Source organism: Canis lupus, chromosome 7 (assembly GCF_011100685.1).
Source record: "Canis lupus familiaris isolate Mischka breed German Shepherd chromosome 7, alternate assembly UU_Cfam_GSD_1.0, whole genome shotgun sequence".
Classification (NCBI taxonomy): Eukaryota; Metazoa; Chordata; class Mammalia; order Carnivora; family Canidae; genus Canis; species Canis lupus.
In genome coordinates, this window is record NC_049228.1 from 1,751,038 (window position 1) to 1,820,584 (window position 69,547).

General features: G+C 56.1%; 1 protein-coding gene across 1 annotated transcript; it reads right to left on the reverse strand.

Annotated features, from left to right (window-relative positions):
- Positions 1-14,529: 14,529 nt before the first annotated feature.
- On the reverse strand, positions 14,530-48,960 carry IGFN1 (immunoglobulin like and fibronectin type III domain containing 1). Its single transcript, XM_038541735.1, has 27 exons — positions 48,843-48,960; positions 46,806-46,888; positions 43,757-43,865; positions 42,513-42,652; positions 41,478-41,577; positions 40,150-40,194; positions 39,856-39,901; positions 39,141-39,312; positions 38,165-38,278; positions 36,819-36,987; positions 35,354-35,626; positions 31,831-34,602; positions 31,107-31,454; positions 30,704-30,806; positions 28,365-30,169; positions 26,541-28,310; positions 26,088-26,212; positions 25,336-25,477; positions 24,232-24,531; positions 23,492-23,791; positions 22,852-23,025; positions 21,773-21,901; positions 19,548-19,850; positions 18,515-18,603; positions 17,536-17,731; positions 16,811-17,110; positions 14,530-16,133 (listed from the first exon to the last, which is right to left on the reverse strand). The coding sequence occupies exons 1-27, from the start codon at positions 48,958-48,960 to the stop codon at positions 15,757-15,759; spliced, it is 10,602 nt and encodes a 3,533-aa protein (XP_038397663.1). The 3' UTR covers positions 14,530-15,756.
- Between the last annotated feature and the right edge of the window lie 20,587 nt (positions 48,961-69,547).

Sequence of the window (69,547 nt, forward strand, 5' to 3'; positions counted from 1 at the left end):
TCGCCGGCGCCCAGCAGTCGGGGACTGAGGAGTGTGTCGTGTGTCGGAGGTGGGCCTCGCCAGGTGGAGCGACCCCGTCTGCCAGGTCCCGTGCTGCCCCCTCCGGGAAGCCCTCTGCCTCCCACACACCAAGGCCTCCGTGGGCTCCTTTCCTGGGGCCTGGAAGGTGTGCTCGGGCTCCCCTCCCTGCAGAGTGCTCCCGCCCAGAACATTCTGCTCTCCAGCCCCCACGCAGCCCTGCAAGGCTGCAGGGCAGCCTGTGGGACCCAGAGCCTGACCTATTCCCAGGCCCGGCAGACTTAGAAGCCCTGCGAACACCCGAGCACAGCATCAGGCCCCACACGACGCTTGCCACTGACCCGCACGGCCCCTGGCCCTTGGCCTCCTGTGTGTCTGCTCATCTCGTCCTGTCCCCAGACCCTCCCGTCCGTGTAGGGGCAGCAGCAGGGCCTCCCCTCTTCACACAGGGCTTGAGGAGATGCTGCCCTGGGGTCTCCTCAAACCCCAACTCCAGCCTGACCTCTGGCGCCCAGGAGTGCATGTCACGGGGATCCCCGGGAAAGTGCTGGACCCCTCGTCCTGTTGTCGCCTAAGGCCAGTTCCCCTCCCCTGGGCAGGGAGATGCACCCAGAACCCGGGCTGGGGGGGGTGGGGGAGTGGGGAGGGGAGTTGGGGGGTGAGCATGGGGGAGGGAGACACAGCCCCCATCGGGCTGAGACCATCAGAAACACAGAGCTGGAAGGCACTTTGGGGGCACGGACAGGGGAGAGGCTCCCCGAGGTCCCCCGGGGCTCCTCCACTGCCGGTGGTCTGGGAGCCTGAGAGGGTCTCGGGGCAATGAGGGGTCCCCGCTTCCCAGTGTTGGGTGGGGGTGGAAGGGGCAATCAGAGGGCTCCTGGAGGAGGAGGCAGGAGCAGAGCTCCCTCCCCAGCATCCCACTGTCCCCGCTGCCCCTGCTCCCTGGGCCTCTTCAGTCCCAGCGACCTAGCAACGACCTAGCAACGAGGCCTGGGGCTGTTGCAGCCCCCCCCGCCCCCCCCCCACGCAAGTCTAAGGGCCTAAGTGCAGGCCTTCTGAGGCTCCCATGGCAGCCCGGAAAGCGGGAAAGCGAGGCTTGGAGAGGGACGGCAGGCGCTGGCTGGGCAGCTTCTCTGCAGCCTCTCAGGACGGCTCCCGCCTGGCTCCCCGGGCCCTCCAGGGCCTGCCTCCACGTCCAGGCGGCCCTGCCTCCGGGGGGCAGGCACAGGGGGCACAGGGAGCACAGAGGTGGGGGGCTCTGCCTCGGGGGGGAAGCCACAGAGGGCGGGGGGGGCAGCCCTGCCGCCCAGGTGTCCAGTGTGCGCCCGAGGCTCTGAAGGCCTCGCTGCAGCCGCTGTGCCCCAGGTCGCTGGCGTCTAGCCTGCACCTGCCACGGGGGAGCAGGACTCTCTGCTCAGGGCTGGATGTCAGTCTGGAAAGTGGGACCCCACGGGGGCACGGGGCTCCCCTGAGCCTGCTCGGGAGAGGCCGCGTCTCCCCCCGTCCGCCTGGGGTTGCCAGACTGTCCCGCAGAAGACCCCACCCCCCTTCCCACTGGGTCAGGACGGAGCGGGTGGTGCACCTGCTGCGACCTCCGAGCATCTCCTGTAAGAGGCGGCCGTTCACCCTCAGGGTGGGGCTCGAGGAGAAGGGGGGGGACTGTCGTCCTGGCAGCACCCACCCCCTGGGGCCTGCGGCCTGCCTGCAGCTTCTGTGTCTAGGATCTCCTCCAGTCCTCGAGGGGTGCAGCAGGAGGGCGCAGCCCGAGCTTGCGTTACTGCTTCGCACAAGGAGCAAGTGGCCAAGCTGGAACGGGAACCGGGTCCCTTCCTGGGGAAACCATTCAGCAGGCGACCCACAAATTGACCAAAGGATGAGAGCCCGGCCCCTTAGGGTGCATTCAAGCCTCTCCTGCTGCCGCCACTCCAGATTCACCCCCAGGGCCCCCCAAGGATGCCGCGTCATCCCCTTCTGGGCCTTGGTCCGTGTTTTTCCTCTGCCGACCCCTCACCCATTGAAGGCCGGCCGAAATGTCACCTCCTCCAGGAAGCGCCCCCAGCACAAGGTGCTCTCCTGGTCACGCCCCTACTAGGGAGGCCCGTTCCCACCGACATCCTCAGCTCTGTGACCTCCACCTCGGGGTCCACCCTGACGCCGTACCCTGGAGCGACCGCATCCCCGCCCGCCTTTCCCTGACCTAAGGGACAGACAGGTCTCGAGGGCCCACCTCCAGCCCCATCCCGTCCCCGAGCCCCTGGGCGAGCCGGGCACTCAGCGTGCTGCCTCCCCTCTCAGGACGCAGCACTGCCGCCCCCCTCGGCTGACAGCCAGCACCCAAGCCTCAAGATTCGACTTCACTTCTGTTCTCTCTCCCACGCGCGCCGCTGTTCACCGGCACCTCCCTCTGGCAGCTCCTCCTCCGACTCTCGTTGCTATTTGTCCTGGGCATGCTGTTCAGGTGCCGCTCCCTCCAGGAAGCCCGTCTCGGCGGCCCGGGCTGGGCCCCTGGGTGCTCCCACGGCACCTGTGCTTACCTGCACGCTCCCACTGAGTCAGCGGCGTGCACCTGCCTGGTCACCGGCCAGCGCGCTCCTAGGCCAGGGGCAACCACGGGGAACAGGCCGTGTTTTGTTCTGCTGGTACCGCGGGGGCCTGGCACGTAATAAGTGCTTGGGAACCACGGGATGAAGGGATGGAGAGATTAATGAGGATCATGCTTGGGAAACCCGGAGGCTCTGGGGCTAGGGAAAGATCCACAGGCGGAGGCGAGGCGGCCCACGAGGTCCCCTGGGCCCCAGCCGCTCCGCCCCCGGGGGCCTGCTGCCGTCACCAGGCCGTGAGGCTGCCCGCGGCCGCGGTGCCACCACCACCGGGTACGAGCGAGGGGGCGCCCTTCCTCAGGGCCGGGCCAAGCAGCAGGACGGCGGCGTCAGCCCCTGGGGGCAAGGCCAAGACGCGGGGAGGTTAGGTGCGGTGCGCTCCGCCCGGTGGTGGCAGCCTTCTGACAGTAGCTTGTCCCCCCCCAGCTGTGCTCCAGCTGCTGCGCCCTGGGGCCCCGTTGGCTGTCTCGCCCTCCCTCGCCTGCCTCCCCCAGGCCCCGCCGCCTCCTGCCCGCTGCAGTCGCAGAGCCACGACGGCCCCGCCTGCCTCTGGGGGTCCCTGCGTTACACCCCAGCCTCCGCTCCGGCTCCCAGGGGGTCCCATACTTCCTTCCCCCAGAGCCGGGGCACCCACGGTGGGTCTTCCGGAGGCTGGTGGCCAGGGAAGGGACGAGACCCCGCAGGCCGGAGCCTGGGGCCTGGACGCAGTGGAGCCCAGGGCCGAGCCGCCTCAGTTGGGGGGGTCCCCGCTCCACGTGGGCCCTGCACCCCGACCTGCTGCTCCTCCCCAGCCCCGAGCCCCTGCGCCAGTCTCTCCACTCGGCCCCCCGCGGCTTCTGGGAACTTGGGCGGCAGCCTGCCCTGTGCACCGAAGCCCCGTAAGCCCGCTCCAGAAGCCTCGGGCTCCGGCTCCAGAACCAACGTAGCACTCAGTCACCCCTCTCCTAAGCTTTATTGCATTTCATTTTCTTCTCCCGTCTGTCCTGCTGTTGGTGGGTATCGGGCTGTGTCCAGTCTGTGGTGACGGTTCGAGCCGCGGGGCTGCCTCCAGCGCTCCTCCAGGCCATGCAGACGCCAGTTCTGCCCTAGGGGTCCCACGCCTGGCCGTGCGGGGCTGCGTCAAGACATCCTCTCCGTGTGGCCAGGTGTCCCCGCCGAGCCGGGGGATGCCCGGAGAGCTAGTAGAACCCGGCGTCCGGGTGCGCGGCGGCGGGTGCCGGTGGTTCCAGAAGAGACGAGCACCTGCCTCTGTAGCCTGAGTAAAGAAGATGGTCCTCCCCGCGCGTGGGCACCACTGAATCCGCCGAGGGCCTGGAAGACAGAGGCGGGCGCAGGGCTAATTTGCTCGCTGCTTGAAACTTGACAAGCGGCTTCCACTCGTGGCGGCTGATGCCCCCGAGGCGCAGACCAGGGCGCACAGCGCTGACCCCCCCTCGATCCTGGGGCCACCGTGCTGGCTTTCCCCGGCTTGCACCGCCGCACGGCGGGCCGGACCTCTGAGTATCCTCTTGGCGCTGTTTCTCCAGGGACCGTCGCCGACACAACTGCCATGGTCAACCCCACGCGGTCACGGCGCCGCCTCCAGCTACACCCCGACCAGCAGTGGGGGACGGTTCCCGGGCGTCAGGTCTTACCCGTGCCTGAGCAGAGGCCTGATTTTCGCCAGTCCCACCGCGGTGAAGTGTCGCACAATCGTGGGTTTGACATTAATCGTGTGTTTAAGTGTCGCAGGTTAGGCCTTAGGCTTTAGGGTGACAGAGGAAGTCGAACATTTTCCCAGATATTTATGAACCGATACTCACACTACCTCCTTCCTGAAGGGGTCTGGTTGTGCCTTTTGCTCGTTCTTCTCTTGAAATGTTTATCTTTTTCTCATTGATTTCAAGGGGCTTTATGGACACTAATAATGAACAATAAGTCTTTGACGGATGTATGTGCAACAAATCTTTCTCCCACTTTGCGGCTTATTCTTTCATACACTTTGTTGTCTTTGGATGAAAACACAGGCCTTACTTTTAATATAGTCAAATCAATACTCTATTCCTTTATGGCTTTGTGTTTGGCATTTTGTGTAAGGAATCCTTCCCTACCTCAAAATGGTATAGACATTTGCCTACAGTATCTTCTAAGATTTATAGTTTCACCACCGACATATACATTTTTAATAAACCTGGAACTCATTTTCATATGTAGTAGAAGGTAGCAATTTGACTTCACTTGGGTAACCGATTGCCCTAGAACAACATATTAAAGAGTTGAGTCTTTCTTATTGATTTATAATGCCCACTGCGTCATAAATCGAGTTTCCAAATAGACATGTGTCTACTTGTTCTGCTATTTCTATATGTCTATTGATACACCTAAACCACACTGTTTTAATGTCTCTGGAGATAATAAATCTTGATACCAATAAGGCAAATTTCCTCCTTTCTTCTTTGTTATTCTTCTTCAGGAAGAATGGGGTGTTTTTGAGCTCTGTTCATCCACATAAATTTCAGAATCGCTTTATTAATTTGTATGAAAAACCCTGTGGGGATTTTTTTTTTAATTGAAAATGCATTGAATTAGAGGTGGCTTTGGGGAGAGCTGACATCTTGGTAAAATTATCTTCCTATCCAGGAACACAGTATGTCCACCTACCTATGCCTTTCAAAATTTTTCAATAAAATCTTATAATTTCTCCATCTATGTTTTGCATATCAGTTAGGTCTATTCCTAGGTATTTCATAAAAGTTTTTATGAAATTTTAAAATGGTCTATTGCTATTCTAAATGATCTCTTTTCATTTATTTTTTAAAAAATATTTTATTTATTTATTCATGAGAGACAGAGAGAGAGAGAGAGGTAGAGACACAGGCAGAGGGAGAAGCAAGCTCCATGCAGGGAGCCGGATGTGGGACTCGATCCCAGGACACTGGGGTCATGCCCTGAGCCAAAGGCAGATGCCCAACCGCTGAACCACTCAGGGGCCCCTAAATGATCGATTTTTAAAGTTACATTTTCTAATGTAACTGTAGCTGTTTCTTAAAATGCAAATTATTTTTGTATATTATTTATTTTACCCAGAACTTTCGTTAAATTCCCTTCTTGTTGTGTATTAACTCGTAGATTATTTTGCATTTTGTATGCGGGCAATCCTGCTGTCTGTAAGTAATGCTAGCTTTGTTTCTTTCTTCGCAATTATGATTTATTTGTTTTTCTTGCACTGGCTAGGAGCCCCAGTACAATGTTAACTATAAATGATGACAGCAGGCATTTTGTCTTTCTTCAGATTTTAAAGAGAATAATTTCAACAATAATTATGATACTTGCTGCAGGTTATTGTCGGTGCCCTTTATGCATTATGGATGTTTACTTCTTTTCCTAGTTTGCTAAGCATTTTTTTAAATCACTAATATAATAAGAGTGAACATGTATTACCACATGCAAGGACTTTTCTAGATGCTTTACATATATAAAATTATTTTAATCCTCACAACAAATGTATGAAGAAAGTACGATTATTATCTTCATCTTACAGATGAAGTTTGGAGAGATAAAATTACTTGCTGAAGGTTCCAAAGCTCCTAATGGTACAGTCAGCGTTCAAAACCAGGAAGCCCGGCTCAGAGTCCATGTTTTCTCTCCTACCGATCAGAGATGTTGAGTTATCAAACCCTTCTTGCACATCTGCTGAAATGATTTATGGCTTCTCTTTTATTTTATCAATGTGCTGAATTACCTGAATCATTTTTCTCAGAGGAATCCAATGTTGCAAGTCTGATATAAACCTATCTTGGTCATGACGTATAAACGTTTTTCCTCCTTGCTGGATTCAGTTTGCTAATATTTGTGAAGGATTTAGCATCTATGCTAATGAGTTAGACCGGCCTACAGTTTTCCTCCTTTGTGCTGTCCTTTTGGTTCTGGCATCAGGTGTAGGCTAATCTCTCACCAAGTTGGAGAGAACTCCTTTTTCTAATATCTGGAGAAGTTTTAAAAATTGTAAATGTTCCTCAAATACTTGGAAGAACTTTTCACCTATCAGACTGCTGGACCATGTTTTCTCTGTGGGAAAAATGCTTAGCCACCGAAGGAATTCTTTTCAGTGATATAGGACTATTCAGGTTTTCTATCTCTTCTTGAGTCTGTTTTGGTAAACGATCTTTTTTCTATGAATTCACACATTCCATCAAAATTTTCAGATGTATTAACATATAGTTTTAAATAGTATCCTTTGTTTCTGCTCAGCCTGTAATGCATCCTTTTTCATTCTTAGTGTTTATTTTTGCCATTTCTTTTTCCCCATGATTAATCATGACAAGGGTCGGTCCATATTATTAACCATTGCAAAAAGATAATCTTTGAATTTCATTATCCTCTCTATATTTTACTTCATTAATTCTTGCCCTTCATTGTTTTCTTCTAACTTTTTAAACATTATTCTACTTTTTTCTTTCATTCTTGAAAAGTTATTTGGCGTTATTAGTCAGGTTGGGCTAACCGCCATAACAACCTCCAAACCTCGGTAGCCTAATGTGGTACAGTTCAGTGGACCGGCATGCATGACTTGGCGCTACTTAAAGTCATTGAGGAGCTTGAGTCCCTTTCATCGGTTGGCTCCACCGCGCTCTAGAGCCAGGGGGGTTCTACAAAGGATCCTTTGCATCTAGAAAGTAGATTCTCGCAAAGGAAGTTTTAAGGGTTAGATCTAGAAGCTGGTTACATTTCATCTGCCCATACACTATAGCCCATAACTCAGCCTCATGATCATATCAACTGCAGGAGGCTGGGTAATCTCTGACATGAATCCTCCTCTTGTTGATTTTGAGCCTTTTTTTTTTCTTTTTCAGAGTAAGCATAAGGCTGATAATTTCCTTCTACATTTGATCTGAAGTGTACAAGTTTTTATATACAGTTTTATTATTAATTCTAACTATTTTTCTCTTTTCCATTATGCTTTTTGTGGTTGTTGTTTAATCATTAATTGTCTAAGAGAGTATTTTAAAATTTCCAAGTGTAATATATATATATATATATATATATATATATATATATATATGTATGTATCTTATTATTGAGTTCCAACTTAACTGCATTGTGGTCAGTGTGGTCAACATGATGCCATTCGTTTAAAGTCTGTTCAGGCTAGCTTCATGGCCTAGTATGTAGCAATTTTCATAAATGTTTCATGTGTACCTTAAAACAATGCTATTGTCCATCTGTTGGGCACAATGGTCTATGTGTATCCATTATACCAAGCTCATGAATAGTGCTATTCATAGCTTCTATATCCTTGTTACTTCTTTGCCTGCTTGATATATTAACTGCTGAAAGAAGAATGGTACACTATCACAATGATTTTTTTTTTAAATAATTCTATCAATTCCTGCTTTAGATGTTTTGCAGCTATGTTTAAAATATATTTGGGGGCTCTGTGTTTAGGTACGTACCGGCTCAGAATGGTTATATTTTCCTAGTGAAGTAAACATTCTAACCTTTTGTAATTATTCTATTTATAATTAATAATGGTGTTCTTAAAGATTTTATACGTTACCAATACAGTTATATTAAGGGTTATTTTTTATTTGTTTATTTTAGTTTTAGTTTTTTTTTTTTTTTTTTTTTTTTGGTTTTGACTAGTATTTACTCAGAATATCTTTACTCTGTTCTTCAACTTTCTACCTTTTGGGGTCCTGTATTTAAGTGTGTCTTTACTAAAGAAGACATAGCTGGTTTTTTAAAAATCTAGTCTGATGATTTTGTCTTTTAACTGGAGCACTTGAGTTAAATTACTTGTGATTATTGATAATTTCTACTTATTCATACTTGTCCCAGTATTTCTGTTTCTCCTCTGCCTTCCTCCACCTCTCCCCACCTTTTCTCACTCTTCTTCTTCCTTTCCTCCTCCTCCCCTGGTACTTACCCTCTTTTGGATTGATTGAAGTTATTTTTCTCTTTCTGTATTTTGTTTGAAAGTTATATATCTTTAAAAAAAAAAAGAAAGAAAGTTATATATTCTGAGTGTATTATTTTAGGCCTTACTCTAGTTATTCCCTGTATGAACACTTAAAGTTTAAAGATAATAAATATCTTTCTATATTTTATCTCTGATCACTCCTTTCCCAAATTACATCTAGTTTTTTCCCAGGATTGTAGTCTTTTATTAAATATTATCATGCTTATTATTACTTGCAGCCAGTGGTTTTTACCTACCCAAATATTTAAAAATATCTTTACAGGGCAGCCCCGTGGCTCAGCGGTTTAGCGCCGCTGTCAGCCCAGGGCCCGATCCTGGAGACCTGGGATCAAGTCCCACATCGGGCTCCCTGCATAGAGCCTGCTTCTTCCTCTGCCTGTGTCTCCACCTCTCTCTCTCTCTCTGTATCTCTCATGAATAAATATATAAAATCTTTAAAAAAATAAAAAATAAAAATATCTTTACTGATCATTCTTTCATGCATCTCAGAACCTATTTATAGTATCATTTTTCTTCTATCTGAAGTATAGGATGGAAATTATTCACTTTGTTCATAGTAAATTCTCTGTTTTTCTGAAGAAGTCTCTTTTGACCTCATAGTAATAAATGCAGAAAAGTAAAATTACTGTATCACTGAGAGGTTTATGCATGTTAAGGCTTTTGATACATGTTAATTCATTTTTCTGCAGAGATATTAATTCAACTTATAGACCAACAGTGTATGCGTGTGAGAGAGAGGGTGCATGTGAGCAGGAGAAGGGGCAGGAGAGGGAGAATGAGAATCTCAAGTAGACTCCCCACTGAGTGCGAGACCCAGTGGGGGATTTGATCTCAGGACTCTAAGATCATGACCTGAGCTGAAACCAAGAGTTGAAAGCTCAACTGACTGAGTCACCCAGGAGCCCCTAAATAAATTCTTTAAAATTATTTATTTATTTATTTATTTGAGAGAAAGAGTAAGAGAGAGAAAGAGAGGGAGAGAGTACACACAAGCCAAGGAAGAGTAGAGAAGCAGATTCCCCACCTAGCGGAGAGCCTGACTCAGAACTCAATCCCAGGACTCTAGGATCATGCCCTGAGCCGAAAGCAGGTGATTAACTGGCTGAGCCACACAGGTGCTCTAGATAATTCTTTTTAATGCTTGCTAAATTGAGAGGTAGTAATTGTCATGTAATTGTAAAGTCTGCTTCATATTTTTAAAATAAACTACCTGTTCCCTTTTTGTGCAATTGCCTATTACAGTGTATTTTTCTTATTGACTTATAAGAACTCTATTGTTAAATTTTTAACTGTCATATATGCTGTAAATTTTTTAAAGATTTATTTCTTTATTTATTTGAGAGTGAGAGAGCACATACCAGTGGGTGGGGCAGAGGGAGAGGGAGAAAGAATCTCAAGGGGACTCCATGCTGAGCACAGAGCCGAAAGTGGGGCTCGATCTCACGACTTTATCTGAAACCAAGTGTCAGACTCCTAACCGACCAAGCCATCCCAGGGCCCCTGTGCTGTAAAATTTTAAAACTAATTTGCCATTTGCCTTTTAACTTTGTGTATGGTCTTTGGAAAACTCAAAATTGTTTTGTTGTATAATCAACTCTATACAAAGTTTTCATCTTTGATGAAGGCTTAGCAAGTAATTTTTTCCAGCACCGAGATGAAATGGATAACAACTCATTATTTTTCCTACTGTTTTTACATGCGTGCTCTATTACTGTCTCTTTAGTTCATTGAAAATGTATTTTGGTGTATGAGGTAAGCCTTGACTTACCTTTTCCTGAATAGTTTATTAGTTATCCAAGCACCATTTCCCTACTTATTGAAAAAGTCATTATTTGTTGTAAGTAACACTATGTCTTTCATTTTTAATTCGTTCAGATAAAGTCTTTCTCCCCATCCCCATAGAATTAGGTCAATGGCCTCAGTTCGGTACGGCTGGAGGTCACATTTAAATCAAGCATTTACTTCCAATTCTGTACGATTGCCTCCTAGTCCCCCCTTCTTTGATTTTTATTAATTGAGTCGAGAGAAGAAAAGATATGTGTGTGGGTGAGTCTCTGTGTGTGGGCCTTTTGAGAAATTGGAAGAGACATTAACATCTCGAGGAATAATCAATACATATTTGAGCTCTCTACAAGCCAGGGACTGAATGAGGAGAAGAGGATCCAGGAATGGATAAGGGCCAGTCCCTGCTTCCATGGAATCGATATTCCAGTTGGAGAGGAAACAGATGCACACGTACAGGGACACAGATAAAAATGATAGCTGACTTCTCAACAAAGCTGTAAGTCAAAAAATAACAGTGACATCTCTGGAACATTGGAATGGAAACAGAGAACTGCCACCCTAGGATTCTAGATGACCCCCAATTTTTTTTTTTTCAAAAATTAACGATTGGGATAATGCAGTGTTGGCTTAAGCTGAATCTCCTGGGGCACATGTGGAAACAGTTTTCCAGGGGAAACAGTTTTCCAGGGGAAATCTATGTTTTTATTTTTTTTAAGTCTTATTTTTGTAACACACAACAACTCCCTCTCCCCCCTCGCCCTCAGAAAACTTAGTGGACTGCTCAGGATTTCTGAAGGGGAAGTTACATTTTAGAACTTTTTCCGTTTTATAATGTAACAGTAGCTATTACATTACATAACTATTTTGAATCCTATTACATTTAAAAGTAGACTTGTTTTAATTTTTATCGGTAATAACATTCAACGTATAGTTATTGTATTTGGAATTAAGTACTTGAATTCACTCATTATCTCAGTAAATATTTAGTGAGCACTAGTACGTGCCTGAGTTCTATCTAGGTGCTGGGGATAAGAGATAAATTACATCTCTGCCCTCAGGGAGAGTAATAATCAGTAAATCAAATTAAATTAACATTTAATTCATTTTATCAGCTCATTTCCCTAAATATAACACCCTGACTTCATCAAGTTTTCTGAGATTCTGATCCAAAGAACTGCTATCTTTAATAGCACAAATCACCTAAAAGAAAGTGGTCAATGATGTATTTTCTCTTTTTACAGTTAAAATAACTGTAAAAAGAGGAGGGGGGTTCTGAGGGTAGAGATAAAAGGTGTTCCAGTCTTCTTGCTCATTGCAGATGGAGTCTCTCCCTCTAAACGATGCCATTTACACTTTGTAGAACCTCTTCCTTCGACCTTCCCCAGAACAGGACACTTTCAGGAGTGTGGACTCTTAGACCTTCTACAGCTTTTGATGGCACTTGGCAGCCCCCTCGTGGCCAAATCCTGCATCTGACAAAAGTCTTCCATCTGGCGGAGGCGGTCAGGTGTGAAGTGTACTCCCTGTTTGTAACCTACTTTGAAATGTATTTTTAAAAAGCCAATAGGATGGATTTATGGGTGAATAGAGAGATGTGTCGGTGGTTAGATACGTGACAAAGCAGACACAGCTATGCTAATTGCTGAATCCAGGCGATGGGCATACAGGTCACCGTATAAATATTTCAGCTTTTCTGTGAACATTTATAAAACATTGAATAAAAATCTCTCTGGTAGGCTCTGACAAAAATGGAGGAGAAGTAACAACTTCTTCCCCCATGAATAGTAGCTGAGAAAATGCACTGTCAAGAGACCTGCAGTACAAGAAATGTTCAAAGAAGTTCTTTAGGCAGAAGCAAGATGATGCCAAATGAAAACCTGGATCTACACGAAAGAATAGAGAGCATGGCAAATGGTAAATGTAAACTTTTTTTTCCTTATTAAAAATATCTTTAAGGGCACGTGGGTGGCTCAGTAGTTGAGCATCTGCCTCTGGCTCAGGTCGTGACCCCGGGGTCCCGGGATCAAGTCCCACATCAGGATCCCCACAGGGAACCTGCAGCTCCTTCTGCCTGTGTCTCTGCCTCTCTCTGTGTGTCTCTCATAAATAAATAAATAAAATATTTAAATAAATAAATAAATAAATAAATATCTTTAAAAGATAATTGAGTTTTTAAAGCAGAAATAATCATGTATTTGGGGTTTATAACTTATGTAGAGGGGAAAGGCATGGCAGCCCAGATGAGAGGAGAAAATGCAAGGTGGGGTTCTTGTTCTGGATGGGAAGAGGCATGTTATTTGAATTGTAACTGTGACAAATTAAAGATATATAGTATACACCCTGGACAAATCCACAATTTTGTTGGCCATGTCAACACTCCATTTTCAGTAATTGAAAGACCAAATGGAAAGAAAATCAGTAAGGATGTAGAAGGTTCGAGCACCATCAACCAACTCCACGTAATCGACATTTATGTAACACTCCCCGCAGCGACAGCAGAGTGCACATCCTTTCCAGTGCACAGGGAATATTTTACACAATAGGCCATATTTGGGGCCATGAAACATCTTTCATTAGATTTTAAAAAGATAAAATCATAATAGTGTGTTACCTAACTGCAGTAGAATTAAGCAGAAGTCAAGAAAATCTCACCTCTTTCACAATCACACAGCACATTTCTAAATAATCCACGGGGCAATGAAGAAATCATAATGTAACTTAGAAGATAACTTGAACTGAATGCAAATGAAGATGTGTATCAAAGCTTGTGGATATAGTTAAAACAGTGTTTAAAGGGAAATTGACAGTATTAAATACTGATGGGTTATAAGTGAACACAGTTTGAAAATCTGTGATCTCGAGAAGCCATCAGGAGTTAGGGTCTTTTGTCCTTGTACCTTCTTGGAAGGTCAGGCCCGCACTCGGCCCTTAGAAATGCAGAAAGGGCTCTTGGCCCATCTCTGTTTGGGGTGGTGGGCCTCTGCGGTCTGGGCTGAAGCCCTGCCCTCCCCGCCGACTGCAGGACCCTACAGCAGAAAAAGTCCTCAGGAGAACAGTTGCTACAGGCCGAGGTGTCCAGCCACTGCCTCACAGTTTCTAAGAACTTCTTTCTTTGCTCATGGCTCCGGTTTGGCCTGCTGCCGCAGCAAGGCAAAGACAGCAAAGGAGAAAACCCAAGGGAAACAGCTCTCGGTAGGTTCTCCTGGTGGGGGCAGGAGAGGACCGTGGCCTGTACAAAGTCATCTAGTCCATGCCCCTGCCTCTGGAGGTCCTCCGTCTATTTTGGGTGGACAGTTCTCTCTCGAATCCGGAAAGCTTTCCCTGGCTTACGTATTCCCAAGCCTCAGGAAGGTGTCTTGGGCATCTCCCCTCTCATCCCTCCCCCTGCATCTGATCCGCAGTTGGGCATGAGAGGAGATGGGGAAGCACAGGCTGGAGCCCAGCACTGGGAATGCAAAGCAGAGCTGTCGGGCCACCTGCTGGGCCTTGGGGCCGACCCACCTGCCCCCCCGGGACAGGATGGGGCTCAGCCTCCCTGGGGCTCCCTCCTTCCTTCTCACCCCCGGGAACTCTGGAGTGTTTCCTGGGAGCCTGGGAGGTTCAGGACCCGTGTCTGGAGAATGAGGGAGGGTGAGAGTTTCTGCAGGAGGCCACGTCGAGGCCCTTCTGTGCAAAGGGAGGCAACCCATCATGTGTGTGACACAGGGCAGCGGGGACTGTGGAGAAGGTGAGGAGGGACCCACAGAGCCCTGAACGAGACACAAATCCCCATGCACCTGGGGGTTCCTCTCAGCACCTTCCGACAGGGGCCCCAGGTCACATCCTGGAGTAGGATTTCCCCAGCGCAGACTCTTCCCGGCCCCAGGAAGGACAGGCAAAGGGCGGCTCTGTGCAGCCCTGGCTCCGTGTTCCCCACACGATGACACCAGGAAAGCCTCTTGCTCTGTTGCTCACAGGATTTTGGCCGGAGGAGCGTGGGGCACGTGGGTGAGGAGTGAGGGGAGGTCTCTCCATCACACAGACCCTCTAACCCCATTCTGATTCTCTGCCCTGGGAAGCTGAGGCGCAGAATCCACCCATCCTCCCAGCCGGGGCCTGGAACGAAGGCTCTGCCTCCAACACACCAACTCCACAGTCGTTGCAAATGACAGGCTCACGTTAGCCTAATGTTTTAATGGCGAAAAGCACAGAAAGCAGCCCCCCTGCACCCCCCGATGTCCTGGCCCTCACGCAGATGACCTCCTCGTTCCTCCCTCCTCTATTCACGGCAGGCCCAGCTCTTTCTGCTCTCCCTCCAGGAACCTGCGTCCAGAAAACGAGGACTTGGCCTTCCTCTTGCAGACAGGTTGTCTCTGGGTGTCCCGAAGTGGAGAAGAAAGGCGCCACGTGGTGAGAGTGGAGGAGGTTCACCGTCATCTGTCCAGGGACCTGGCTTGGGGTGGAGAGGCTGAATGGCCCCCATCTTCCCCAGGTGTCCCCCATCTGTTAGGACTAGCTCTCTGGGCCAGTGCAGGTGTCAGGAGGGAGGTTTTGGGGATCTGTCCTCGTGCCACGGCTGTGGAGCCAGGTGGGGCTATCCCTGGGGGAGGTGACACTGGGAGCTGGATCATGCGACACACAGAGCCCCAGGCTATCCGGCCGGTCCTGGGGGAGCCGCTGCCCTCCCACCCCCAGCCCGTGGTGAAGCTCACACAGCAACAAGGTCGGCCCAGGGGCTCCGCCAGCAGGCACCGTGGCTTCAAATGCAGAGACCCCGCTTGCTCGCCGAGCTCGGACAAGTTCCTTCCCTGACGACCACCCCCAAACACAGGACTAGGTGTGTGCACACACGGGGGGCACTTATGGAGTGGCTCCCGGGGCCCCTGGCATAGGTGCCGCAGACAGAAAAGGGGCTCCGGTTGGTGAACCCGGTTTTTCCACAAAGGTTAACTCTGAATAATTTAAAATGTTTGCTTTGTTCTCTATTCAAAACACAAGGTGTTTAATTACTATCAAGGAAAAACATCCTCTTACTGACAAGTGTTACTGCTTTACTGACGAGGGCACTAGCGGTAGGGAAGCCAGCGAGGCCTCCTGAGCACTCCGGTCCGGGTCTGCGTGTTCCCGAAGGTGTAACACAGGCCCTTGGTCTCCCATCGTGAGAGGTGCCGCGGGCCGCCCGGGGGCCTGGGGGGCGGGGGGGCGCATACACGGTCCCGCCGGCCGAGAGCTGGTGCTCCGCGGTCTAGGGCGACGTTGCACCTTGCAGGTGGGCAAATCACGGGCCCAGGAGGGCGAGCGCCGTCCAGCTTAAGTCACAGAGTTGCTGTAGCGCCTCGGCGGCTAGAGGACCTCAGTATCCCGACCTCCAGGCCGACCACCCTGAGGGGACCGGGAGGGCTCCCAGGCGGGGGGCTACTCCTCCGACCCTCCTTCCTCCTCCTCCTCCTCCTCTTCCTCACGACCCACGACGATGAGGGTGGCGGTGCTGACGGCCTGGCCCAGCGCGTTCTCGGCCACGGCCTTGTACTGGCCGCCGTCCCTGAGGGAGACGCTGGGGATGACGAGGGAGCACACGCCCAGCACGTCGGTGCTGTACGCTGTGGGGTGGCCCGCCAGGCTCTGGTCGTCCTTGAACCAGGTGACGTGGGGCCGGGGCCAGCCCTGCACGGCGCAGCTCATGCAGCACTCGCAGCCCTGCGGCAGCAGGTGAGTCCGCAGGCCCACCAGGAAGCGGGGCTTCTGGCTCAGGTCGGGCTCCCGGTGGCCTGGAGCCTTCACCGTGAACTTGTCTGTGGCGGAGAGCAGGTGAGAGAGAGAGAGGGTGAGCGGGCGACAAGGGCCGGCCGGGGCGGGCGGCGGGCAGCAAGCTCCTCGTCCCAAAGTTCCAAAGCACTTTCTGGGACTTTCTGCCACAATCTTACCTGTAAATTTAGCTCCCGTGGTTCAACTAACTTTTTTATCCTTTTCTTATAATACATTTTGGATTTTTTTTTTTTACACTACAAGCTAACACCCATTTCACTGTGGCCAGACCGTGTAAGAAAGTCCAAAGGGGAAGGAATAAAAACCAAGCCTAACTTCCCTGCCTGTCAATGACCAGAGCTAACCTTTAGGGGTGGAGCCTTCCAGACATCTTTGTGTTTTAGAAATATGGAATCATACATTCCGTTTTATAATCCGCCTTTTCCAGTGACTGTTTTGAAGGCCCACATCTATTTGACTGTAAAATATGCTTGGTTTTCAGAGAAACATCAACCTCATTGCCATACGGCCTGCCGCTCATCTGAGACCCCACCCAAAGGCAGGCGCCCTGGACAGGCGGACCCCACAGCCCTCTGCTGTCTCCCGACGCCCCCCCCAACCCGGGTCAGGGCCGCCCTGCAGGGTGGGCAGGGCCACAGGTCCCGGCCGCTGGCTGGTCAAGGGGCCAGCGACACGCGGGCCACCCCTCAGCCCCCAAGCTCACCCCGATGGCGGGGGATGCGCCAGGGCTCGCTGGTGTCCGAGGGCAGGCTGGCCCCCAGCTCGTTCTTGGCCACCACCCGGAAGTGGTACTCGTGGCCGGGGAGCACGCCCAGGAAGGTGTAGTGGTTGGTGTGCACGCGGTCGGCTGCCTGCTGCCAGCGCCCGCGCGCCGACGAGCGCATCAGGACCTCGTAGTACAGGGGGTCCTCCCCGGCCTCATCTGGGGAGGCCTCCCACTCGGCCGTCACCGTCCCAGGCACGTTCTCCTGCAGGCGGATGGGTCCAGGCGCCCTCGGGCACGCTGCACGGGAAAGCAACGGGGGCTAAGTTTGGGGGGGACCCCGCAGGGCCCTCCCCCAGGTCCTCAAGTGCAGGCAGCGGGAGCCAGACTGTCCGCCGGGGCTCGACAGTTGCCTCTAGAGCAGGGGGAACCTCGCCCTGGCTCGTGTCTGTACCCTAGAATCTCCTCCGGGGAGAGGCCGTGGCGTAACCATCCCTAAGGTCCTGGGGCAGAGCGATGGACCCCTCACCCCGCCCAGACCCCCAGTCTCTGCCTGTCCTGTCTCTCCTCTAGCGCTTCGGAAGGGCTGGTGGCAGCGTCACCGTGTATTCCCAGGCAGCAGAGGGTAGCTGAGGCCTGTGACCAGGCCGGAGGGGGAGCCCTGCGCCTCGGTGAAGGGGTGAGGGGCAGGCGGGCACCGGGAGCCCCGCCCAGGCCGGCCTCACCTGCCACCCTGAGGGAGAAGCGGTAGGTAGCCTCCTCGCCCTGCAGGCTCCTCAGCACCACGGTGTAGAGGCCGCTGTCGGAGAGGCTGGCCGCAGGAATCAGCAGCTGGGTGAGGCCCTCCTTGGTGGAGGTCACATTTCTTTTAGGCAAGGGCAGGCCATCCTTCAGCCAGGTGACCTCAGGTATGGGTGCGGCCTGGGACACGAGAGCAAACGGGGGTCAGGAGGGGAAGCTCTGGGAGCGATGCACGTGAGCTGGGCCTAGGGTGTAAGTGGGGGGAAGGGAACTCCCAGGGGAGAGGCCGCTTGAGAGCGGCTGGTGCAGGAGGCGGGGTGGAGCAAGCAGGAAAGGGAGTCAGCAGCCCCCACTCCCCGCGAGACTCCCGGGGCCTGGGCGCACTGGCGTCAAGCGGACGCCGCGGTCACTCCGCCCACAGGATTGTTCTGAGGACGGAAGAATCTAAGGACACATGGGAGGCACAGGGCACGGGGTCGGGGAGCTCTCAGGGTGTGTTAGATTCTCGTCCCCATCACTGCCCTTAGTGTGGTCTCGTGGTCAAGAACAGGTCATTTAGAGTAACTTCTGAGTGAGTCAAGCTCCGCCGCCTAGGAGTTCCCACTCAGATGATGATGATGATTTTAATAATAATAATAATAATTAATAGATGACACAAACGGGGTGTCTGCCGTATGCCAGGCACTACTTACGTGCCCTCCATGTATTAAGTCCCTGAATCCTCAGAAAAATCCTTGGAGATATGTTACTATTATCCCCATTTGATGGATGAGGAAGTTGGAGCCCGGAGAGGGTAAGGTATTTGTCCCTCGAGCGAGGGAATGATGCTGCTAGGTCCCACCCCGGGCCGCCGGCTGGAGACCCAAAGGACAGGCGGCGAGCGGTGAGCGAGCGAGAGCCACAGGGCCGAGTCCGGCTCCCTGGGCCCCTGCGGGCCCCCTCCCTCCTCCCCATCAGAAATACCTCAAAGGAGATAGGCACACGAACAGTGTCCCCAGCTCTGACCATCCGCGAGTCCTTTGTGCCGGAGTCCATGAGGAACTTGGGACGGACTGGAACACAGAAGACGGGGTGTCACCTCCCGCCACGCTTGGGCCCCAGCCCCGGGGCTCCCACAAGGCCAAGCTGGAGGGGCGTGTCTGGGCCAGACTGGCTGATGTAGAGATCCACGGAGGGTGGGGGTGGGCCCTCCGGAGGATTTGCAGAGGGGAGCTGGGAGGAGAATCCTGGGGCACAGCGGGGGAGCTGCAGGAGCTGGGGGGCGTGCTAGCTGGGAAGGAAGGGGAGCTGAGAAGGGAAGCCCTCAAGGGGCCGGTGAGGGTTGGGCCAGAACAGAGGACAGTGCAAAAGTCGTCGGACTCTGGTTTTGCAGGTGAGAAAACACTGATCTGAGGCAGGAAGTGACAGGCTGGAGACCACATCAGGTCGGGGGCAGAGCCAGGACGAGGTTCCAGGATTGCTTGCCTCTCTTATTGTTACTATGGCAACTAGGGCCTGTTGGGATGACGGCCCAGGCCACCCTGGGTCGAAGGTTTGCTGCTTCCAAGCAATTAAATCCAAGGGAAAAGACGATCCATCTTTGGATAACAGGGAGCTGGGTGTCCTCTACTCTGAACATGAACCGTGGGTGCGGAGCAGCACTTACACCTTCTTAGGTCACGCTTCGGAAGCAGCAAAGAATCCTGCGGGGAGTCACCTCTTTAAATCCTGGCTCTGCCACATACCAGTGGTGTGACCCAGAGCAGAGCACCTTTGACCTCAGCTTCCCTATCTGGAAACTGGGGGTGCAAACATCAACCTCGTAGGATTTTCACGAGTCGTAAGGAGATAACGTTTCTGAATGGGCCTGCCTGGTCCAGCGCCTGGCTCCTAACGGCTGCTTGGGAAACAGCACGTCATTACACCCGGGAAGGGGATCCTGACTCAGCAGGTGCATAGCTGTGGCTCAGAGGTCCCTCTCAGGAAGGGCCTGCAGCAAGGAGGAGATGGCACTCACCGGTCACCGGCATGGCTTGCACTACTGTGTCCAGGGCCGTGGGCTGGCCGCGGCCCCCGTCGTTAACTGCTGTCACCCTTACGAAGTAGCCCTCTTGGGGCCGAAGCCCTTTGACTGTGAAGGTGGTGGCTGGCACGGTGCCCGGGTGGCACGGGCTCCACTGCAGACCATCTGAGCCTCGCAGCTCCACCACGTACCCCTGGGCTGCATCCCCATCCTGAGCATCCGGCGGGGCCCAGCTCAAGGTGATGCTGGTGTGCGACGTGTCTGTGACTTGCAGCTCCCTCACGGGCCCAGGGACTCCTGACCAGGCACCATGGGGATGTTAGGGATGGCATCGCCCTCTCTCGAGGGAGGCCACTCAGTGTGGCTGTTCATTAGCTTTCCTGTGGGAGGCTGGGAATTTCTTTCGCTTACGGCTTCTGCCTCTAGACTTCCCGAAAGCACCTACCTGGAACCAGATCCTACTCTAGCCTCTACTCTGCCTCCTCTGGGTACCACAGATCCCAGCCCACCTGCTCCAGAAGGTTTCCCCGCACTCAGTCCCCTCCTCCACCCACCTGTCAACCCACTACCCCGAACGACCCTTCTGTAATTCCTGAAATCTGGCACCTTAGTTGATGACTGCCTGGGCTCCAAAATCCCTGAAGACTAGAATTCTGGATCTTTTGATTCTAAGCTCTAAGTTAGTCAAGACTGCCCTTTGGACACTCGTCCGTACTTAGTCTTCACCTGTTAAGTGGGAGAGATGGTAACACCCAAGGGGGGCTGGGAACAAAGCTGTGAGGTGTGTAGACGGCTCTGTCAAGTGCAGACGAGTCTCCTCAGGCTGCTTGCACCCCGGAATCATGTGGGGAGCTTTAAAAACACCAGTGCCTAGGTCTCATCCCCGGAGACGTGGGGGGCAGCCCAGGCAGCAGGATTTGTAAGCACTGCCTGGGTGTTTCTAAATTTAGGCAAGGGCAGTGTCTTCCCAAACTTTAATTTGCTCATGAATCAGCCCGGGGATTGGGTTAAGACTACGGGTCCTAATTCAGAAGGCCTGGGGGAGGCCTGAGATTCAGCATTCCTGAGAAGCCCCCAGTAAGGCTGCCGGTCCTGGGGTCATGCTCAGCAGCAAAGGTCTAGGAAATGTCACGACCGGGGTGGCTACTGTGGGACGCTGCTGCTGCTGCTGCTCCCTCCGTTCCCCATCAAGGGCAAGAGCAAGGGAGGGAGAGGTGGATAAACTAGGACGGGGCTGGTCCGCTTGCAAGGAATAAAATGCATGTGTCCGCTTTCCCCTCTCCATCCCACACGCTGGCCCTTCTAGGACTGAAACTTAGATGCCAGTCTATCCACTCAACTTGTACAACGTTCTACGTTTGCCAGATCCATTCCAGCGGCCCGGACACCCGCAGTGCGCCAGGCCCTGGAGGAAGACAACGGTGCTCCCAGGGGCTGACCCCGTGGCCCATCCAGCGTGCTGCCCCCGGGATGGCTCCTTGTTAGCGGGCTTAAAAGGGCTCATGAGATAAGAGGCTCTTGACAGGCATACAGAGCAGCGTTTCCTAAGGTGTATGCCTCGGAATGAGGCTTTTTTTTTTTTATATAGGTATTTTGTAGAAACGTTATTCTCTACTCAAATTCGGGAAGTTTGGCTCAAAGGAGGACAGGCCCCTTTCCCGTAGGCCCTGCCAACGTCATGAGCTGGGTGCTGTAAGCATCTTGCGGCACAGGTCGCTGTTTGTGCTGTTCCCAACACGGCTTAGACAGCCGCCCGTGCCTGGATGTGTGAAACCGCAGGGAGGGAAGCAGAGACCGGGATTTATTCACTTACTTCCGGGCACGATGTTAGCCATCGTGATGGTCATGAGCAAACATCTGGTGTAGAGTCAATGGTGAGGTTCCAGCGCCCCCACAGTCATGACAAGTCCCCCCTTGGGCGGATGGGTGGTTATACAATAGGAACAGGTGGGCCAGCTCCAGGACTGAGGGGCCCAGGGGCCCAACAGTGAGTAACCTTGGGAAGGGCTGCTTCTAATCCCCACCGCTTGGCCTCTGGGCCTATTGATCTCGAGCCCCCCTGGGCCCCTAAAATAGGTCTCAGCCCAGAAGCCTTCCAGCCTTCCTGACCTTTTCCTTCAGGGCTGGCCCTGACCTACCTCCAGCCCCCGTCCTGTCCCACGGGCTCCAGAGCTCTCCCCAGCTCCCCCCACCCCCACCTGGGGTGGTGCTCTACTTACTCATGGGGTCCCGAGCGAAGACGGCATCCGACGGGGGCCCAGGCTCTCCGGGGCCGGCGGGCGACACAGCCGTGACCCGGAACTCGTACTGACAGCCCTGCCGCACGTCCGTCACCGTCCACCTCCTCTCTGCGGGAAGCCCACCCGCATTAGTCCCACCCTGAAGCACCAGGCGACGGGCAGGCAGGTGGCTCGTGCCTCCAAGCTCTGGAGAAGACCAAGCTCAGGGCTAACACATCCTCTCTACAGCCCGGCCGGTGGGTCGGGGTGACTCGGTTGTCTCCGGGGTAAAAAGATCACCGCTCAGGGCATCAGAGGCCCCAGCCCCGGTCCGGCTGTGCCGCTACCTTGCTGGGCAGGCTGACAGGTGCCTTAACCTCTGCGGCTCTCTCTGCCTTGCAGGCTTATCCCTGTTGCTATAAATCTGTGTAGATCAATAAAGGAGACAGGATGACCGGGACGCTGGGAGAATGCCCTTAGGTAACTGCCGTCTTGCCAGAGACGCAGGTCCTGAGGTCCTGAGGGGCACGGCCCTGGCTCGAAACCCGGCCTCCTGACAAGCTGCTCAGGGCTTCGAACCTGTTCTCTCTCCTGCAAACATAGGCTTGGACTTTTCTGAGTCCTTGCTCATCCCGGAAAGAACTTGGAAACTGTAGGGAAGTTGGTACCACGGGGACGCGCCTCCTCATGTCATGGATGAGAAAGGGAAGATGTGGCTTCCATCCCAACCCCTCGGTTAGACTGGGGTTTCCTAACCTTGGCGCTGTTAGCATTTGTGGCCAGATAACTCTTGGTTTGGAGCCACGGGGATGCGGACAGCAGCGTGGCCCGTGACTCGCAGGATGTTTAGCAGCATCTCTGGCCTCTTCACACTGCCCCCCATCTCGCCGGCCGCAGTTATGACAGCCAGACACTGCCAGGCGATTGCCAAATGTCCCCAGGGTTGAAGCCCCCCAAGCGAGACCCCGTGTACTAAAGGCATCAGGGATGGAGATGCCACAGGACCCTGGAGCCAGGAGGTCATCTAGGGAAGCCCTGGAGCCGGGGACAACGTGGAGCACCGGTTCAGGCCCACTCACCAGGCACGGGCTGGGCATTCACCGCCGTCCAGGTGTTGCTTCCCTTCTTGCGCTTCTCGATGAGGTAGCCCAGGATGTGGGCGCTGCCAGGGCCCCGAGGTGCCGTCCATGTCAGCGTGATGCCCTGGCTGGAGGCTGCCTGGATGGCCGGGGCCGAGGGCGGCCTCGGGAGAGCTGGCGGGCAGAGAAGGCGCAGGTCAGCCAGCGGCTGGGGAAAAGTGCCAGCTCACGGCGAGGTCCCCGGGGACAGGGAGTGGGGCATCTGGGAGCAGCCACACTGTCGGGGAGGCTCAGGGGGCACCAGGGGGCTGAGCCTGCCTGCCCTAGGACGCGTTCTGCTGGTGGCCCAGGAGCCTAGAGGCAGCCCTGAGGCCCCTTGGGCTCGAGTCCCCTGATAGGTGCTCCAGATGGAGAGCACCTGATGGAGGACGGTGCTGCCCCCCCCCAGGTTCCGACATGCCGCCCCTGCTCCCACAGAGCCACAGCTGGGAGAAGAGCCCATAAACCTTGCTTCCTGATCACCCGCCAACCCCCAAAGGAAGCTGACGTAAGGAGTGTCCGCAGTGACCCCCAGCGTCTGGGGCAGGCCTGCCCGCCCTCTGCGCAGTGGAGAGCCCGGGGCCAGGGCCCGTCCTCTTACCCTCAGGGGCCACCAGCACCTCCGCGGACTCCAGGGCCTCCCCAGCCCCCTCAGAGGTCACAGCCCGCACTCGGAAGGTGTACTTCTTGCCCTGCTCCACGTGGGTATCGGTGAAGGTGGTGCTGTCTGCGGGGGGCTCGCCCACCTTCAGCCAGGTGCTCCTGCCAGCTTGCCGCCTCTCCACCACGTAGCGCTCCAGGGCCTGGCCCCCGTCGTCCCGCGGGGGCCTCCAGTGGAGGCAGACACCAGCCCCGTGGCGATCCTGTACCTCGAGGGGACCTTGTGGGGGCTGGGGCTTGTCTGGGGGCCCACCGAGAGGAGCACAAGAGAACGGGGGTCAAGGGAGCTGGAGGGCCGTGATGCTGGACGTCCCCCCTCATCAGCGGGTAAGCCTGCCTTGGGGTAGGATGCCCGGGAGCCTCGGGGTTACCTGCGGAATGCCCCGGTCTCCGCCCCCAACTGCACACAGGTGCCCGCAGAGGCGACACGGGACGCACCCCTGTGCTGTCCAGGGACCCGCTCAGCCCTCTGGCCACGAGCCGTCCTACGCTGCTGGCGCCCCTCAAGGCTGGGGACCCCATCCCACCCCCACCACTCCCGCGGGCCCGCTGTGTTAGCTCCTCTCCTGAGGGGGGGACAAGGTGCGGGAGGCTGGGACCGTCAGCAGCATGCGTGTGCGGGGTGGAGCAGGGGGGCACCCTCTGCGGGGAGAAGGCTGGGGAGAAGGCTGGGGCTGGCACCTATAACCTGTAGGGTGACCTCCGCCCGCGCGGAGCCTCCCTCGCTGCTCAGTGTCACGCTGTACCGGCCGCCGTCCTTCCTGCCGGCGCTGGGGAGGCACAGCCGGGTGAAGCCGTCCCCCAAGGCCACCTGGGGCCCCCTGCCGCTGCCGCCCGCCACCTCCACTCCGTCCTTTTTCCAGGCAGCCTGGACTGGGAGGTGGCTCTGGAAGGGGATCTTCACCGTCACCGGCTTCCCGGCCTTGACCACCAGTGGCTCTCTCAGGCTCTCTGTCACGTCAGGAGCAATGACAGGGCGATCTAGAGACACAGCAGGCAGGGGAGTCAAAGGCAGCTGGGGCTCTGTGCCGGGGGGGGGGGGGGGGGGGGGGGGGTGGGCAAGCGGACCCAGAGAAGGAAGCACAGGCTGAGAGCAAAGACGCCCCCCGCCAGAAGCACCGACCAGGGCCTGAGTGGGCTTCACCTGCAGCAGGAGGGACCAGGGCTGGACCCCTGCCGCCCCACCCAGGACTTCCTGACAGGGACTAGGGAGGAGACGGTTGGCTTTCTCAAATCACCTTCGGGGACTGAGGATAAGATTAGGCACCCAGAGCCGGTGAGCCCACAGCCGGTGGGGGGGGGGGGGGGGGGTTGGGGGGGCGGGGCACCTGGGGCAGGGCACCTGGGGCAGAGGCCTGGGGTTGGGGGACCTGGGGCGGGGCACCTGGGGCAGAGGCCTGGGGTTGGGGGACCTGGGGTGGGAGGCCTGGGGTTGGGGGACCTGGGGTGGGGCACCTGGGGCAGAGGCCTGGGGTTGGGGGACCTGGGGTGGGAGGCCTGGGGTTGGGGGACCTGGGGCGGGGCACCTGGGGCAGAGGCCTGGGGTTGGGGGACCTGGGGTGGGAGGCCTGGGGTTGGGGGACCTGGGGTGGGGCACCTGGGGCAGAGGCCTGGGGTTGGGGGACCTGGGGTGGGAGGCCTGGGGTTGGGGGACCTGGGGCGGGGCACCTGGGGCAGAGGCCTGGGGTTATGGCGCCTGGGGTGGGAGGCCTGGGGTTGGGGCGCTTGGAGCAGGAGGCCTGGGGCGGGGGCACCCGGGGCAGGGTCCCGGGCAGGAGGCCTCACCGTGGACACGCAGGGTGGCCTCGCTCCGCTGGCTGCCGGCCACGAAGGCGTACTTCCCCGCCTGAGTCCCCTGCGCGCGGGGAATGCGGAGCCTGCGCGTGAGACCTTCTTCCTCAAAGGTGACTCCGTCCTGGGAGCCGAGCTGCCAACCAAGGGCACGGAGGAGCCCGTCACCCGGCCCTGCCCAGGCCCTAACCGGTGGGCCAGGAACAGCCAGGGCCACGGCAGGTGGGGGACGTGGCCCAGCCTGGGACGGTGCCGCTCTGCGCCCACCCGCAAGCCGCACAGCTGGGGAGCCCGTCCCGCGGGGCGCCAGGGCCCGTGCTCCGACCCCCGTGACGCCCACCCTCCTGGGAGGATGTGCGGGGAAGAGCGCGGAGGTGGCGGCCGTATGACACCTCGAAGGACAGTAGATTCCAACGGGTGTTGGGATGGGACATGCATTTTTGATGGGGGGCACAGGAGGGGGCTGGGGGGCGAGTGGGGGCACACCCGCTAAACACCTACCCCGGCTACTTAGGCTTCTCCCGCGGTCAGGGCTTCAGTAAAATGAAGAACGAGAACTTTCTCACAAAGTCCCGACCCCCTAACTCTTCGCTGCTTTAGGGCCCGACCCCGACCCCCTCCCCCACCCCTGACCCCCTTCTCCCCACCCAGCCCCCCACCCAGTGCCCCCCTACCCCGCCAGCACCCTCTTCCCCCCAGCACCCCCCTCCCCATGCACCCCGGTGAGCAGGGCAGGGGGGCAGTACCTTGACTCCATCTTTAAACCAGGCCCCGGGGCCCAGGTCGCGGGTGAGGGTGCAGGAGAGCACAGCAGGCGCCCCGTGCTGCACTTCCGTGTCAGTCAGGCCCCGAGAGAAGTGGCCCAGGGGGCCTGGAGAGACACAGAGGGAGTGTGGGGTCCGGGGACCTCCCCAAGGCCCCCCGCCCAGACCGTGGCCTGCACTGTGCCCGGGGAAGCGCCCACGTCCTGCCCGCAGAACCAGCCCCTCCATTTGCTCAGCAGGGTTTCAGCTGGTGTAGAGGACCCCGGGGTGCAAAGCGGATGAAGGCCCCCTCCCCCCGCCCTCTGAGAGACCCAGAGACCTCTGAGCCTCGCGGCCTGGAGCCCACCTGTACAAGGAGGACGAGGCTGCTCGACCCAGTCATCCCAGTCCCCCCAGACTCCCCCGACTGGAGCCTCTCCCCTGGGAGATACCCACCTCGGGCCTCCGTGGAGAAACCGCCAGTGCCAGGCTTGGATCTGGATCTGGGACTCTGGGTGGCATCCCTCCCCTGGCCAGAGATGTCTGACCTGCCCTCCAGGCCACCTCTCCTGCTGCCAAGATGAGTCGGGGGCTCCCAGCTGCGGTCTCCGGGCAGAGTCACTCCTCGGCTCTCTCTGTCCTCTCCCCACAGCGGCTGCCCCGGGCCTCTGGCCTCCTCTGCTCCCCTTCTCTTGGCTGTTCCAGCCTCCACCTCTGTCTCTCTTTGAGACCAGCTGCTGAGCTGGCCAGGCCTCCTGTCGGACCCGCCTGACTCTCCTGCTCCCCATCCCTCATGTCCCTCCAGAGCCCCAGGACCCTGGGCCTTGTCATTCTCAGCCCCAAGGGATCTGTGATGCCCCAGGGATCCCTGATGCCCCAGGGACCCTCTATCTCCTCTTTGTCCTTTGTCTAGCTGGAAGTCCAGGCTCTGGACGCCCCCTGACCTGTCCATAGAGTCCTTTCTGCCAAAAGTACCATCGAGGCCATTCCAGGCTCCCTGAGGTCCTAGATCCCCAGGTTTTCGGGGGAGGCCATTCTCCCTGTCACTAGAATCCCTCTTATCCAGGACGCCTGAGTCCCCTGGGCCAGTAGACCTGCCCCTTCCAGGACCTGAACCTTTGCTATCCAGGAACCGTGGGCCTTGACACCCGGCAGCCCCTTCTTGGCCCAGAGCACCTTTCCTGCCCCTGGAGCCCTCCAGCCCTTCATGGATCCCGCTGAAAGTGGCATCTTTCTCTTGCAGAGATCTGGAAGCTCTAGAGCCTGGGGCCTGACTCCCAGCACCTGTGCTGCCTGGGCCCAACCCCTGGTCTTCCCCGCCTGGGACCCCAGTGTGGCTTGCCCCTCGCCCACCAGCAGAACCTTCCCCAGGCATCCAGCTGCTGTCCAGAACCTGGCCTGTACCCACTGAGTCCCCCCGTGTCGCTCCCATCCCTCTGCCTCCCACCTCCCCCTGAGGTGCCAGTCCCCCCGGGCCAGCTGCTCTACCCCTGTCTGCTGTCCCTGGGCCTCCTTTCCCGAAGTCCTGCTCATGTCCAGATTCCAGAGCAGCTGCCCCTGCCCAGGTCTCGCCCTCTACTCCCCCCTGACCATCGAGAAACCCAGGAGCCCTCGAACCACCTGCCTTGTCTGCAGACCTGCCCTCCCTGCTGGGAGCCTCTCTGTCCCCACGAGATCCTGGGGTCCCAGCAGCACCTTGCCACTCTCTGACTCCTGATTTTCCCACAGAGCCAACAGCCCCCACTGCCTCAGGAACCCCTGAGGTTCCGGAGCCCCCGAGACCCTTCTTGGAGTCCTGCCCATCTGAAAGAATCTGTGGCCCTCCTTGAACTCCCAGCACGTCTGGGCCCCTTGGGCTGTCCCTACATGTTGTGCCATCTGCAGTGCCCAGCGTTCCAGCCATCCTAGAGCCCATTCCGGGTGCTGCCCCTTTCACGGGTCCCATTCCTCTGGCTTTCTCTGAACCATCCTTGGAGCTTGTGCCACCACCAGACCCCTCTGACGCTGTCCAGTACTTTGACCCGTGCCCTGTGGCTTCCTGGCTTCTGGGTCCACCCTCATATCCCAGTCCAGCCTGTGTGCCTGTTACTCCAAACTTCCCTGACCCATCTCTGTAACCCACCTCACCTTCTGACCCTATTTCTTCAGGTCCTCCTGAGCCTCCCCTATAATCTGCCTCACTTCCTGACCCCAGTCCCCTAGCAGGCCCCAAACCATCCCTATAGCCTGCTTCACTCCCTGACCCAATTACCTGAGAATCCCCCAAGCCATCACCATAACCTGCCTCACCCCCGGACCCGATTCTCCCAGGACCCGTCAAACCACCCTTATAACCTGCTTCACTCCCTATCCCCATTCTCCCAGGACCCCCTAAACCATCCCCATAGCCAGCTTCAGTCCCTGACCCCATTCTCCCAGGACCGCCCAAACCATCCTTATAACCTGCCTCACTGCCCATCCCCATTCTCCCAGGACCCCCCATACCATCCCCATAGCCGGCTTCAGCCCCTGGCCCCATTCTCCCAGGACCCCCCAAACCATCCTTAGAACCTGCCGCTCCCTCTGACCCAATTCTCCCAGGACCCCCTAAACCATCCCCATAGCCGGCTTCAGCCCCTGACCCCATTCTACCAGGACCCCCCAAACCATCCTTAGAACCTGCCACTCCCCCTGACCCCATTCTCCCAGGACCGCCCAAACCATCCTTATAACCTGCCTCACTGCCCATCCCCATTCTCCCAGGACCCCCCATACCATCCCCATAGCCGGCTTCAGCCCCTGGCCCCATTCTCCCAGGACCCTCCAAACCATCCTTAGAACCTGCCTTACCCCCTACTCCCATTCTCCCAGGACCCCCCAAACCATCTCCATAGCCTACCTCAGCCCCTGATCCCATGCTCTCAGGACCCCCAAAACCATCCTTATAACCTGCCTCACCCCCTGACCCCATTTTCCCAGGACCCCCCAAACCATCCTTATAACCTGTCTCACCCCCTGACCCCATTCTCCCAGGACCCCCCAAACCATCCTTATAACCTGCCTTACCCCCTACTCCCATTCTCCCAGGACCCCCCAAACCATCTCCATAGCCTACCTCAGCCCCTGACCCCATGCTCCCAGGACCCCCCAAACCATCCTCATAACCTGACTCACCCCCCATCCCCATTCTCCCAGGACCCCCCAAACCATCCTTAGAACCTGCCTTACCCCCTACTCCCATTCTCCCAGGACCCCCCAAACCATCTCCGCAACCTGCCTCACCCCCCATCCCCATTCTCCCAGGACCCCCCAAACCATCCTTATAACCTGTCTCACCCCCTGAGCCCATTCCCCCAGGACCCTCCAAATCATCCTTAGAACCTGCCTTACCCCCTACTCCCATTCTCCCAGGACCCCCCAAACCATCTCCGTAACCTGCCTCACCCCCCATCCCCATTCTCCCAGGACCCCCAAAACCATCCTTATAACCTGCCTCACCCCCCATCCCCATTCTCCCAGGACCCCCCAAACCATCCTTATAACCTGTCTCACCCCCTGAGCCCATTCTCCCAGGACCCTCCAAACCATCCTTAGAACCTGCCTTACCCCCTACTCCCATTCTCCCAGGACCCCCCAAACCATCTCCATAGCCTACCTCAGCCCCTGACCCCATGCTCCCAGGACCCCCCAAACCATCCTTATAACCTGACTCACCCCCCATCCCCATTCTCCCAGGACCCCCCAAACCATCCTTATAACCTGCCTCACCCCCTGACCCCATTCTCCCAGGACCCCCTAAACCATCCTTATAACCTGCCTCACTGCCCATCCCCATTCTCCCAGGACCCCCCATACCATCTCCATAGCCGGCTTCAGTCCCCGACCCCATTCTCCCAGGACCCCCTAAACCATCTTTATAACCTGCCTCACCCCCCATCCCCATTCTCCCAGGACCCCCCAAACCATCCTTATAAACTGCTTCACCCCCTGACCCCATTCTCCCAGGACCCCCCAAACCATGTTTATAACCTGCTTCACCCGCCATCCCCTCTCTCCCAGGACCCCCGAAACCATCCCCATAACCTGCTTCACCCCCCATCCCCATTCTCCCAGGACCCCCGAAACCATCCTTATACCCTGCTTCACCTCCCATCTCCATTCTCCCAGGACCCCCCAAACCATCCCCATAACTTGCCTCTCCCCCCATCCCCATTCTCCCAGGACCCCCCAAACCATCCTTATAACCTGTCTCACCCCCCATCCCCATTCTCCCAGGACCCTCCAAACCATCCTTATACCCTGCTTCACCTCCCATCTCCATTCTCCCAGGACCCCCCAAACCATCCCCATAACCTGCCTCTCCCCCCATCCCCATTCTCCCAGGACCCCCCAAACCATCCTTATAACCTGCCTCACCCCCCATCCCCATTCTCCCAGGACCCTCCAAACCATCCTTATACCCTGCTTCACCTCCCATCTCCATTCTCCCAGGACCCCCCAAACCATCCCCATAACCTGCCTCTCCCCCCATCCCCATTCTCCCAGGACCCCCCAAACCATCCTTATAACCTGCCTCACCCCCCATCCCCATTCTCCCAGGACCCCCCAAACCATCCTTATAACCTGCCTCACCCCCTGACCCCATTCTCCCAGGACCCCCTAAACCATCCCCATAACCTGCCTCATCCCCTGATCCAGTTCTTCCAGGACCCACCAAACCATCCTTATAACCTGCCTCACCCCCTGACCCCATTCTCCCAGGACCCCCGAAACCATCCCCATAACCTGCTTCACCCCCCATCCCCATTCTCCCAGGACCCCCAAAACCATCCTTATAACCTGCCTCACCCCCTGACTCCATTCTCCCAGGACCCCGTAAACCATCCTTATAACCTGCCTCACCCCCCATCCCCATTCTCCCAGGACCCCCAAAACCATCCCCATAACCTGCTTCACCCCCCATCCCCCTTCTCCCAGGACCCCCCAAACCATCCCCATAACCTGCCTCACCCCCCTTCCCCATTCTCCCAGGACCCCCCAAACCATCCCCATAACCTGCCTCACTGCCCATCCCCATTCTCCCAAGACCCCCCAAGCCATCCTTATAACCTGCCTCACCTCCTATTCCCATTCTCCCAGGACCCCCTAAACCATCCCCATAACCTGCCTCGCCCCCCATCCTCATTCTCCCCGGGCCCCCCAAACCATCCCCATAACCTGCCTCGCCCCCCATCCCCATTCTCCCTGGACCCCCCAAACCATCCTTATAACCTGCCTCACCTTCTATTCCCATTCTCCCAGGACCCCCTAAACCATCCCCATAACCTGCCTTGCCCCCCATCCCCATTCTCCCAGGACCCCCCAAACCATCCTTATAACCTGCCTCACCTTCTATTCCCATTCTCCCAGGCCCCCCCAAACCATCCCCATAACCTGCCTCGCCCCCCATCCCCATTCTCCCAGGACCCCCCAAACCATCCTTATAACCTGCCTCACTTTCTATTCCCATTCTCCCAGGACCCCCCAAACCATCCCCATAACCTGCCTTGCCCCCCATCCCCATTCTCCCAGGACCCCCCAAACCATCCTTATAACCTGCCTCACCTTCTATTCCCATTCTCCCAGGACCCCCCCAAACCATCCCCATAACCTGCCTTGCTCCCCATCCCCATTCTCCCAGGACCCCCAAAACCATCCCCATAACCTGCCTCACTGCCCATCCCCATTCTCCCAAGACCCCTCAAGCCATCCTTATCACCTATCTCACCCCCTGGCCCAGTTCTCCCAGGACCCCCCAAACCATCCCTGTGACCTGCTTCCCCCCCTGAGCCCATTCTCTCTGGAGCTCCCCAAGCCTTCCTATGGTCTACCTCGTCTACTGATCCCATTCCCCCAGAACCCCCAATACCAGTCTTATAACCTACCTCGGCGCCTGAACCCCTTCCCCCATGGTCTCCTGAGCTGTCTCTAAAGCCTGCCTCCCCCCCTGGCCCCAGCCCCCCAGACCCAAGCCCTTTTGACCCTCCTCTATAAGCTGTTCCGCTTCCAACTTGCTGAGGCCCTTGAATTCCTGGCCCACCGTAGCCTAGGGTGTCAGCAGACCCATAAGGCCCCTGGCTCCCAGAACCGTCCCCAGCATGAGGAGCGAGTGCCCTGGGGAACCTGGTACCATCCCAATGACCGGCTCCAGTGGCAGAGGCCCTAGTGCCAAGGTCCTTGCTCCCAACCCCATCATTCCCGTCGCCTCCGGCCTTCAGGTACCTCGGATCCGTGGCTCCTGCTTCACCAGAGCCATGCTCGTGGCCTCCTTTTCCAGAGGCCCCTGAGGGTCTGAAGTCCCCATAGTCTCCAGGCTGACTCCCGGGCCTTATTCTTCCAGAGACCCCCGATTCTGCCTCCGCGTGTCCCTCCCCAAGAGCCTCCGTTGTTGCAGAGACCCCATAGCCACCTCCATCCGCAGACCCTGCTGCGCCGGGACTCCCTAGGCCACCCCTGGAATGAAGCCTTCCCCGGGGGCCGCCCTCCCCCGGGCCTCTGGAGGCAGCCTCGGCCTCCGCGGGCATCCCGGAGTCACCCGCGGGCCCTCTGTCAGGGCCACCTGAGCCACTCTGGAGACGAGCAAACCTCCCCGACCCTCTTACTGCAGGCCCATCACTGTCTTTCTTTCCAGACCACGTTCCGCCAGGCACCCCCGAGCCATGCCTGTAACCACCCCCTTCCTCAGACTCTGTTCCCCCAGGTGCCCCAGAGGCAACCCCACGACCCGTGCCATCGGCAGATCCCATTTCCCCCGACACGGCCGAGGCACCGCCGTAGCCAGCGCGGTTTTCAGGGCCTGTTCGCCCAGCATACCCGAAGCCGTCGCCAAACCTCGATTCCATCCCTCCTGGGCCCCCTAAGCCGTCCTTGTCATAGCCTGTCTCACCTCTTTTCCCTCTGGGCATCCCTGATCCGTTCCCGAAATCTGGCCCAGAGCCCATTGCTCCTGGACCTCTCAGTCCGGGGTCTCCTAGGGCCTCCCCAGCCCCCAGAGCCCCCAGGCTTGGAGACCCAACTGGCCTGTGGCCTCTGCTATCCACCCCCTGACCAGACCCCATCAGTCCAGCCTCCTGGGCACCACCTGCCCCACCTTGCCCTTCTCCAGACCCCAACATGCCAGGCCGGTGGGGGGCCCCGCTTTTGCTGAGGCTGGCCCCTGTGTCATCCCAAGGACCTGTGCTCTCAGACTCCATTCTTCCAGCACCCGCTGCTCCCCGCTGACCTGCTGGCCAGCCTTGGGAATACTGGAAGCTTCCAGAGCCACCCCCTGCCTCACCCCAGCCCCCCGCTGTCTCCTGGCCTTCCCTTCCCCCGAGCCCCTGTAGGCCCTTTTCCCAGCCCCCGGGGCCTCCTGGGCCTACAGGGCTGCTCTGGTAGCCGTCCCTCCCGCCCGCTGACCTCCCTGGGCCTTGATCGGCTGCCTGTAGCCACTCCTCAGCTTTGGCCTCAGGCCCCCCTTGTCCCAGGAAGAACTTTCCGCTACCAGGCTTTGAGGGCTCCTGGGAGTTCTTTCCTACAGATCTCTGCCCTCGAGATTCCTCAGGCTCCCACAAGCCCCCTGCTTCCCCATCATCAGCACCTCTGCCTGCCCGAGGGCCCCAGGACGCAGGGCCTAGGCCTATCTTGGAGCTAGAAGCTCTCTCTCCGGGATACGCCCGGGCCCCAGGACCACCTGGCCCACTGCTGTCCCCAGCTCCCGCCGGGCCGGTCCCACTGCCCCACACTGTCCTTGTGGCTCCTTTCTGTCTTTCCCTGCTCGGGTCCCCCCCTCCCTCCACCCCACCCAGGCTCCCTGCCGGCAAAATCTCCATCACTTCCTCTTCTGACCAAGAGCCCCCAGGACCAGACTGGGATCCCCTCGGGGCTGTCTCTCCTCTCCCAGGTCCCAAAGGAGCACTGCAGAGTCGGTCCTGGCCATGCCTGTGCAGGGGACTCCCATGGTCCTCTCTGGACTCCATTCCTTCCCGGCTGCTCTGCAGTCCTCCCACCTGAGGGTGCCTGGACTCGGCCTCCCAGCCTCCTGCCAGCCTCCCGCATCTGTCCCCATCACTGTCTCTGCTGAGATCTTGCTGTTGACCTTCCACGAGGCCCCACCCTGATTCCACGCCCTCTCCCTGTAGATAGGGGCTCCCGGGAAGGCTTCGGCCCCAGCCTCCCTCTGCGTGGAGCTGATTTTCCCCAGAGGGAGTGGCCATGCCTCTGTCTGCTTCCAGAAAGCCCTTTCTGGCCTGCCCAGGGTCCCAGGCTGAGCCATCTGTCCCATCACTCCCTATCAGGGAGTAGCCATGTCCACCGAGGCCACCTGTCTCAGGGCCAGCTGTGAGTGGCAGCCCAGAAGCAGGTCCAGCCCCATTGAGGTAGCCCTCCAGGGGGCCCTGCTCTCTGAGTTCCCCACCCTCGCCACTGAAGCTTCTGGAATCTCCTGCTTCTGAGGCCCGGGCCCTTCGTGCTTGCAGCTGATGGTCAGCCCTTGTGGGCAGAAGGCTTTTATCCTTTCCAGCTTTGGTGAGAGGTCAATGCCCCCATAGAGAGACAAAAGAAAAGACCCGTTAAATCAGGCCAAGGCACCTGTCTGACCCCAACTGCTTTGCATGACCCTTAGTTTCCCCAGTAGAGCAAAGCTGACCATCTCAGAAGGAAGCCAGGGCGTGCCAGCCCATTGATAGATGAATCCTATCAGCACCTCCCCCAGCCCTGTACCCACAACCACCCTGCCCCACTATGTGGCTCATAAGTACTTTTGGAGAAAAATACATAACCTAAAACTCACGAGGTTATCAAACCGCCATGACCAGTTACATGATTTTTAAAAGGTCTGTGTGCCCCACCGTCTGCCTTACAAATGCCCACTTTATAGGTGCCTGGGATGACCTTGAGCCCAAATCCCTAGGGGGGGTTGAGGGAGCTCTTTGGCCTGACCCAGGGACTTCTCGTCCTACTGAACCTGGGCCAAGCCCTGGCCAGGACCCTCAGGCCCTTGGATCTGCGCCCACAGAGGAATCGCGGAAGCCCAGCGGAGCACACGTCCCAGAGGAGGACTGGGCTGGCTGGGCAGGGCCAGCATCGCAGTGGGGCAGGGACAGGTCTCAGGAGCCTTTCTCATTCTCAGAGGGAAGAATCATCTCAAGCGAATGACTGGCCCAAGAAGCCCCTGGCCCTGGCCTCTTTCGTGTCCCCCCCACCCCCCGCCCCGGCCCTGAGTCTTGCCTTGGTACGGACAGGGAAAGACAGAGGGATGAACCACTCACCACCTCCAACCACCAGCCAGGCGCTAGAGCCGTGGAACCCAGTGCTCAGCGAGTAGGGGCCCATGTCTGAGACACGGACTCCCTTTACCACCAGCCGGTGGGTCAGCTCGTCGGGGGACACAGACACTTCGTATCTGTCGCTGGGCTGGAGCGGCCGGTGCCGGAAGCTCCAGGCGGCGTGGGGGCAGGGGCTGGAGAGAGTGCACTCGAAGACCGCATCACCCTGCTCTTCACAGTGGGCCTCGGCCAGCGGGACCACCACTCTGGAGGGGATGGCTGTCGGGGAAGCGGGAACGGGGGCGTCAGCTTGGCAGCCTGGCACGGCGTGAGCTGACACAGCGGAGCGGGGAGCTCAGAGGCCCAGGTCCTGACCGGCTCAGCCACAAACGTCCTGTGCCACCTTGGGCAGGTCACCTCCCCGCCAGGTGACACTTCCCAGCATAAAGCGGGAGGTGATCGTGAGGTTATGAGCAGTGAGCCTGTCCTTGGCTCTGGAAGTCTGTAATCCTAAACCCAGAGATGATGTCTGGGGGGACGAGATGGGGACGTGAAGGAAACCAACAAGCTGATGGCTGCGGCGCCGCGCACGTTCTCTCCTCGGTCCTCTGACCACCGCCAACACAGGTAATGCTCTTCCCTTCCCCAAGTAAGGAAACCCGGCCTGCCCCGACCAAGAGGCAGCTCGGTCAGGGCCCCCTCCCGGGATGGCTGACTCCAAAGCCCCTGTCCCTCTCCCCTCGACCCATGTCGAGCCATGCCTGTAACCACCCCCTTCCTCAGACTCTGTTCCCCCAGGTGCCCCAGAGGCAACCCCACGACCCGTGCCATCGGCAGATTTCTCAGCCTCTCAAAGCCCCGTCCGGGCGGGCGTTCCAGGCCTGGAGATCTCATGCCCTCCTTCTTCCCCAACCTTGATTTAGAGCCATGTTCTTTACATCCCAACTGCTCAAAGCTTGCTTCCCCGGCCTGTCCTCCCAGGAGGGCTCTGGAGCGGGCAAGTGCTCTGGGGGTGGGGTTAACACTCACGCAATGGGACAGAGAGAGAGGAGGCCGGGACCCAGGTGGGGAGGGTGCATGGGAGGCAGGGAGGGAAGGCTGCCATAGCACCTGGGTGGAGCTTCTTGCTGGGGAGTGTGGGAGTGGGAGGTGAGAGTCTGCATCTGAAAGGACCCAATGTGGACATGATTGGTGGCTCCGAAGGGCCATGGCTGGGACATTGTACGCCTGGGGCTGGAACTGGGGCAGCCCAGCTCAGCACCAAGAGAGCACCGACCTCGGACCAAGACTTTGGGAAAGCAGAGATCATTTCACTGTAAGCACCCGGCTGTGCATTCCTCTCCCTTACAGTCTTGGGGAGGGGGGTTGCAAAGCACATTTAGCTCCACCCCGCCATGGCACCGACATGGGCCCCACTCCTAACGGATCTCCACTCTAACTTCTCCTGTGGGCGGGGGGGGGGGGCACCCACCGCTAGCATCCAGTTCGGTGGAGAAGATTTGCACATCCTCCACCTTGACCTGGTAAATGCCAGCATCCTCGAGGTGCAGGTCCCGGATCTGGAATTGGTAGCGCTTCCCCAGCCGCCGCAGGGAGTGCTTGGTCTGGTTGTCAAAGCCGTAGGGGACCATCTCACCATCCTGAGACCGATAAAGGAAGACGGGGGTTCAGAGCTGCAGTGGGTCCCCGGCACCTCCTGCCCCAACCCCACTCGGGCAGGTTTCTCCCACGGACCCAGGCACCAGACAACATATTGCTGGAACCCCACAGGGGCTGGGGAGGGGGTCGGGGGCTGGGGCAGAGAGCAGGGCTCAGAGGCCTTGAGAGCACGGAGTGTGCGTGAAGGCATCCGTGCCCTGGGAGTGTCCCTGGCTCTTACATGGAGTAAATCATCTGCAGGTGTCACACAAGAGACACCTGAGAGGGAGACCTCAGCTCAAACGGAATAGAGCAACCACCCAAGCAGCCCCGGGGGTTCCCAGGGCACAGGGAGGCAACACCAAGGGTCCCCATTCAATGTGCTGGTCGCCAGCACATTCATTGTCGGAGGGAACAGGAGATTTGTGCCCTATCACGTGTCTTCGGGCCTCTAGGAGACCCGGTAATCCACGCCCACGCCACGTCAGCTAGAGCCCAGCCCGGATAGATTTGCCACTTGCCAGAGATGAGCAATAACCCTCGGTTGCCTACTGTGGGCCGGGCACTGCTTTAGGTACTTGGGGACATCAGGGACTAAAACAAAGATTCCTACCACCCCCCTCCCCAGGGAGCTAAAATTCTACAAGGGACACAGACAAATGACAAATATCACAAGCAGATAAAATAACGTAGATTAGAAAGGAATAGAATTAGGGAGGGAAGGAAAGAGAGAGGAGGATACAGACTCAGGAACACAGGATGGGGCTTGGGGGACTGGCAGTGTCACCACGGGGTGGTCAGGGAATTAGCCGTGTGGGCATTGGGGAAGATCAGGCCAGGCAGCAGGACCAGCTAGAGCAAAGAAACGGATGCTGGGCTGGGTGGGGGGGGGGGGGGATGCACTTTCTCCCGCCCCCCCACCCCCCACCCCCTGCCTGGCTAGAGAACCTGGTTGCTCCATGAGAGGTGAGAGGACTCTGTGAAATGTCTACACCAAGTTGGACCTCACTCCATCCAGGAACTCCAGGGGACACAGGACTCACCATCGGTGTATTTGAGTTGCTCCCAGAGGGGAATCCACGGGACCCACAGCTCCCCCCCCAACCCTGGGACCTGCAGCATCCCTGCAGCGTCACTGCACCCCGATCCCTCCCTCCTCAATGACTCCTCCTGCCTCACCTTACACAGGTAAATGTTGCTCCCGGAATACTTGAGATCCAGCTCCAGATCAAATGTTGCAACGCCCTCCTTGCTGACCCTGATGTGTCTCAGGTTGGAGACGGCATTAACGTACTAGGGAAGACAACCCCACCGGGGAGCTCTTTGAGCTCTCTCTTCGGGGCACTCCAAACCCTCAGAGCCCAGGTCCCCAGGTCCCACTCAAGCATGCATTTGCCCATTATACAGGTGGGAAGAAATTTTCCAAGATGAGACATCAGGTCAGGAAGTCAAGTGGGAAAGAGCCCCAGGTGTCCGGGTTCTCTGACAACATGGCAGGGCCTTTCTGTTCATACGCTGTTCCAGCCAACAAAAATTAGTTGAGCCCCTAAAGTGTGCAAAGCCCTATGTTAAGGCAGTGAGAAAGCTCGGAGGACAGAAAACTGAGTCCCGGGACGTTGGATGAGCCACCTTCAAGGTGATAAAATACTATTTTCAAGATGATGAACACTCATTGTTTTGCATCTCCAGAAGACAAATTAGACTAATTAGACAAATTAGACTAGTTAGGTTAGACCCGGGAAGGAACTTCCTATACGGTTTATAGGACACTGGGATAAGTGGGCAACTGTGAGATCCCCTCCACTGGAAGCCTTTAGAAATAATACAGGTATCCAAGGCCTGGGGATGATGACAGCTGACGGGAAGCCCTTGCCAGGTGACAGGCGCGAAGCTAAGCGCTTCAAGTACATTCTCTCATTCATCGTCTCCTAAGAGGCAGGTACAACGATAACACCCATTTTACAGACAAGGAGACCAAGATGGGGAGGCCGTAACTTCCCCAATGCCCCAGGGGTTAGTAAGTATCTGAGCCAGATTTCAAAGCCAAAACGTTGACTGGAGGGCCTGGGTCCTCGGCCACACACAGCACGGGAGCTGGACGAGGGCAGGCCCCGAGCTAGGCCGCGCTCCAGGGCTGCGGCCCGGGCCAGGGTACCTTTGCCACCTTGTCCTCGTGCTCCTTGCGCATCTCCTGCAGCTTGCGCAGCATGCCCCGGTAGTCCACGATGCCGTACTTCAGGCAGATCCGCTCGTAGTCCTTGCGGTCGGCCGTCATCAGAAGCTGCCACACCTGCTGCAGGTCCACCTTCTTCTTGGGAGGCGGGGCCCTGGGGAGTAGGGTGGGCAGGTCAGAGGCCAGGGGAGCCCCAGGGGCTGGTCCCTTGGGCCCGGCACCCCCCCGCCAAAGAGGCTGTGGGGAGCTTCTGCACTAGAAGAAAGGGACGGGGGTGCTGGGCTCTGGGACTGACCACTGTTGGGACACGATGGACCTAGAGATGGGCAGGGGTCGCCTTCACCCCACAGTGCAAACTTCCAGAGGAAAAACTCTGCTCCTAATACCTTGTATTGTGGATTTTTGAGAAGGATGGTGTGCAGATTATTCTGTTAGTTTAACACTGTAAAAAAAATCATCGTCCAGGTGGAGCACCCCATTTTACATATGAGTAAATTTCCACCCAGAGAGGAGAGATGATTAATTCAAGGACATAGAGCTTAAAGGCAACAGAACCACCAGGTCAGCTCTCTTCCTTCCTCCCCTTGGCTACCTGCAGTCTAGCTTCCTAGCCGTTGGACAGGAGAGCTGAGCCCCGCTGGTTTATGGATGTAGCTGGGGACCCTTCAGCCCTACTCCTGGACAGGCCCAGACCCACCTCCTCTTCAGGAGACTTCGGCAGTCCAACAGCTCCTTCTTGAAGTCTAGAAAAAGAGCAGGAATGAGGCCCCAAGCCCAGGGTGGGATTCCAGCGGGCTAATGCAGGGCTTTTCTGCAGCAGTGGGGGTGGGGTGGGCAATTGTAGGCGCTGTGGACCATGGCTGACAACCAAGCTGTGGACTGGTGATGATCCATAAGGTGCTGGTAGGGGCTTGGTCAAGTAGGGAGCCCCAGGCGAGGAGTAGCCCATTCCCCAAAGCCCAAGAAGATGTCTGGCAACCCTTCCACCTACCCTCCTGGGTTTCCTTGTGCCTCTTCCGACTCTTCCGAAAGCCAACTGGACCATCAGGAGGAGGAGGGAATTCATGTGGACAGATAGGGAGAGAAGTGAGACACACTGATGGCCTTCCTGAGAACCAGCTGAGTGCCAGGGCCCGGTCCGCCCGACTGTCCACAAGGGCAAGAGCTCAGCAAGAGCGATGAGCAGGGCGGAGGGTCTGTGCATCACAGGCTTCGATACCCAGAGCCCTAGCATGACCAAGGTGGAGCTGACCTGGTTATCATTGCACGCGGAGGGGGCCCGCTGACAGGTCTGCAGGGCAGGGGGTAGCAGAATGAGCGCTGTGACCGTAGCTGGCTGGTACTTGCCTTCCCAGCTTCCCTTGCCACCAGGAGTGGCTGTGTGACATGGTCTGGCCAGTGAGATGTAAGCGCAAGTCTCCAAGGAGTTTCTGGGAAAGCTTTTGCTTTCTTGGTAAAAGGTCCAGATGTACCTGGGGCCACCTATTTCCCCTTCTCCCCCCCCCCCCCTTGCAGGTGGATTCAGTTTGGATCTGCAACAGCCATCTTATGACCGTGAGGCTACGAGCCAACGTCTTCAGGTGGCAGCGCGGTGGGACAGGAAGAGCCTGGCTGTCCCGTGACAGCCCTGAGCTGCAGCTTGAGCCTTGGACTCCAACATAGGACTCTTATCATGTGACATAACCAAGTGTCTTTATTTCCTGGGCTATTCGTAGTAGGGTTTTCTGTTACTCGTGGGCAAAAGCATAACCAATTGAAGGACTAGATTTGCTTTTCTCAAGAGACGTGTACCTTCCTGTTATCGTATGTCAACAATTAATTTAAAATCTGGAAACACGGTGCAGGCCAAAACAGACAAACAACCCCCGCCCCACACATGTCTGGGAAAGGATCTGGCCTTCCTACGACCTGTCTGCCCCCTCCCACGGGGGCCTGTACCAAGTATCCTTTGTACCTTGGAGAAACCGGGGCCCAGAGAAGAAAACGAAGCCCACTGAAGCAGTTAGCAGAAGGTTCAGGACCAGAAACCAAGCTCCAGGTCCTGCCCTCATTCCACGGGGTTAAGAGAATATCATTCAGAGCATCTGCAGCGGGGCATCTGCTGAGTGTGCGGCTTTTAAACCACATGCAGAGTTGGCATGTAAGTGGCTGAAGCCAAGGGCCCTGGCACCGGGTAGGACAGCAGCCTTGCTGTCCCTCTCTCCTTTCACCTCACCGGCTGCCCAGCCTCTGGGGCCTCTGAGGGCTCTCTGAGGAGAAAGCCAGGGTCAGCACCCCAAGCAGCGATGAGACAGGAGGACGGCAGGGGGACGAGCCCACCTTCGATGACCAGGAGCCTGGTGGCGCACGTGGCCTCTCCGTACACGTTCACTGCGGTACAGCGGTACAGGTCTGTGTCCTCGCCCGTCAGCTTGTTGATCTGCAGGGGGGCCAAGGCCAGGGGAACAGGACTAGCACCCCCCCCTTCCTCCACTTGCTAAAACACGGCGAGAGGTTTATCCAGATGAGTAAGACGCAGCCCTCTCCTTGTAGAGCTCACGGTCTTCGTCAAGAAAGTCAGACCCCAAAACAAAAAACTGGATCATGACAGAGAGCAGGTGTACCATTGGCAGGTAGTGGGACAACGCTGGGTGGGGCGGCTCTTCAACAGCAGAGGCAACGGGATGTAGCAGAAAGAGCTGGCTTTTTCGGGTCAGATGGGCCTGGGCCTGCATATCCTCTCTGCCATGTGTTATGGGCTAGGGGACCTCGGGGAAATTACCTAACCTCTCTGAACCTTAGCTCCTTATAAGGTGGGGGTAACGATGCCTCGAAAAGAAGTGGATGGTCAGGAGTAATCATATAATCTCTGTCAAATGTTTAGCCCGAGGATCAGGCCCAGCACATAGTAGGTGCTCAGTGACCGGTAGCTCTAACTATTGCCAACACCGGCCAGCATGGACGGAGCGCTCACTAGAGCGCAGGCGCTGGCTGGACACTCTACATAAACTTCTCATATTCATGACACCGTAAAGCGAGTACTGTTGTTCTCCCCCATGTAACAGATGAGTACGGAGTACGAAGGAAGGAACTTTCCAGGGCCAAGGTGGCTTCCTATGCCAGAAATCAGACTCCAGAGCTTGAGTCCGTAAGCTCCAGCCTCTCCACCTGTCAGGTTGTCAGCAGAGGTACCTGCGCGCCCGCCAGGCCCACCCCTGGCTCGGGCACCTGGAGCCACAGGACATTGCTGAGTGCACTCAACCCCAACTGGGAACATCTCCTACTGCTCTGGGCCGTTGGAGGCCGCCAAGGGGACCTTCAAGGGGACAGGGAGAGACACGGAGACCTGGGTCGGGGGAGAGCTGCAGATCTGACCTGTAGCACGTGCTCCTTGCTGCCAGGGGCAGAGGAGATCTGGTACTTGCTGGAGTTGCTGAGGGCCCCTTGGGTGCTCTCCCAGTGAACCTCCGGTCTGGGCTCCCCGCACACCACGGCCCGAAGGATGGCATTTTTCCCTGTGGTAGGAAAAAGGTGGTCAAAGGATTGGCGGCTTGGGCAGGCCCAACCGTATGCTTTACTGAGGCTTTAATGTGTTGTTTTCACGGCTCTAGGCATTCCAACTGTCCATTCCAAGAAGGGTGACAGGCCATGGTGCCCTGACTGAAGGACTCGTAAGATGCCAGGCGGCGAGCAGCAGTTATCAAGCACCCAGAGACAAATCCCCACCTGGCCTCTACATCGCGGAGTATGGGCTCCTTGAGGCCAAGATGCGGCTGGACTGCCCATGGTGGAAGGAGAGGCAGGCAGGGCTTGGGGTGGAAGAGTGTGTTTCTCTGCAAGTGGGTGAGGGAGAAGTCTAAAGGACTCTCCGAGGACTGGGAAGGGGATGCACCTTTGCCGGGGGCGGGGGGTCCCATGTCTACCCTCGAGGCGGGATGATCCTGAGACACAGGGTTCCGGCCTCACAAAAGAGCCCAAGCCCCATCTTTGGCATGGAAGGCTGGAGCTGCCTACCCTCGGGAATCTCTTGGGCTCCCACCAGGAACCCCTCCACTGGGAGCAGCGCAGTTAAGACCCAAGGGCCCTTCCCAGTGATGACAGACAATCTCTCATGACCTCGTTGAGTGGGGACATAGAGTCAGACTTAGAAAAATAAGGCGCCGTGCTTTCTTTTATACCACGATGACGTCAACTGAAAGGTACTGTAGGAACCCGTGATGGGGAAAGAATGCCCAATTCTCACTCCTTCCCCCAGAGGCCTTTGCTCCCATTACTTTCCTGGGCACTTTTCTCACGCGGCCCAAATGAACCTCATTTTAACAGTGTCTACAGCGGCTGCTCAGAGGCTGGGAGAGAGGAGGGGGCGAGGGAACACCACCACCTCTCCTGCTCCCCAGTTTGCATCGCCCACCCTGGTTCCCGGATCTTTCTTGCTTCAGCATATCATAGTACGTCTTCACTCCCCACGCCCGTTCTGCCCCTCATGTCCCTGGACCTTCTGGGGACCCGCACAGGCAGGCACCCCCCAAACAGAGGGAGACACGGTGTGGCCTGGTGCTGGGCGTGGGGGCTGGGAGGCAGGCTGTGACACCCTCAGCAGCTGCCCTCCTGGGGCTCACCCTCCTGCAGCGCCATGGGGACGGGCTTCTGCTGGAAGTCTGGTGTGCTGCAGCCTTCGGGGATCTCGTCCACCAGCTGCCGGATGCTCACCCCATGAAGGGAAGACTTCTTGGCGGGCTTCCCTGGAGACGGTGGGGGAAAGCGAGATGAGCCCTCCCTACTCTTCCTCAAGGATGGCCCTTGAACACAATGGGGCCCTGACGCGCATGCACCCAAGGAACGTGGGCCCCCCCCCCTCACTATCCCACCACTGGGCAGGATTGTGTCTCAGAGCTTCAGCCCGTGAGCAGGGCTTTGCGACTTTCTAGTGGAATCAGGCAGTGTGAATGGAGCCCCTGGGCAGTAGGCAGGGGGCTCCCAGGGCCTGGCAGCGTCACCGCGGTCAAGCTGGAGAAAGGAGAATGGGAAGGGGCTCCGTGGGGGGCTGTGCACGCTTCATTTAGGAAAACAAGGTAAAACCCACAGTTACGACTGGTAAAAACAAAGATATGGGTGAGTTCTGCAAATCTCTGAGCCTCCTCCTACCCTCGCCCACCCCCCCTCCTCGCATTGGAAGCGCCAGGGAGGGACGAGGGCAGGGAGGGGGTCAGCTCGTCTCTCACCTGCCATGGTGCAGGTGCCTCCTCCGTTACTGGGCGCCGCGGCTGATCTCCTGGGGACAGAGACAGAACGGCTGAGGGAGGTGCAGGCCGCTCTTCCTGCCACGCCCGCCCCGTGGGTGCCCGGCCCGTCTCTGGCAGGGGAGCTGGGCGCAGCCGCCTAACCCCACCCGCAGCACTGATCGGCGTCCTTCGAGTCACGAGGGGCAAAGCCGGCTTCCGGGACACAGGGCAGGGTGGGCGGGTGCCCGCTTGCACCCTTCCCGGGTCACCGAGCCCCCGGGCCGAACCTGCCACCTGTGCGGGTGGTGGCCTTTGGGGGGTCCCCGGGCCCCAGGGCCCCCCGGCGGCTGGGGCTCAGCCTCCCCAGACTTCAGTTGATGCTCAGCCATGTGCAGCGGCCTCCCGGGGGGCGGGGGGCGGCTTTCCAGGGATGTGTGGGGCCTTGGCTCTGTCCCAGCTCGGGGCTGCCCAGCAGCGCCCCGCAGGCTCTGCCCCCGCCGCAACCAACTGGGACCCTTCTATCACCAGGTCTGGGGAAATCCCCTCGCTGGCTGCTCCCCGCTGTCTGCGCGGCCTGGCAGGCGCCTCATAAATCCATCTGCCCCTCGGGCGGCCCGTGAGTTACGGCGTCAGGTGAGCGCAGGGCCTGCGCCTGTGCCCCGCGCGCCTGCATCCCGGGCCCATCCTGCGCGGGCCCAAGGCCAGCGGCTTCCATTTTGAGGCCGGGTTGGCTGCCCGGGAGCCTCGTGTTCCGGACGGGGTCACGGGAGAGCACCTGCCCCCACCCACGGGTTTCACAACCGCCCACCCGCTGCCACCGCCCGCCCCACCGCCCGCCCCAGGTGGCCCCCACGGCCGCCCCGGGCACTGGAATGCCAGGCGCGCCAGCCGCGTTCTGGGGCGGTCACCCGGCGGGCTGCGCGGTGGCGGCGGCGGGGGTGGCCACGGGGAGCCCCCCCCACCCGCAGACGGCAGCTGACCACGCGGGTGGGGGCCCGCGGGGGGCTGCGGGGGGCTGCGGGGGGGCCCGCGGGGGGCTGCGGAGGCTGCGGGGGGGGCTGCGGAGGGCTGGAGGAGGCTGGAGGGGGCTGGAGGGCGCTGCGCGGGGCCTGCGGGGGGCTGCGGGGGGCTGGAGGGGGCTGGAGGGGACTGCCGGGGGGCTGCGGAGGCCTGCGAGGGGCTGCGGGGGGGCTGGAGGGGGCTGCGGGAGGGGCTGCGGGGGGCTGCGGGGGGCTGGAGGGGGCTGCGCGGGGCCTGCGGGGGGCTGCGGGGGGCTGGAGGGGGCTGGAGGGGACTGCCGGGGGGCTGCGGAGGCCTGCGAGGGGCTGCGGGGGGGGCTGGAGGGGGCTGCGGGAGGGGCTGCGGGGGGCTGCGGGGGGCTGGAGGGGGCTGCGCGGGGCCTGCGGGGGGCTGCGGGGGGCTGGAGGGGGCTGGAGGGGACTGCCGGGGGGCTGCGGAGGCCTGCGAGGGGCTGCGGGGGGGCTGGAGGGGGCTGCGGGAGGGGCTGCGGAGGGCTGCGGAGGGGGCCCGCGGGGGGCTGGAGGGGGCTGCGAAGGGTTGCAGGGGGCTGGAGGGAGCTGGAGGGGACTGCGGCGGGGCCTGCGGGGGGCTGGCGGGAGTTGCGGGGGGGGGGGGGGGGGCGGGCTGCGGAGGGCTGCGGAGACTGCGGAGGGCTGCAGGGGGCTGGAGGGGACTGCAGGGGGCTGGAGGGAGGTGGAGGGGACTGCGGGGGCCTGCGTGGGGCGGTGCTGCGGGGTCCTGTGAGGGGGCCTACAGGGGGCTGCAGGGTCCGTGGGGGGCTGCGGGGGGCCTGTGGGAGGGCTGCAGGATCAGCGGAAGGCTGCTGGGGCCTGTGAGGGGGCCTACGGGGGGCTACGGGGCTCTGTGAGGGGGCCTGCAGGGGCCGCGGGGGGGCTGCGGAGGCCTGTGGGGGGGGGGCTACAGGATCAGTGGAGGGCTGCTGGGGCCTGTGAGGGGGCCTACGGGGGTCTGCGGGGGTCTGCGGGGGATGTGGGGGGACTGCGGGAGCCGCGGAGGCCTGCAGGACCTGTGGGAGGGCTGTGCGGGGGCTGCAGGATCAGCAGAGGGCTGCTGGGGCCTGTGAGGGGGACTACAGGGGACTGCGGGGTCCGGGGGGACTGCGGGGGCTGCTGGGGTGTGGGAGCCTGCGGGGCCTGTGGGAGGGCTGCGGGGGGGTGCTGCGGGGTCTGCGGGGGCCTGCGGTGGGGCTCTGGGGTCCACGGGAGCCTGCCGGGGGTCTGCAGAAGGCCTGCGGGGGCTCTGGAGTCCGCAGGGACTGCGGGGGGCTTCGAGGTCCGTGGGATCCTGTGGGGGGGGGCCTGCAGGAGCCTGCGTCCCACCCCCCGCAGGTCCTGGGCACCTGCAGTGACTTGGAACTTAGCCCGACACCTGGCTGTCCCCTTGGTCGTCCTCCCAGCCTCGTGGCTCTCAGGCGCCCCGCCTGCCCCCCCACTCCTAAAGCGCACTGCCCACCCCGCTGCTCCCCCCCCTTGTGTCCACAGGCCCCAGCTGAGAAGGGACAGAGAAGCACTCCAGACAGGAATTTAGGGGCCTGATGTGAAGCCACCTTGACCCCCAGATCTCTGCTCTCTTCAGGAAGCCAGATCCGGGGCAAGGTTAGTGACCAGTGGGGTGAGAGATGGGCTGGGTTGGAGGGTTGGAGGGTTGGAGGGTAGGGGGATGTGGTTTCCATCAGAGGGAGTGGGAAGGAAGTGAATTCTCTCCTCATGGTTCCTTCCCTCTTTTGAGAAGAAATCCCAATTTTTCTCAGCACCAAACAGCAGTCGCGTCCTCACTCAGCCTGTCCCGTCACGACTCTGGGCCCTGGCGCCCCGGGCAGTGGTCCCCGTCTCCCCAGGCCCCCAGGCCCCCAGCCCCCGCCCCACCTGCCCCTCCGGGCAGCTGCTGCCCCCCCCTTCCAAACTGGTAGGGTTGAGGCAGGAAGAGCCGAGTGGGGTTTGTCTCAACTGCTTTGACCAGGTTATTAATCAAGATGGAACAAGTCCCAGGCCAGAGGTCCTTATTCTGGACGGCTAGCCAGGTGTCTAACCTGGTCATCCTTCCACACACTAAGCCAAACTGTGCCTGGAAGACCCCAGCCAGGACAGAACGCTGGACAGGACTTGCTGAAATTGTCTCTTCCAAATATCCTGGAGTCATTTAGAGGGTACTGTGCGTGCACCCATGGGGCTGTGCCTCATGCCCACCGCTGCCCCTTCCTGAGTAGAAAGGTTAGAGAGCATTCCCGCATCTCTCCTTCTGCCCTGCTCTGCCCTGGGTGGGTAGCTGGGTGCACGGTGCCCACTTACCTGGGTACCCTGCCCACGTCCAGCCTCCTGAGTGCTCCCTCCTCCCTGTTCCCGCTGCTGCACACTGCCGGGGGCTCTGAATGGACTGCTGGTGGACGGGCAGTGCCGGGAGCAGATGTAGGTCACCGCGGACTCCCCAGGCTCCTCGGCCCCTCCCACTGCCCGCCTCCGGCCTCCTGCTCCAGCCCAGGCTTGGCAGGACAGCCCCCCTCGGCGGCGGTTAATGCCCTAGCCTCTGAGGAGGTCAGAGATGGAAGGGTCCTGTGACATTAGCTCATCCAACTCCTCGGTTTGCAAAGCTGGGAGCTCTTAACTAGTGGCGTGGTTAAGTTTGTTCCACATCGCCTCATTTAGATGACCCTTTTTAGCAGGGATGGGGTACTTCATCCAAAGCCCTAATTTTGCAGCTAAGCTGATCCCTTGAGACCCTTGACATCATAAGTCACACAAATACATAAAGCCACTGCCCTCTTGGGAATCACAACTCAGAGCAGCAGCGTACAGGCAACAGGTTTTGGGAACCACACAGAAGAGCAAGATCCCAAAGGCTCTACTGTGGGGGTGCACTCTCCTGCTAGAGTGGGGCAGGAGGAGACCCTGGAAGCCATGCAGCCAGGAGGCCTTCTTGGGGAAGGTGAGCTTTCTCGGGATAGAAAGGGGGGCGGGGGCTCGGCAGATGGTTGGGTTTTTGAGGACGTGTGGATGGAAGATGGGAAGTGGGGACAGGATAGCTGCTAATAGGTTTTCTTAAGGAGAGTGAAGGGGAAGCAAAACTCAGGAGATGAGATGAGAAGGTCACCCGGTCGGCTTCAAAGGGAGACCCCTGGGTACTTACACGGACTCATTAGCACACGAGCACACTGCCAGTTGTGTCAGAGCCACCTCCGCATGTGTTCTGAGAAGGGAGGTGTTTGACCCCTTCCACTCTGGGGTGTGTGCATGCACAAGTGTGGGTGTGTGTGCGCGTGTGCATCTATTTGTGTGTTCCCCTGTGTGTCTCTCACCCTAGGTGTCAGAGGCTGGTGTTTCATTTATTCAGTAAGTGTGTGTTGAACGCCTACCCTGTGTCGGGTCCTGGGTCTGGCACTGTGTTAGGCGCTGGGAACATAAAGGAAGGGAAGCAAAGGACCAGGCCTCCTTCTCGTGGAGCTTACAGTCTAACGGGTCAGACGCGGGCCGATTAGCCAGTTCTACAAACTGCAGCATGTGCTCCGAGGGAACCAGTAGAGGGCCGGTAGAGCTGGAGCTGGGAGCCCTGGGGCGGGAGGCCATGAGCGGAGCGTGTGGACAGGTGGGCTTGAGAAGCCGTTGGAGAATTTTGATCTCTGTCCTAAGGGCTATTGAGGTTTGTTTAAGTTGAAAGAGAGACAGGATCCAGTTTGCAGTTTTAGAAACTCCCTCTGGTGCAGGTAGAAAGGAATGGGGGAGAGTGGAAGTGGGAGGCAGGAGTTCAGCTCCCAGGAGCCTGGTCCAATAAAGCCAAGGTGTTCTTTCTGATGATAGGGGCCCTGGGCTCCAGGGGGCCTTCTGAGCCACAATGCTCCAGCGTCCCAGGAGGGGAAGAGGGAGGTTGGGAACATGGCCCATACACAGCCCTTCAGCATATTAGGTGCCTCCATGGCCCTCCAGGTAGCTGGTAGTTTCTTCCCTGAGGCCTGGGGATGGCGAGAAGACCACAGTCGTCATGCCTCCCTGCTCTGCTTTGTACCATCCTTGCATCCCTCTCATTGCAATAAGATGGAAATTTCAGGACTCCAAGCAACAAAAATGGGTCAAAGCGCTTTCATTCATCTTCTATCCTTTGTTTTTTTTTAATCCTTTATGCTTTATGAAATGGAATGCCCAATAATATATAGCTGTGCCGGGCATGTTTAGCCATCTGCCTGAAGGTGAGAATCCTCAATGGTATGAAAGATCCTAGGTCAGACACTGGTGTTGCTTCTTGTGATTGGAAGCAGGTAACAAAGGGGGTGACGAGACAGCCCCTTGAGGGAATTTTCTGGCTACCTACCACTCAGGCCGACGGTAGTTTTCTGTTCCCCAGTGATCTTCCCCAGGGCCCAGATTTTATCCAGTGGTAAAATGTTCACACTACGTCTCTCCATGATGTGACCTTATTATACCTTCTCATAGACTTTTTCTTTGGGAGATACAGGGATGAATTTGGGCCTTCGTTATTAAGGGAATATCCATGTCATGAATATGCAGGATTTGTGCATATTCATTCTTTTACAGTGACTTATGGGAAGGGCTCAACGACTTTGGGTAGTGAAATGATCACAATTTGTGATTGCTTCCTTGTCCCCACAAGAGGGAAATGCATTATTGTATGGCAGGAGCAAAGAGGCTTGGGCCCCATACAGGCCTCCCTCTAGGAGCCCCCTTACTCCCCATGGTATGCATGGGTCGGGTGGGATGATCCATGAGATCCTGGCCAATCTGAATCTTCTAGAGCCCTGTGACTTGCTGAGTGGGTTCCATGGCAAGGCCTTGCATACTTGGAAAGCAGGGTAATTTCATGTGACTCGGGAGAGAATCTGAATTCATTTACAGACTGCTACGGCCTCTATGTGTTGGTGTGCAAAACAGCTCTGCTCCAGCTGGACAAGTGTCCCTGAAGACTTTCTCCATGGGACCATGTCCTCTCTTGTTCCCACGGAGGTCCAGGTAGATGGATTGGGAGGGCATGGTTCTGCTCAAAGACACACACACAATGTCACTGACAGAGCTGGACTCTCTGAAAAGGTAGAAGGCTGCCTGCTGCCGTGTGGGGACGACTTCAGGAATTTTGACCCATTTCTGAGCTTAGAGCTAGGGCCCAAGAATCTATTTCCCAGTCCTGGCCCAGGAAGATGGAACTGAGAGAGTGGGGTGGGGACCCACAGTACCGTTCCCTGTGCTTCACAGCAGCCTCCCTGGGGTACACTCAGTGCTGCCCTTTTGTCAGCAACTCTCAGACACTGCCCCCCCGCCCCCCGCCGCCACCCCTGCACAGCTGCCTGCCTGGCCCTCAAGCCTTCCTGCCTCTAGCCCAGCCTACGGGTCAGCCTTAGTTCATGTCTTTCTCATGCACCTGCAGGTAGCAAATGTGCCCTGTGGAAACGAAGATCTTAGAGACCCAAAGGGCAATTTCATGCTTGCAAAGCCAGCTTTCATCATCAGAGCAATGTGTGTCAGGAGCTAAGCCTCTCATCTGAAAGGGTCGAGCCCAGGAGACCCCGCTGACCTGAGGGTCACAGAAGGGGGCCCTCTGGACCCCCAGGGAACAGACAGCAGGAGGAGTCCCCGCTCCAGTTTCCAGGAGGCCTTAGGCCACAATGGGCATTGGTCTACTGGGGTCATGCAGAACCTTCCAGAAGATCAGAGCTGGACAGGACCTTTGAGAGCATCTAGCAACAACACAATGCCAACAGCAGTACTGGACTCTTACAGAGCTCTTGCTATGTGTCAGACATTCTTCTAGGTCTTTGTATTAACTCTTAAATCTGCAGTCCTCACGACTAGCAATCTGTGGATCTACTCTACCTCCCTCTTTTCCGGAGATGGGCTTCTCTCCCGGCCTCAGGGCTCCTCTCTGCAAAGGAGGGAGGCAGGGTAGGTCCACACATTACTGTTGTTAATGGAGAGGAGCGTGACCTGTCAAAAGGCGGTGAACTGGGGAGAAGTCCCAATTGCCAAGTCATTCCAGAAAGCGGCTTCGCTGAGCTATCAGTCAGATGGTGAGGAGGCGAATAAACAAGTCCTGCTCGCGGAGGCGAACCTGCTCTGCTTCCTCAGGCTGCGTTTTCATACAGCTGCCTCTGTGTTACAGAGACACCGTCTGCTGTCATCGAATCACAGCAAATTACAGCACACATGGGGTCCCGAGATCCTGCGTGACATCATTATATGGGTTGTTTTGTTTAGCCACATAACAGCTCTAGGATGTAGATCCTTATTATGTCCATTTTACAGATAAGTAAGCCGAGTCTAAGAACGACCCGACACCAGCGTCAGAGTCACACAGCTAGTAAATGACCGGGTAGGAATGTCAAGCAGGCCCTCTGACGCCATCACACTTCTGCCTCCTGGCCCAGCAATTCAGAACTTTAAAAATTAAATATAATCTAACACTTTGCAGCTTTCATGGCTGCATTCCTTTGACCATGAACCTCTTATCTTCAAAAGATAGACCAGGGCCTCTCAGACGTTGAGAAGGGCCCAACCACTTGCAATTTTTGAGCCTTCTGGTACTTTTTTTTTTTAAGATTTTATTTATTTATTTATGAGAGACACACACACAGAGAGAGAGAGAGAGAGAGAGAGAGAGGCAGAGACACAGGCAGAGGGAGAAGCAGGCTCCCTGCGGGGAACCCGATGTGGGACTCGATCCCAGGACTCCGGGGTCACACCCTGGGCCCAAAGCAGACACTCAACCACTGAGCCATCCAGGTGCCCCTCTGGTATTTTTTTTAAAGGAAGAAAATAATAAAACAGGACTAAAATATGAGTAGTATATTTTAAATACTTATATTCAGCTACTTAATCTTCTTAACCCATAGACACAAAGTGCCACGCAAGGTAATCATGCTCTTTACAGATTATTACAGGGTTGGTAAAAATGACTAATTCTTGGTGCCCTATCGGTAACGTGATCTGGGGATGAACGTGATTTGTACTTTAAAAATATAAAAGGAGGGCAGCCCGGGTGGCTCAGTAGTGTAGCGCCGCCTTTAGCCCGGGGTGTGATCCTGGGGACCCGGGATCGAGTCCCACGTCGGGCTCCCTGCACGGAGCCTGCTTCTCCCTCTGCCTGTGTCTCTGCCTCTCTCTCTCTCTCTCCCCCTGTACCACTCATGAATAAATGAATAAAATCTTTTTAAAAAAATATAAGAGGAGTATCTCTTTCATTCCTATCAGTGTCTCTCCCATGACCGCGTGGAAAGCTCGCTTGGAGGTAATGCTGGAGGCCTTCGAAGCACCTGCCACCACCTGGGCGGGGCTTTGCCCAGGGCAGGAGCCAGGAGGAGTGGGGAGTCTGTGGGGTTCAGAAAAGGCTCTGTGTCACCCCTCACCAGTCCTCCCAACTCCCAGCAAGTCACCACAGCCCCGAGTCCTTGGCTGCCCGCCCCCCTGCCCCAGCGACAGCCCTTGTGGGAAGAGGTGGCAAGCCGATTGGAAAGGAGACGCCTCCTACCATCTTTCCCCAGAGCCCTCGTGGCGCCCGGGGCCCTGACCGCGGCGGGCCTTGCCGCAGGGGCATCACGCTGGCAGAAGGGGGGACGGGGAGGCCGTCCTGATTCCTGGAATCTGGCCCAGCGCTCTGTCAGACTGCTCCCCCCCCCCCCCCCCCAGGTGGAGAAACTGAATCCAGAAGGCAGCGAGGAGCTGGGGCAAAGGAGCCAGCTGCCTTGGGCTGGGACGGGAGGCCGATGGGGTGGGTGCGACGGGAGCCCCAAGAACCCCGGGAGGCCCGCAGGCCAGCCTGACTCAGGCTCTTGTCGTCGGGGCCAAGCCTGACGGCAACTGCATGCTGCGCCAGGAGCCTGCCCTCACCCACTGAGCTCCTCTCGGTGCCGGAGACCTTTCTACCAACCGACGCCCTTCACCTGACCTTCTGGCTCGGTCCTTCCAGTACCAGGTCCTTCTCGCCGCCCCCCGCTAACCACCCCCCCCCCCCCCCCGTTAGAACAGGACCCCTTCCTGCCCTCCCGTTATGCAGTATTCAGTGACATGTCTGGGGACCACATTAATTCAGCTGGGCCTTCGTGCCTCAGGCCGGTCCTAGGGACACAGATTCTGCCTCCCTCCAGTCCCGGAGCTTTGCAAAGGCCGAGCGTGTCTCTCCTCCCAGGACACCTTCCCGCACACCCACGGTGCCCCAGGAGAGGGCTCCGCTCCCCGCTCCCTGGCAGCTTTATGGCAGGGCACTCCCCTTCACCTAAAGGCCCACCTGCCCTGCAGGCCTCACACCCAGGGAGGTTGTAAAGTGCTTTTCGTGCCTTGCGGGGGAGTTTGGGCTTTATTTTGGGGTGCATGAGGAGCCATAAGAGGCTTTTAGGAGGAGAAATAATTATTTGTGTTTTAGAAAGAGCTCTTGGGTGTTGCGTATTAGTTAGATTGGAACAGAAAAAAAAATCTGAAGCCGGGACCTATCTCCCCCATTAGACTGGAACTCCCCGGGAGTGGGGCTGTGTCTCCCACATCAGACTAGGGGCTTCCAAGGGCAGGGACAGGGCTTCCCAACCCCTGGGCCTGAGCCTGGATTCATACCCAGGGCAAGCTCAGTCTCACGGACTGCTTTGCCTAAGATGGAAATCGAGGCCCAGAGGGGATATGACTTGTCCCTGGGAACCTCCGCTCCCGCTGGCCAGCTGAGACCAGTACCATGGGGATGAGACCCTATGACGCAATCCCCCTGCCCCAGGTTCCAAGGGCAGTATGGCGCCTTCTCTGAGATCAGCTATCCTTGCTCTGGCATCAACTTCCCAAGTTCCCAGCAGCCCGGCCACATGCAGCTGGTAGTAAAGTTCAGGCTGAAACCCCATCCCCGCCCCGTGGCTTGGCCCTGGGGCCCCCTGCCAAAGCAGAGCACCACAGGCAGGGGCCTGGCCGAGGGCTGGGCAGAGAGCGAGGCTGGGGCCTGCTGCGCACTTTAAGGCCTTGAGAGCTGCAGCCATGGGACGCAAAGGTGCCTGTCACTCGCCTGCTTAGGAAACCCTGAAGACGGGGCTCTCCCCTGGGGACTGGAGAGGAGACCGTTCCCGCCCTCTGGGGGCTCATCCTCTGATGGAGAGGTAGCCCAGGCCTTCCACACACGGTGGCAGAGGCACAGCCCCAGCCCAGAGACTCTCAGCTGATGGGGGAGACATAGTCTCCATTGTCAGGTCACCAGTAGGCGGTGCCTGTCATTGTGGTCGGCTCCGACCACAGTTCTCCATGATGGAGAAGGAATGGGCGACGAGCCATGGGCACTTGGTAATACTGGCACTTCATTATCACATTTACTTTTACTCTTTCCACTGTGGATTGCAGGGAGGTGTTCATGCAGGCTCTTGCCTCTGCCCAGCTGACTCCTCATCACTGCTTTGAACCTCTCTCATTATCCAGTGCAGAGAAGCTAGCATTTATCGAGACTGAATTGGTCCAATCTATATATTTGCTTATTGGTTCTCTCCTCAATTTGAAACAGAAACCCCATGAGAGAGATTCTGTTTTGTTTCCGGAGTTGAGAACAGTGCTTGGCATTCATCTGTTGGGTGAATGCCCCCCAGTGCTGCCAGAGAATCTACAAATAATTTACCTGACTCCAGTTGGGGAGCGACAAGCAACTCTCCACCACTACTTGATTTTAAGTGGGCGTGTGTGGAGACTCCTGCATAACCAAGATAACGGACAGACAGGGAGGAGATGCCTATCGTGGTTCTGGGTAATAAAACTGGAAGATAAGGAAGGGAGAGGTCCCAAACCAAAGGGAACAGTGCGATTCAAGACGGGAGTGGGACTCACTGGGAATTACACAACCAATATAGGTGGTTACTCACAACGTGGTCTGTCATAGCCTCAAAGTTAGGGGCTGACGGCTGAGAGTCGGGATGTAGGATTAACAGACTGACCTGTCCTTGTCTCAGCCCTAACCACATCATTATCAAACTCTTACGGTCATCAAAGCCAATCTCCTGCCCAATTCTGGGCATAGATGGAGATGTTTGAAGACATAAATGAGCCACAGTCGACAGTCAAAACTGACTTCTCTTTATTGGTTTTGGTTCAGAAAGAACAATCAGAAAAGAAAAGAAAAGAAAAGAAAAGAAAAGAAAAGAAAAGAAAAGAAAAGAAAAGAAAGGAAAGGAAAAGAAAAGAAAAGAAAAGAAAAGAAAAGAAAAGAAAAGAAAAGAAAAGAAAGAAAAGAAAAGAAAGAAAGAAGAAGAAAGAAAGAAAGAAAGAAAGAAAGAAAGAAAGAAAGAAAGAAAGAAAGAAAGAAAGAAAGAAAGGAAGGAAGGAAGGAAGGAAGGAAGGAAGGAAGAAAGAAAACAATCAGGGGCTCAGGCTACCCAACCAGAATTTGAGATGCAAAGTGTTAAAAACCCTATCAAGTAATTAAGTATTCTCAAAGAGTAGAACAGCAACAGGAAATAACCATTGAGTAGAGAAGGACATTAGTCATTGTACAGTAAGAGCGAGAATTCTCAGTTTATAAGAATTGTTCGTTTGGTGTTGACACAAGGTGTTTGTCTCCACAAAGGGTGGAAAAGCCAACCCTGTGAGTGAGATCTTATTTTAGATAAACATCAAATCTTTGATCCTCACTCATTTCATTTCTCAAACGTGGCTCCAAATAAATGTTCGGTTTTCCTTTCCAAAGATTAAATTCAACATTCCAGGAGGTGTGAGCTGCTGTCCGAGTCCAGTGAGTGATGGAATAATCAGTAATCTAATGATGGACGTGAAGACTTTCACCAGGAGTCAGTAAGTAACCCAGACCCTTGACTTGGTGCCAGACACCCCACCCCTCCCCCGGGGCTCTTACACCCATGGACACCTTCAGCCTCACAGCTATCTTATCCCCATTTTACAGAGAGGAGACCTGAGACGTTGAGAGGTGAAGTGAGTTTAGGTCACGGAGTGAGCCTTACCTGACACGGTGGCAGAGCCGGGAGTGGAGCCAGGCAGACAAGCCTCTTTGCCCCTCAAAACGTGGGCTTCTGATTTATAAAACAAGAGAGATCAGGTCCACTTGACTGTCACCCTGTCCAGTTGCCCCTGTGGAACTTCCTCCTGGAGAACCAGAAAAGACACACACAGAGAGAGAGAGAGAGAGCACAGGAGAGACGGAGGGAGGGTGGGAGGAAGACAGAGAAGAGAGAAAAAGAGAAAAAGGAAATGCGAATCCTACCAGAGGACTTCTGCTACACAGTCGCTAGGAAAGGTGACAAAGCCCTTTGGCTGGTTCAGCTCAGTGACACCTTTTGGTGCTGTTCCTTCTAAAAGCCCAGCCTGCATCAAGAGACTTTGGGACCCAGATTGGGTGCCTCCCCTTCACATCCCCACTTCCTTTTTCTGGGGCTCTCACACCTCCCACCCTCCCTGCAGTTAATTCTGGAAAATGCCCCGGGCAGTCCCTGGGCTCCACTATAGACCGTATCCCAGGGGGCCACCTGTCAGCCTAGGTTGTTAGATGCTTGCTCCTGGGAGATTGACAGGAGCCGGCTGGCTCTCATTAATGCTCAAGGCGGAAGAGGGATTTATTGCCTGGTGACTGCTTTGTGCCCCTGGAGGAACTCAATCAGGAACCATTTGCCAGAGCACCAGCATGATGGCTCCATGGATCCAGGAGCCTGAGGGTCCCTTCTTGGCCCAGTCTTGTGTCCATCCTGGAGATAGTAATCCTGGTGTTCATCTCTATCCTAGAGAAAGTTCTCCGGGACCCTCTTGCCCATTTCTTCTCTTTGCATGGTTGTGATCTGACTCACATGAATGGGAGATGGTGCCCTGAGCCTCTTGGTTGTCTCCAGGGTTACCCTGTCTGATGGGCTTTCCTCTGTTTCCCTACGGCAAGTCCACTGACCATAGATAGAGTGAAGGATTTCACTGGCTTCTCCTGAACCAGGCCCTGGGGACCTCTCCAAAGGAGGCTCTGGACCAGATGATACGATCTCAAACTTCCTGGGTACCGCTTCAGCTTTATTTACAAAAACTATGGGGATAAAAAAACTATCCTTGCATTGTGGGTAGCATGAGAATTTAAAGGAAGAAAACTTTTCATTTCCTGGCTGATTTTCTGAGACCATTTTAAAATGATCTTATGCTGGAAGGACCAAGACCACAGCTCAATAGAACTAAAAATTGAGGGGAATTTGGTACGGTGGAAGTGACTTGAATTGCCAATGGGATTGTTTCCTGGTCTACACTGGTGGACACTTATCTTCTACGAGAAGTGGTAGGGGGTCTATCCTGGATTTGCAATTATGCAGATAACGACAGATACAATCTGCAGTGATAGGATTCTTAGTCATGTGACTCCAGCCTCATCTTAGTCTTATTGAACATATGTTTCCTTATTTGTAAAAAAGGGATGATAATGTTGTTAGTGGAGGGTCATGGACTCTTGAATCAGACAGACCCAGATTTAAATATCACTTTTACTGTCTGGAGGCTGTTAGCCTGGACTGGCTTGAGCAGAGGGAAAGTGGAAGGAGATTTTATCAGAGAGGTGAGGGGTCATTAATCATATGGGGCCATTGGCCATGATAACGACTAGCCTTTTTCTCTAAGATGGGTGGCCACTGCGGTGTTCTTAGTAGAGGGATCACAAGATCTGGCTCACATGTTGAAAGGACCACTCTGGCTGCTGGGTTGGAAACAGACTGCAGGGGGACAAAGGTGGAAGAAGGGAGACCAGACGAGCAGCCCCTGTAATAATCCAGTGAGATGAAGATGCCCCGGAGCATCCTGTGGCAGTGGAGCTGTGGGTGGGTGGTGGTCAGATTCTGGATGCACCTGTAGGTGCAGGATCTCCTGACGTCACAGTTTATCATTTTATATTTGAGCAGTTATTTTTAAGCATTATTCTGCTAGACTGAAGGCTCTGTGGAGAATGAATCAACCATATGTGTGTTTTCTTCGTTGATGGAATTCCCGTGTTGAGCCCAATTCACCAATACTTGAGGGAGGAATGGAGGAAACCGGGACATCTTCTTGACAACCTTTGCCTGTTGTGCCACTGAGCAGATGACCTCTTGCCCACCCTCTGACCTCTTGCCCACCCGTCCTCTGAAGCCAGGAGGGTTGCAGGCACCAGCTGAAGGGGCTGAAGGGGATGGTAGAGGCAGTGGAAAGAGATGCGCTCAGCCAGCAGCCTGAAGAATCGCAAGGCCAGAGAGAAGGAGCCGGCGATGGGAGAATGTGTCAAGAGGAAGGAGGAGGGAGATGGACCTTTCAGTAGAGTTGCAGGGCTACGCACGTGCTCCTCTGAGATCAGCCCACCAGCTATATGGGGCCAGGGGCAAGGTGGGGATGGCCTTCACAGCAGGAACCCTGCACTCCATGGGGCGGGGGCTGTGCTCCTCCTTGGGCGCCAAGGTCAAAGGTCTGCCCCTTCTGTAGGCCGAAGCTCTGGGGCGGGGTGGAAGGGGATGTGGGTGGAGGAGACGAGGGAGGGACAGAGGTGAGGGAGGAGGGTGGTGCATGCAGAGGTGCATGGCCCGGGATGCTTGAGCTGTAAGGAGAAGCAGGGAGGGAGCTGTGGTGGGAATCTGAAGGCAAAGGCAGGAAGGGGTCTTCCCGGGAAGGGGACCCAGAGGTCCAGCGCTGCCCCTCTTCTGTCTGACATTCCATACAATCTACTTTCAAATTAGTGATCCTTCCGCATGGTGCCAGGGTCATCCCCTCTGGCCACTGTCCTCCGTGGCCGTTCACACGAGCTCACACGCTCCCTCTCCCCTCACTCTTCACACCCAGCTCCCCTTGGCACCTGCAGCACACGTGTGCACGTGACTTGCTGCTTCCACGGCCCTACCCACAGAAGAATCCGTACATTGGATTGTCCACCGTGCATGAGTGTGCAACACACACAACAGGCACCAGGCCCTCAGGCACCAGGCAAGGGGGTCTTATGATCCTAAGTCCTTCCCTGAAATGTGAAGCCTTTCTGGCTCATTCTTCTCCTAGGTCAGATCTACAGAGGGAACATTTCCGTGGTGCTGTAATTTTATCCCAGCCCCTATACCTCCAAGGACTTTATTCTAGTCCTTCCAATCAAAGGCCCCCTCTGCTGCCTGAGCCTTGTTTTGAGGTCACTTAATCTCCCCTGAATCTGAATCTCTTTCTTTCTGTCAAGCATTGTTCAAAGCTTGTTGGAGACCACAAACCTTCCCCGGTTAAGTCCTCCTCTCCCCTCTCCCTCGTGCCCTCCCCTGCACCTGCTGCCCTTCTAGCATCACACAAACACGAGGAGGTTTGCCAAGGACGGGGCCTGTGTGTCCTTCTCCCCCCCCCCCCCTTCTCCCTCTGTGCATTTGTACACAATCTTTGTGAAGTCCCCCAGGAGAGGACGACGTCTCCTCCTCCCCCTGGCTATCCCCATACCACCCCATCCTGGGTGCTGCCCAGGAATTACTCAGCCTCGGGTGCTTTGCCAGGAGATGGGCTCCTTAAAGCAGAGACCTGAGCGGGCTAAGCATACGGCGCACAGGTGACTCCATGCGGCAGCCGAGGCCAGGGCCTGGGCGCGGGATGGCAGGAGGGCGGCTGGGTCAGAACCGCAGGTGCTGGGGTTAAGCTCCCCAACCAGCACTTGAAACAGATCTTGCCTATTGAACGACCTACAGGCGGTTGCCCTTGAGCAGTTGGGAGAAAATTTAGCACCTCTCAGCTCTAGTATTTAATGAGCTGTCCAGGCTGTTAATTGCTTTGTCAGCTTTCCTGCCAGAGGCGCTCTCTGGTGAGAAGAGGAGGTGAGAAGAACCTAGAACAACCTGGAGTGGGGAGGGCAGGTGTCCTATGGCAAGGAGTTGGGGAGTCAAAGGGAATCTGGGAAAATCAAGTCTCACGGGACCCCCAGAGGCGTGAGAGCAGAGGCAAAGGGCCAAGAGTAGAAAGAGTCGTACATTTGTTTGCGGTCTATTTTTACTATCCCGTAGACATGACTCGCTCGTAACCAAGCCTTGGCCAAGCTGCCAGGCAGGCTCATTCCAGTTGCCCCCCGAGAATACCTCAGAAGTTATCCCATTGAAGGCACAAAATCCTGAAATCAAGAGAGGTAGCAACTCCCCAGGCCCAGGCCTGGCACGGCCCAAGGGCTGTGGCTGTGGCCATGGACGGCTAGCCCTAAAGCAAAGTGGGGGAGAGCAGAACAGGTTTCCAAAAAGTTGGGGGGAGGTGGGCATGGATGTGAGAAAACCATCAGGATGGAAACACATCTCTCTTCCTCCTCTCCTTCCATTCCTGGCCGCCTCTCCCACCACAGGAAGTTGTGCCAGTCAGTCCAGCTCCTCACCCACCGGCCTGCAGCCCACAGCACCCCAAGGGCCATGATAGGAGGAGTGGGGGTGTGGGGAAGGGAGGGTGGGCTGCTACCTGGATTCAAATTCTCACTGCCTTTCTGACCTGATGTTCTTCAATCTGTGTCCTGGTTTTCCTGGCCTCGTAATATCCATCTCTGTCTCTTCCTCCATTTGGGGGAAATTGGAAAGGTTGGTGTGGTGATATCTGGGAAGTTCCTGTTCCTTGGGAGACAGTTGCTGGGCCCAAGGGGTGTTATCAGAACCCTAGACTGCGAGCCTGGCCCCTTTACCCCCGGCTGGTGGGGAGGGCGGGTGTTGCAGTTAATTTCTAGTGGTGTGCAAATCCTAGTCCCAATCACAGTTGGAGTTTTCTGAAGAAAACCTGAACTCAGAAGCTCCCCTTTCAAAAGAAAGCCCCTCAAACTGCTCCAGAGGTAAACATTCACTCCCTCCAGAGTTCCTTTGCTCAACGCCCCCCCCCCCCCATGAACAGGCACCTTCCTGTTTATAAAAAGGAAAACTTTATAGAGAAATAAGAGGGCACTCAAGCACAGAGGAAGAGAGGCTGTTTCCCTTCCAGGCAGGAGAACATTCCCCCATCCCTTCCCCCCGCAGGAAGGCCTGCTAAAGCGAGCGTCTGCCTCTGTTCAAACAACTCTTGGAACATGGGACGCACGTGTGTTCGGGTTCAGTTAACGGACACACAAGCTGAAGGGGAAAGACCGGTTCTAGGACCACAGGAAAGGACCTCTGCTCCCTATAATAAGCTCCTTGGGAAGCTTATAGAGAATGTGACGGACACACGGATTCCCCCGACGGTGAAGGGAAAGCGCGGCCCCGTGACGTGGGTGAAGTTGTTCCTTTGCTAGGTATTTAGTTGACTTGCTCCTGTACAAATGTCGCCCCGGCAGGTCTCGTGCCAGGTGCCCGGGGTCGGGGCCCTGCCTGCACAGAGCTCTCAGCCTTGCCCACCTTCTAGCGAGGACCCACGCGAGCCGGCCGTCACCATGAAGCACCATAAAGGCTGTGCGGTAAGGGGACTTTGGGGACTCTCGGGGTTTGACCGGGGTGCAGGTGGCGAGCCCAGCCCAGGCTTGGGGAGCAGGAGCAACCTGAGCAGGCTTCCTGGGAAGCTGGCAGGCCGAGCAGGCTAAGTGAGGCAGGTGGGGAGCGAGTGTCCCAGGTAGAGCGAGCAGCATGGGAGAGGTGTATGGGTGAGGGAAGAAGGAAGAGAGGTCCTCAAGGGGCACTGAGAATTCTGGTCCATCCGAGATGGTTCCTCAAGGCTCGTCCCCACCAAGGGCTTCCCAGAGGCCACTGAGCCCTGGCTCCCAGACGGGAACATCTCCCCAGCCCTATACACCCACAAGGATGCGCTTTGGGCTTTCTCCTGAGTGCATCAGCCTCGGGCCACTCCAGCTACAGCAGCAGGTGACAGCGAGGCTAGGACTGTGGGGACTCCTCGGGCGGGACGAAGGCGGGGGACTGAATACAGCGTTCAGAAGGCCTGGGGGCTCCTGGCTCCTGAGGCAGCCCCTTCCAGGCTCGGTCAGTGCTCTCCCTCGGCCTCTGTCTACCCACGGCCTTGGCGGGGGGTGTGAGGGAGGGTTCCCTGCTCGTGGAGGGCCGGGGTGCGTCCCACCCACGCATAAGCTGCCCACCGCTGCCTTCCATCAGGGGTCGGCAAGTTATAGCCCATCGCCTGTTGTTGTCATTAACGTCTTATTGGAAACAGCCACACCTGTTCACTTCTCCTCTCCAAGTGCTGTTGTGTTTCGACAGCAGAACGGAGAAGCTGCAACAGACCTCGTGGGGCCTGCGCAATCCTCACTCCCTGGCCCCTTGCAGACCCCTGCACTAGAGGGACCGAATGCTTTCAATCTTTGTGTGTACCCCCAACAGATTCCCAGAAGCCTGCCCCCAGAAATTCCATCTCAGCATATGCCCTGGCCTCACCACGTCGTCAGTGCTGAGACGTGTTGACAACACGAAGAATTTCCACCCACGGAGACTTGTGACAAGAGCTCTCAGGTGGGCATGGAGGAGGGGCTCTCCTGCGGAGAGGCAGGAAGTGGGCCTCTGAACCTTTCGGCCTTCTCTGTGAGCCACCACCAGGTGACAGAGGGTGAGCTTGGAGGGTCTGGCAAAAAAATTACAAAAACAGCAGCTGTGAGAGAAGGGGGGATGGCAACCAGAAGGGCTGGGTCACAGGGAGGCCAGGGCGGCCAAGAGGGCTCCAGGCTCAACCCTGTGACCGGTGAAAGAGAGAGGCCTGTCAGGTGATGCTGGTCTCTGGTGGCCGCCTCATCAGCACCCCTAATCCTGCAGGGGTTTGCACGCTGCTCTCCTGGTCCCACAGCGACAGCTGAACTCAATCAGGAGACCCGGACCAGCCTGTTGAACTGGACAGAAAGAGCAGCACGTGAAGTCCAAGAGGGAGGAATACTCCAGAGAGAGCTGGAGGCCTGTTTGTCTGGAAGGGCCTCCAGAGGTCATCCCGCTCTCCCCCTTCTCCAGGGAGGGCTGCATGCACTGGGCTGAAGGCGGAATCTTGCGAGTGTGTGACATCTGAGTCTGACAACCACACCACTGGAGGGTTCTTTCCATCCTTTCTGGGTGGGTGAGAGCATAGACTGGAGCCTGGTAGCCCAGGTGTCAAATCCAGTTCTGACACTTCCTGACTGTGACCTTGGTCAAGTAATTTCATCTCTCTGCACCTCTGTTTCCACACTTGCAAAATGCGGTTGTTGGGAGTTCTAAGCGAGGTGATACTTGAATAATATGTAAGGCATAGGGTAAGTTCCACAAACATGGTGGCTGCTGGACTCAATCAAGCTATTAAATCTTTTATTTAAATCTCTTCCCTCACATTCACTTGCCCTTGTTCTAGGCTTAAGCATTAAAATAAGTGGTTGGCAAAAGACAGCAGATACTTTCTCTGATTTAGACCTCAAGAAGCCTAACAGTACGTTAGCTCTTGGTGATTCAGTGTTTGGCTCCAGGACACAATCTAAAACTGGGGTAGAACATTCTGGAACATGATAGCGGGCCTTCCTACCTCCTCAGCACTGCGCACCTAGGACTCTGTTAGGAGGCCTGCCTAGATGGCTAGTCCACTAGAATTCTGATCTTGAGTAAATCCAACAGGGTCCAGAGTCCTCAGTTAGAGACGTCATGGATGTCCAGGACTCAGAGCCAGAGCCATGTGGGCCCCACCAGAAGCCATAGAAAGAGAAGCAAGCTCTGAGACATGAAGGTCACATCTTTTTTTTTTTTTTTTTTTTTAAAGATTTTTATTTATTTACTTGAGAGAGAGAGAGCACAAGTGTGGGGGCGGGGAACAGAGGGAGAGGGAGAAGCAGACTCTCTGCTGAGCAGGAAGCCTGACTCAGGCTCCATCCCAGGACCCCAAGATCATGACCTGAGCCAAAGGCAGACGCTTAACTGGCTGAGCTACCCAGATGCCCCTGAAGCTCCCATCTTGAGCCCGACCTGGGTCACTGCCTCCTTACAAGAAAAACTATCCATGAGCTACCTACCCAGCAGCAGCTTCTACCTGCCTAGAGATGAATCACAGCAGGTTTCTGCCCCCCAGATGGCAGTTGAAACCACCCAAATTCTCCCTCCCTCTCCCCTGTTTTGGGGCAAGGCCTTCCAAATACCAGACTCTTTAAATGTACTCATTAAGTATAACTTGTGCCAGACACCGTGTCAGGCATTTGACTCGGGTTGGGCATTTGGGACACTCAGCTGGAAAGAGCAGGTCACCAATGGTATGTGCTAGTGTCACCATGATGGGAGCACTGCCTCCTTCCCAGGACAGATTTCTGGGCCTCAGGGGTAAGTGAAGGAGGCCCCCCCTGTGTACTCCAGGCCACCTGCCCCACCCAGGGATGGTGAGCCATCCCTACCCCAGGCGGAGCCAGCTGCAGTTGGCTGTGATTAATGGCCTCTATTAACAGCAAGTTGTAAACTGAGCAAGTGCTTGTGAACATCTCACCTCTGCTGAATGCCACACTAGGGAGTACTCTTTAACCCTTGGAACCTCCTGCCTCCCCCCGCTTGAGAGACAGGGTCAGAAAACAGCTCTATGGGGGCAGTTTAAGATGCTTTGCAATCACGAAAAACAACCCCACTAACCCTTTGGGGTAAAGGTCCCAATCCTAAAACCTGAAGATTAGGGAAAGGCAAGGCTGAGGTCCGGGGTCAGGGAAGCTAGTTTCACAAGCTGCAAAGAAATTCCAGAGCTGGGGCGCCTGGGTGGCTCAGTGGTAAAGTGTCTGCCTTTGGCTCAGGGTGTGATCCCGGGGTGCTGGGATGGAGTCCCACATTGGGCTCCCTGCAAGGAGCCTGCTTCTCCCTCTGCCTGTGTCTCTGCCTCTCTCTCTCTCTCTCTCTATGTCTAATGAATAAATAAACAAAATCTTAAAAAAAAAAGAAATTCCAGAGCTGATTCAGGCCAACACCTGGGTGCCCTTGGGCGAGTCACTTCCCCGGTCTGGACCTCAGTCTCTTTTAAAACAGTGGCCTCCTGCTCTCATCAGCAGAGTCCGTAAGATCACAGGAATCTTTACAAAAGTCAGAAGCCAGGCTGTCCTTTGGTTCCTTCATTCCGTGAAAGAATCCCTGCACAAGTAAGCAGCCCTTGCCCCACCATCGCCCTGCAACCCGCCTCCTACCCTCATCTCTCCAAGCTTTGAGGCTGATTTCCCTCAAGTTGATTAGAGACTAAGGGAAAAAAAAAATTAAATCTGTGTTCTTTGGTGACCAAACTCGCATGCCAGAGAGGTCGGGGAGATCCATAGACTTCTGTCGTGTTTTAACTTTCAAATACTCTCTGGGTTCTATCTTTTGTTCTTAAAAGGCAGTGAGATGCACCAGGGTTAGGTCAACCCACTGAACAGGTGTGAAAACTGAGGTCCTGGGAGATGCTGCGGTCTGGAGCGTGTGCATGCAGCTCAGGGATCAGCGTGGGGGGCGCTGTGTGGTCCCTCCCTGGGAGGCGCCGGCCCCAGGGGCCCCTGACAGCCGAGCTGAAAGCCTCTAAGGTCACAGCCCTTCCAGCTGTGAGTGCAGCCTGAGGTGCAGGTGCTTAATCTCTCCTGTCTGAAGTGATTACGCGCAGAAATTGCGGATTAGTGTCTCCCGTGCCGCCACGCCTCCAGATCCGGGCCGGGCCCCCCACCCCACGCGGGCAATGGCAGGACGAGTGACCTTGTGACCTCGGGGCTCAGCCAAGTGCCGCCGGGGGCCCAGCGCCCGCGCACCCCCACCGGCCGGGCTCACTGTCTCTGACCTCAGCCTGGGCTGGGCACCGCCTCCCCCGGGCATGTCTCCAGTGTGCCCACCTGCACCCCAAGAGGATGCACCCCCACCACATTACTCCCCGGAAGCTTCCAGGCTCAGCCGGCTGGGAAAGGTCGGAGCCAGGGAGTCGCAGGCTGGAGGGCATCAGGCTGGAGGGCGGATGCCCCGGGATTTGTCACATTTTTCCCGGGGGTTAATCGTCCCAGGGAGGGAATCTGAGCTGTGCCTGTCTCGGGTACAACAGGCCTTGTCGCCTGGAGGGCAGATCTCAATCTTTCTCGGGTGACAGCTGCTGGCCGGGGACCGAAATGTCCTCATCCCGGGGGTGTCGCCTCCCCCTCCCAAGGGCGAGGGCCGCGGGCCGGGGTGGCCGGCGATTGGCCGGCGGCGGCGGGAGGGCCCCGGGCCCGGCCTGAAATGGATCCTCCTTGGCCACCCGGGCCGCAGAGCCCGACGCCCTGCCCTCGCCCTCGCCCTTTGCGTTCACGCAGGATAAATATTTAACCTTTCCATTTTTGCACCGGCTTAATAAGTGTTGGTGTCTAGTACAGCGCTTGACACATCGTAGGCATCCGATACCTGTTTGTTGATGTGCAAGCCCATCGGCTTGCCTGGCTCCCCGGGGGAGTCATGTTCTTAGGTTTCTGGTTTTTCATCACACAGTTGTGGTACGTGTCACATGTGCTCCTCGTAAAAATGTAAGCGTCCAGATGGGTGCATTTTTCCCTTTTAAAGATAGATTAGAGTAGGTTGGAGGTTGTTCCCCTCCTAATGTATCAAATGCTCTCTGGAGCTCTGATGCGCTGTCCTGAGTAGGAGAGGAAGGGGTGACATAAGCAGAGGACACTCTTGTTTGCCCCTTCTGATAATACCTTCTGATTTCATCTTGGGAGACTTCCTTGGGCTGACCGTCAATGTTTCTTGAGTTCTCTTGACAAGGGGCAGGTGTAAGACCTAATTAGGTCGGTGGCACTCTCCCCTTCTGGACTTGGAACACTGAGTAGGGCCAAGGAGCGGGGCGGGGGCCCTCGGCTGCCATTTCACCCTGTGGCGAAGCTATGAGAGGATGCGCTAGTTTCTGCCCGCTTCATGCCTTATTCTTCAGCTCTCTCCCTGATTCTCTAGGTTTTCCTCTTCTTTCCAACAAACTCCCTTTTTCCTTAGGGTATCCAATCAGGTTCTGTTGCTTACAACCAGAGCCCCCTAACTGTCAGAGTTGCAGCTAATGAGTGGGAGCGTGCATAATTCCCCACCTAGTGCTTATGGGAAGCAACTCATATGGAAATATGATTGGTGCTGAAGAATCCTTAACTCATCCCCTGTTTTGAGGTTCCAGGAAATCCAAAGTCATGCATGCCAGACTCATGGGATCTCAGAGCTAAAAGGGAACTTAGAGTCATTTGTCAAACTTTTCATCAGATGCTTAAATCCCCTCTCAGGTAGCTTTAGCAAGTAGCCAACCAAAAGATATGTGGACACCCTTGGTGATAGCAGAACAGTCTCTCCAGGCAATCTCTTCCTTCTTTAGCCAACCTTGGTAAACATCCTTCCTGATACCAACCTGAAAGTTTTCTCCGTTGGCGTTGACCTTTTGGAGTCATGCAGTATGAATTCTATTCATCCTCCACATGACATGCCCTCAGATGGCTGAAGACAGCTATCATATCACTGAGATTTCTCTTTCCCAGAACAATGTCCCACTTCCTACATCTGTTCCTTGTGTGGCAGGGTTTCGAGTTCTCCAACATGCTGGGCACTGTGCCCTGAAATGCATCCTGTCTGTGCTCCTCATAGCATGTGTCTCTGAAACGGAACAGAATGCCCCAGAAGCGGGCTCCTGGTACAGAGCAGGGCAAAGATAAAATTCTCTCTTCTAATCAAGAGGACTTCTTAAGTCTTAACATCTGCTAATTCAGCCTGAGTCAAATGAATTTGTCAGTCACTTTACACTGCATTAGTGTAAAGTGCTAACATATCCTTGGGAATGTTACATATCTCTCCCATCCCGTATCTGAGTAAGTGGGAAACAGAACCAGCCTTCATTACAGTGTTATAAGATCTTTTGGACTCTGACTCTTATCCTCCAAAATATTGCCTTTTCTTGGACCCTGTTCCCCACTCCACCTCTACACCTAACACACTGCTTTGTGGTCTCTGCAGTTGGCTAAGCATGTGCTCTTTCTTCATCCAAGCTCTTTACCCAAATGTGTCCCCTCTAAATTCCTTCCTCTAGAGGTGTGTTTACCAGGGCACTAAAAACCCACCTTGGAGTTACAAATTTCCTACAAAAATCTGAAAACATTTGAGATCTCTATTTCCCGCCCCCCCCCCACCAATGTACCTCCTTATATCCATAGAAGATTTTATGTAATAATGCCGAGTGTTGGCAACAGTGCGGGTCACCTAAAACTCTCATATACTGTTGGAGTGGACACTGGTACATCCAGTTTTCAAAACAAAAGTTGAATATTTGAGTGCTCTGTTACTCAGCAATCTGACTCCTAGGAACACACCCGAGAGATGAGTACATATATCCACCAAAAGACATTTAGAGGAATAGCAACTGTGTTCACAATAGCCCCAAACTAGAAATAATCCAAATGCCTACTGCAATGAGATGAATGAGTTGTGGTATATTCATCCAGTGGAATACTGTTTGGCAGTGCAAAGGGGTGAACTACTACCACATGCAACAACGTGGGTGGTTTTCACAGATACAGTGGTGAGCAAAATGGCCAGGCAGAGATGAAGAGTAGATACTGCGTGATTTAATTACGGGATGTTCAAGAACAGGCCAAAAAAACCCAGTTCATATTGATGGAACTCAGCGTGCTGGTTACCTTGGGAGCCAGGGGATGCATGGTGACTGGGGTAGGGCCCAGAGAACTTTTTGAGGAGTTGCAAGTGGTTTATATGCGCTGTATGTTGTGTACCTAGGTAAAAATTCACTGAACTGTTCAATAAAAATTTGTGCGTTTTATTGTATGTGAAGTAGAACTCCATATGGAAGTTTAAAAAAGAAACTGCATACTAACCAAAGCAAAAACACATTCTTCCATGGATACTTCGAATCATCTTACATATGCACACCACGCTTTGTGAAACACCGGCCTAGTTTTAATACTGTCGCCTTATGGTTGGGGCAACTGAAATTCAGGGGAGGGGACATGCCGCCTTTAATCATACAGAGTTTTAACAGTAGAGCAGGGGACAGGGCCGGGACTCCTGACTCCCAGGCCTGAGTCTGACATAGTAAAAAATTGATTGAGCTGTACACTTTAGGTACTTTACTATAGATTTGTTAGATCTTCATTAAAAGAAATTCAATGAAAAAACAAAATATTTGGCAGGATGGGGTTTTTTCTCTCCCTTTTGAATGCTGGTACAAAGAGAGTCCTTAACAAGACAATGGAGTCAGAGGCCTTATTAAGATATATATAATCAACCTACAAGTTATTGTTCTTCTAACTATACAAATTGTACATTTACAACTCATGCGATCCTTCTCTAGCTGTCTAAACAATCAAATAACCCTCCACATGTTGGTCATTAAGTAATAAATCATGTAC

Excerpts from the sequence above, each read along its gene's own strand:
- IGFN1 (XM_038541735.1), bottom strand. The coding sequence starts at position 48,960 with ATGGCCTCCCGCCCCAGGGCTCCCAGCTCCAGCTCTACCGGCCCTCTA. Across the intron at positions 30,807-31,106 it reads TGAGGCAGGTTATGGGGATG|GGGGTGAGGCAGGTTATAAG; the intron begins GTTTGGGGGGTC and ends GAATGGGGTCAG. Across the intron at positions 17,732-18,514 it reads GTGTGCCTATCTCCTTTGAG|GCCGCACCCATACCTGAGGT; the intron begins GTATTTCTGATG and ends CTCGTGTCCCAG.